Below are 72,089 nucleotides of genomic sequence, written 5' to 3' on the forward strand. Positions count from 1 at the left end.
TGTGCTTAGTTTTGGCTCTTTTACGTTTGTGTAATCTGTCCTCTTTCTAGTTCTTCATGGTGGAGAAGAGGTCCTTTGGTTCAGGTCCTATCTGTTGGAAGTTGCTCAATGTCCTCCCAGATCAAATTCTTCATTAATGTTTAAGTCAAAATTTTTGCCATCCTTATTGTCCATACCGTAAATCAACCTTGTTACTCTATTCTGTACGCGTCATCTATTGCATGTCTGTCCTCCCTGGAAGAGGGGTCCCTTCTCTGTTGCTCTCCCTGAGATTTCTGCCATGTTCTCCCATTAAAAGGTTTTTGTTTTTTGGGGAGTTTTTCCTTGTTCAGTTCAAGGGTCTGAGGACAGAGTTTGTCACTATGCTGTACAAATTGTTAAGCCCCTGGCGGCAAATTTGTGATTTGTGATATTGGGCTATATGAATAAAATCTGACTTGACTTGACTTGACCTGCTCAGAGCAGGCAGGTGGCAGACTGTGTGAGACAAGCTTTATTCTTGGTGCCAAGATTCCAGTGTGACACCATATTGGTATCGCCCCATCCTCTACCACACCTCTCCTCCCACTGGGGTGCAAAGCAAATCAGCAAAATACCAAACAGGCACAGAATTGACCTCAGAATGCTACAGAAAAATGCCACCTGTGCGTCAACACCAAAATAGAGCCCTCGGTCTATCATCACATCACTTAAGATGTGTCCAGGTCCACATCACAAGATATGTCAAGAGGAACATTTTTCTGGATCACCAGTGACTACCAGGAATAGACTAGTTGACTACCATGAAAGAGTGGTGACAACTGGAGAGACAGTTAGGCAGTTGGAATCAGCAACCCAACCTGCATCTTCTTTCAAGGAGCCAAATGAGGCTAAAAATCAATCTCTGGAGAAATATCCCTAGGGGTTCCCGAGGGGGGTGAGCACCCCAACAGGACAGACCTAATGGTGACAACTACTGGCGATGGATTAAGGACTATGAGTGTGCGATGCACGCGCAGAAAGACCTACAAGAGCCTGCATAGCCTGAGAATCCACCAGGCCAAGATGAAATGTGTGCGGACAGTTAGAATACCACAGCGCGCACAAGTTACCCCTGGTGAAACACAGGAGGAGCCAGGCCTTCGAGACACCTCGCAGTGCCCAAAACCTCCATGTGACACAAACCTCAAACAGAGCATCAGAACACCGCTAGGTGAAGTGGCCCCAAGGAAAAGAGGAGAAGGAGTAGCTCCAATGTGATGAGGACACTGACTCAGTGCTGGAGGTTGCGACCAAGGTTGGATTAGACAGGCAGCTCCAGACCAGACCATGATCACCCTCTTCATCAGCCTAGCAGCTGAAAGATGGTAACAGATAGAGATGGACGAGAAAGTAACATCCTTTGGGATGTGGATCCCAAAGCAGGAGGAGGCAAATAACATCAGCTAGTCCAGGATGATCTTGTTTCTCAGTGTAGCATTGATGCCAGGCACATGACTCACTACCTCCTTCAAAATGCCCACCTCAACATTCCTGCCCTGAAGATGGGGTCCTGAAGGTACCAAGATACCCAGAAAACACTGGTGTGGTGATGCAGCTGATCCGGGGAGCCAGGGAGAACAAGGGAACTGGTTGTTCTGTGGTTGGACCTTGCCAGCGCTTATGGGTCTATGCCCCATAAGCGTATTGAGAGGGCTCTCATTCAACACCACATCCCAAGAAATTTCAGGGAGCTTGTGTTGGACTACTACAGTAATTCCACCCTGAGAGTCTCCAGTGGAGCAACAAGGTCAGACTGGCATAGGCTCAAGAAAGGGATCATCACTGGGTGCACCTTTTCAGTAATTCTCCTTGCCTTGGATTGCCTTGGATTACATGGCCCTTCCTGGTTAACAAAGTGCCAATATCCATTGTAGAGGCCTTAGAAAGAAGTGTCAATGGCTAGCTACGGAAATGGCTTGGGTCACCTCACAGCCTGAGTAACATCAGCTTGTACAGCCAAAACAACAAACTGAAGCTCCCAATCAGTATAATGGGTTAGGAATTTAAAGTGATCCGTGCAATGGAGCTACCGCAGTACAGAGACTCCCACAACCTGAAAGTCTCCCAGGCTGGTATTGAGGTCCGAACAGGGTGGAAGTGGAGGGAAGCAGCGTTTGTGGAACTGGCAGAGGCTCAGGTGAGGCATCGAGACCTGGTGGGCACAGTAGCCCAAGAAAGAATGGTCTAGGTAGCAACACAACACCTCGCTACGATAGGGCACAGGGGAGGGAGAGGAGGCTACAAGTGCAATAGGAGGTTCAGGCACTCATTGAGGAAGAACAAGCCAGCAGGACAGTCGGCATGCGACAGAGAGCCTGGAAGAGATTGGAGCAAGCAGCGGAGCACAAATCTCATGGTCTGTTCTCTAAAAAGGCTGAACCCTATAGCTTGAAGTTCGTAATCCAGACTGTCTATGATGTGCTGCCAAGTCCTTCCAACCTGTTCTGCTGGGGGATGGCAGAGACCCCCAACATGTCAATTGTGCACAGAGAAAGGTACCCTGGAGCACATCTTGAGCTGCTCCAAAGTGGCTCTGCATGACTATGTTTTGAGGGCCATAGCAGACACCATCTGCACTGCTGCCACCCAGAATAAACACCTTGGGCAAACACCTGCAAAGGCCATCACCTTTGTCAGATCAGGGCAGAAACTACCAACAGCAATGAAGACCCTCAGCTCCCCCCATGCTGGTCTACTTGCCACAGCGCTTGACCAGTAACTGAAAGCTGATCTAGACAGCTCAAGTTCCAGCAGGAGATCGCAGTAACATCATTGAGGCTAGACATCGTCATTATCTCCCGATCGTCCAAGCAGGTCTAACTAATGGAGTTTACTGTTCCATGGGAGGATTGGATCCAAGAAGCAAATGAAAGGAAGAGATCAAGATGTGAGTCTACTGAAGTAGGCTGCAGAAGGTTTGCTGACCTGTCCCACTCACCATCCTTGGCATCTATGGGGCCCATAACTTGTATTATATTACATTATTTTAATGTAATATATATATATATATGTATATATACACACACACACACACAAGGTGTGTGCCTACAGTAGCCCCAACCTCTTGCAACTTTACAGAAAGAAGAACTGCGGCAAAATGTAAAATGTCATATAGGCTATCAAGTTTAATAATGCAGTGTGTGATCCATGAGTGATCTGAACCAGTGTTAGAATTACAGAGGACCCCGGGGAGCCTTATTCCCTAAAAACAGACCTCAGCTCTCTCGAAAGTCTCAAAAACTGATATATGACCATTGCCATTGCTTATCATGGCATAATGCTGCAAAAATATAAGAAATACTTAAAATCTAATTCACTGTTCAGTCACTGGTCATTTTAAATGTGTGTATGGGTCTGCCCTGGACATGGCATCTGACTTTATCTGCTGTCAGTAATGTGTATAAAATGACCAATCTGGAAATGTGCAGGGTGTTTCTGATGTTCCATGGTTCATGACCTGCTTTAATTTGCTGTATGCCTATTCATAATTATTGTCTGTGGTTTCAGTGAGCCGCACTCTAGACTCTCTGATTCTGGAGCACACGTCTAGTTCTCTTTCATCATTTCTGTCATGCATTAAAGAAAAGGATCTCTCTCTCACTCTGCTCCTGAAGCTATCTTGTTGTGCAGTTGTTATGAGCCTCCTGTTTGAGAAACCTTTCCAATAAATAAGTCCAAGAAATAAAACAACTCCAGATGCAAAAAGCAATCCTTATTAAATCCCAGTCGTCTCTAAGATATCCGTGATAATGTGCTCAGTTCAATTTAAATGTCGATATAGCCAATTGCACAGCTGTTGTCATTAATTTTTTTTGCTGGTTTTGTCTGACAACATTGGGATTACAAAAATAATGATTTGCAGCAGCACAAAATCAGACTGTATTAAATGGAAGTGATAATGAGAACCTTGATAAATTCTGTCTAGGCAAAGGTTTTCATTTTTTAGATTTTTTTTAACTGCACCTCTAGTGTTGGATATATAGTTGATTGCAGTTAAAATGTTTTACATAATTGATTAAATTTCTTGTAAATACGGTTTTCAACAAATATAATTATTAAAGCTTCAAGCAGAATTGATTGGGCCCTCGCAACGTTGTAAACGTCAGGTGTGCTGGCGGGATGTTAGTTGCGACAGCTTTGCACTTTTGTGACAACTAGACACTACACGAATTAGTTAGATGTTATTTCCTGCATGGAGTGGGTGTCAGCGGAGATGATATATTGCACATTTTGTATTAATTCATGTGGCCAGAATGTGGCGCTAGAGAACATGTACCAAACATGCATTATGTTGTTGTATATCAAGGTTAGGAAAGCTTCACCACTGAGAGTAGTCATGGCCTTAAAACTTTTCTAACCAAACTGATGAGGTGGATCTGGTTAACCTGCTAGGAGGAGGTTAACCAGGTTAAATATAAAATTGTAATTACCTGTTCCCAGTAGTTGGCACTATGACTATAACTCAAAATTGGACTGTAGATGTCTTCAGGCCTGGACTCTTATCAAACATGTAAAATTTGAGAAAGATCTGACTATTTGTAGTCGAGTTACAACAGCTTCTCGTCCACAATGAGCATGGAAATTCGCTGCATCGCCACAATAACAAAATTTGATGAAACTCAAAAGCTTCAATATTTATCATCATCAAGGTCTTGAGACTTTGCTGACCACATATGAAGTGGACTTGGTTAAGATGCTAAGAGTAGCCTAATTTGTAAAAGTTTAGGGGTATAACTTCCTGTTGCAATCATTACTATGATTCAATATTGGCCTGTAGATGTCTTCAGGGTGGGACCTTTATCCATAGCATGTGAAGTTTGGAGTAGATCGGACATTGTATTTGAATTACAACAACTTCCCGTGTCATGGCAAAACATTGAAATTTGCTATACCGACGCGGACATGCTGCCCAAAGAAAACTCAAAAGCTTTGAAATTTAGCATCATGAAGGTCTTTATATTAGACTGACCACATCAGGTCAATCCTATTAATTCTCTGATTCCATGATTAAGGAGTTTCTTTGAAGGTCAACATCTACAAATGGCAAAACTGCGGTAAAATTGCACAGTAAATTCAAAGTGGCTGATGTCCTGTTGGGTTTAGGGTATGGCTCGAAGAGGCTTTTTGTAAGTCTTGGAATGTTACATGTGGCTAATGTGGTTAAGCTCGGTATCAGCAGATACCCAGTATTAAACGACTCGGCTTGGGATCGGGGCCGAAAAAAATTTATTGGGACATCCTTCATCATTAAATATAAAATGCTTAAAGTGTTGTATTGTGTTCCAATTTCAGCAAATCCAATCACAAACATCCGGAAGTATACCTGCCAACTATGTGGTGGCTGGGTACCGCGACCCTCATAAGCTGGTTGCCTATGAGGGTTTCACTGATGGGCCATTATTGGAACAATGGGATATGTTGTTTCACTGTGATGGGTGAGACACTACTGCTTCTATGTCCACTAATGTCAAAATGACATTTTCAGATCGTTTTTGTAAAGACCTAAACTCCCGCACTGCTGACTGTAACATCCATCGAATCTCTTTTTTATAATCATTAGGTCCTGTGACTAAATAAACAATAAATAAATAAATAAATATTAATAACAACAGCTGTACTCTGTGATTGCAGCATGTGTTGTTGCACATCATGAGCTCATATCAAAGCAAAGCTGGATGTCCCCTATTAAAATGAAGATCTGGACAACTTGAAACAATTCTTCCAACTACCCCACAGACTTTCCCTGCAGCAGCAGGTAACATTTCCAAGACACAAGATTGTACAGGTGTGAATGCTCATCTCTTTTTCTCCGATTGTGCCGACCCGCACAATGTTTTTACATCATGAATAAGCTATATCAAATATTTCCCTGACTTTTAAATGTGATTATGGGACACTGAATAGGGCTGGGCAATCATCTGTGTTTTCATAACAATATAATCATGTATCCAAATAATAACGTTTGTCTGCAGCAACAGCTTGGCACTCCTTAGCAGAGCTAGCGGAACGGAGAGCTGTGGTCAACCATGGCTCACGGACCCACTGGAGACAGACACACACACACAGACACACACACACACACACACACACACACACACACACACACACACACACACACACACACACACACACACACACACACACACCTGTCATAACGGCGGTGTATGACATATAACATAGTCAATTACAGCTACACACACAAACACAGCAAAAGAGTGTCAGTAGAAATAAACAGGGTTTACTTTTTGCATATGTTTCTATGGCTTCAATGGCTGGACTTCATTTCCTTGTAAACTGGTGATTGTTTCACAGCGGCCATCAGACTCTGAGCGACTGCAGGAACGAGAGGCAGCCGTCTCAAGCTGAAAGCCAAGGTTAATTACTGTCCCTCCAAACTGATCACCAGAAAATTAGAAATTCCTGAGGAGCTGAATGTGTCACTGGCACAGATGCATTCTAATTCCATCTTTGTTAGAGTGCAAAGTATGCATACCTACAGTACGATGTTGTAATTGACAAGCAGCATATTTGACTCAGTCTTTCATCATCACATCTAATCCCATTTACTGCCAGCACATATGAATAAACAACAGCTACGAATCAGGTAAACTGTTGGTGATTATCATGAAGCCATAAATGTCTATATATCTGTTCGACAGTAGTATTTACAAGCATAATTGAAATGTTTAACACATCAGTCTCATGTTAATCCCCTGTAATCAACAACAACGTTAGAAACAGTCAGACTGCAGATTTAACAGGAAGTCACTACAACAATACACAGCACTCCTTCTACATAATGAGTCTCTTGAATGGAGAACCCAGCGGCTGGTAATTCTGGTCATAATGAGTTGTGAATTGCTTCACTGTTTGAACTTGGTGTTACAGTGATACACGGTGTCTTTAGAACTTCCCTAGTTTTGTGCTATTTTTAGTATCCTGCAATTTGACTTCTCAGCCAACTGCCCTGCCTCTTTCTCTCTCCTTCTCCTTTCTGTCTCTACTGTCTCTCACCCTTTCTAACTTTCTCCTCATTATAAGATGGCATCTGTTATTGTATTATGTGTGTCGATGTAAGTGTCTGAGTGGACTTGCCATATGGCAGTGTTTTTCCTCCAGGTAAAATCCTGCCACAGATTGTCTATCAATGTTAGATACAATACCTTCATCAGTTACTGTATGTAAAATACATTTCAGGAGATATTTTATAAAAAAAAGCATTCGATTCAGGGTAGTTTCCTGTTTTCATGAACCTGCTTTCAACTTGTGTGTCGTTTCTTTTCTGCATCAATTAGTAAGTCCTTGCATTTCCCAGAGTGCCTCTCAACAAGCCCTGGAGAGAGTTGGTTGTGGCTTGAGTTGTTTGTATGAATAGCAATTTATTTATAGTTAACATTGTACTGACCAAAGTCATTACAGAGATCTTGGAACATGTTTACATCACTAAAACAAAGTCAGACGGGGCAAGAAACACTAGCAGTCAGACGATCAGACAGTACAAAGTGAATGCACCTGAAATGTCAAGAATAATCCCTCACTGAACATGAAAACTTTGCAAAAACAATTTCAGTAATTATAGTAAGTCAAAGTTGAAGCAGGAAGTTGGTGTGTACACTGTGACTGATGTTTACAACAGACAGGTTGCGTAATAATTTTATTAGTTTAATAAGTTCAGCTAAACTCGATGTTAGTTTTCAACCTGTCTGATTGTCTGACTTCTCATGTTTCTTCACCTGATGGACTTTCTTGTAATGATTGCAACATCTTCCTAGATCTTAGCAATTAACTCGGTGATTTCAGTATTATTATTACCAATAGTAATCTAATAGTACCAATAGTAATGATTATCATCAATGATATGATATACTAAAATGATATCACTTTGACTACACTGCAGAGCAATTATTCATGAAGCTATTTGTATGTATTGTCTTATCTTCCTCCATCAACCAGCCACCAATAGAGCTATATTTGAATACATTTTCATTTTATTTCTCCTTAAGATTAATCTAAATAGTCTAGCATTTGATTTCTATTAGGTTAAGCATATCTGCACTGTCCCTGACACCGTAAGTCTTGCTGAAGTCATGTGGTCATACTCCTGAGTCTGTTTGTTTTACATTCCTGTATAGGGCTCTACCTATGAAAAATTAGCTTCTCCAGGAGATCATGTTGTTGTCTGGATACTGCAGAGCAGATCATGTGAACACACAGCACCACAAATCTGTAGCCAGTGTGACAGTCAATTTGCACAATCATAGAAACAAATAAAATAATAGTTTGCTCATTAGCCTCTGAATGAACTGGAGGAGAAGGTTTTCATATAGTACAAAGCAGCTGTGGACAACAGATACTGTCAGAATCTCTAGCTCCTTTTATACAACCTGTTCAAGGTGGGTTTTTGCAACCATTTTTACTTCTCTTTCATTGGACTGGTAAATCTGCCAGGAATCAATTAGTGAATTAGTAGCTGTCATTGACACCAAGAATTCATTTGGCCATATAACAGAAATGCAGTCTTACAGTCCACCTCAAATCCCACACTGCTTGTTTGTCACTGTTTCTGATTTTAGACTAAAAGGGCATTCCCAGTTGCTGTTGACTTCATTTTCTGTAAGTTTGGCATCTGACTTTACTTAAACTTTGGAATTCGTACCTATAAAGAATGAGGACTTGGGATTTTTTCTCCCATCACTCCACTGGAAGCATGCTAGGTAGGGTCTTTTAATGGCCAGTGTGAACATGAGAAATGATTACAGCAAGCACATTTTTTTCAATATACCTGTGGGCATGAGTACTGTTTTAAGACAGACTTGAAAAAATGTGAACCTATCCATTAACTGTGACTTGAGTCCAAGTCTCAAGTCTTCACCTGGTATTAACCTGTGATCTGTACGTGGATACATAATCTAAATAATGATATCTGGTCCTTTTTTTTTTTTGTTGGACCTGTCTCAGACTCCACTCAAGTGGTGCTAAGGTGTCTCATCTGAAGAGCCTGATCAGGGCATCTCTACTGAAATGCAATTCAGTTCTGCAGGTAAATTTCATTACATCTGATGAGACCTCATCAGGATTCTCTTGAAGACTTAGTGAAGCCTCTAATAATAAGCCCCATTAAGACAAGAGAAGGTAATTCTACTGTGAGTCTGAAGAGTCCAGTACCTGCAGGTCCAGAGCCGTTAGCTGCTTTCCCTTCTTCTCTCCTGAGTTGCGTTTATACTCCTCGATGGTCCAAGATGGCTGGCCACGCTTGGCATCTGACAGGCTGGTGAGCCTCAGGTCAGTGTACAGGTGACTGCCTTTCACATGGGCCTTGATGGATGGGGTGAATGGGTGCGGTGAGAAAACCTGTTCAATCAGGGACGGGTGGGGGTTGGGGGAAAGGTGGGCCTGGGGGAGCTCATATTGACACTCTCGCTCTGCCTGGAAATGGAGAGAAGATCAGAGAACAGAAAGGTGAGCAGGGAAGTTTCCACCGGTTGACCTTCCTAAACCTCATGAGCTTCAGTTGTGTAGTTATGCATAATTGCCAACATGATTTTTAAGACAATATTTTTGTCATCAGGTTATGACTTACATTGCCTCTTATTCTGTCCTGCATACGATAGGATGCACTTTTTGGAAAAGATTTAACATTCTCTGCCTCTTTTGATTCTTTTTCTTGAATGATTGAGATGTGACATTATTTTCATCTTAACTCTTTAAACCACCAGGCTGTTTTTGCTTGGTTTTCCCTACCTATATTTTCAGGACAACTTAGTCTACTCAGAAATGCCCCCAGTTTGCATATGAATGGTACAGGTTTTCAAAAAACAGTAATTATTTGTACGTAAATGAATAGAGTATCAGTGTTTCAAGAGATACAAGAACCACACTGATGGGAAATTCTAAGCTTTAGTAATGTCAAAAATACATTGATAATTTAACACCAAAAAAGTATCCGTCGCGCCCTTTTAATCATGGCAGTGTACTATACAGTGTAATGTCAGGCTGTCAGTGCCCTGCTCACTCCTCAGCTTCCTTGCCTGTTGCCACATTGTTCACTTGAAACATGGTGTCATTTGCTGCTAGTACTGTTGCGCAGTGGCTCATTCCGATTCAAGATTTCAGGTCAACTTTTTACATGGGATGTGATTGAATATGGTCTGGCATTTACATGCTCTGAAGCATGGGACGTGCAAAAGTGATGAATACGTCGTCTTCCTCAACGGCTATCTTATCTCTTTGGCAGGTATTTGATCAGCTCCCAGAAGACGGATATCTATCGTATGTTTTGCACAGTAGCTTGAAAATTAACAACCAGTTTAACTTGAAAGCCGCCATTTTTGGGAGTTGAGAAACGTACGTCCTCATGCAGTGTCAAGAAGGAGTGAATGCGCAGAAAGAACGCAGCCAGAAAGTTATCAGGTTAAATTTTTTACATGTTACAAATTTTCTTTTGACCAGTTTATGAAAAGGTTTAAACTACCCCTCTGCAACCGATTGAAATTTCAATGTTTTTGGGCATTTTTATTCTGATTGAGGTGTTTATATGGAGCATTTTTATTCTGTTTGGGGTTTTAAACCGATTATAATTGCAATATTAGGCTCCATGTAAATGTACCAATTGTCCACCCCACTCTATGCTGTGCTGAGCTTGGTGTTTCTTTGTGGTGAGAAAAGGTCAGAGCCCAGACGCCAACCATCAATCTTGGCTGCCTGAGCTTCTGTTTTTTCTTTTTTTTTTTGTATTTACATTTTCTAATTATTAAGACTATGTCATGTGTTTTGGCCCTGCAGTTCCTATCTGTTGAAGATTTAAAATTCCTACATGAAAACAAATCAAACACTGAAATAACGTGAAATACAATACAAATTGTTGTTTATATTTGCTTTTTATGTATGCATTTATTTTGCATTATAATTAATGTAAATTAATGCATATTCTAAATTAACAATTATTTTCCCTCTTCTCTTTAACAACTGAATAAATTGTTTTTCACTGTGAGATAAATTTTCCATGCTACATTAAAATCAAAACGCAACACAGAAAAAAAGTGGAGTATTACATTTCAGTGTTGCCCAGCAGAGGGCAGCACAGAATGGCCAAAACTAAATACAAAGCACTGTTATTAGATTTTATGAGGAGGTGCAAGAGAGCATTTTCTTTTTTGAGATGGAGATGCAATGATCATGCCAAAATAAAAAGTGATCAACTGTCCAATCGTAGATTGGCGGGGCCACGGGGCGGAGCTTAGTGGCAGTGATACAAGCGGATGGCAGCCATGATAGTGAACATATATTTTTCGTTTAATTATGACACAGTAAATGCATACACGAAACCTAACTATGTTAAGGTATTTCAGTTTTTTTCTGTTTAATTTGTTTTCATTTAGACATTTAGCAATTATCATCATTCTTTGGGTGATGTAAACAGGACAATGTTGCCATGGAAAAAGTAAATATTATTTTAGTCGTTTTTCTTCATTAATTTTTGGTGAATCTGCACCGTGAAAAAGTATGCTGAAATTAGCTAGAGCAATTCCTGTATGCACTGTTACCATGGATGTACACGCAACAATGACGTGAGTACTTTTTATACTGAACAAAAAGACTCGATTGAAGCGCCTTTGTATATAATTTTTTAAAAGATTTTAGATTCCAGCAGAATATGCAAGAGGTCATCTTGTTTTTACTTGAGTTACTGTAAAAAGGTTTGCCATTTTTGTGAAATGGGTCAATCAGAGGCTGAGGGTTAGGTTTACTATAATAATCAAAGGTATACGTTACTACATCTGAGATTCCTGAATAAATTTTTACATTCAAACTAATATAGCTCATCATTTAATGTAAAAAATACCATACCTTATATAAAGAAATACATTTCATTAATTATTTTTTTTCTGTTTGTGTGCTGCTGTGTATGAGTATAAGTGTCAAATCATGTATACAGAAGACCATGTTCACATTCGATCATTTCTATAGATGTGTCCTTATATGATGAGTTGCCATGTGTTAAACATATACATTTATACTGAATATTAGTTGTATATGGGGTGTTTATCTATATAATTCAATTTCTTCTTGTTAAAAAAAATCTATTATAATTATTCAATTTACAACATGGATTCTCATAGAAAAGTCCAATTTAAATAAAAAACTTTTACACTCTGATATACTCCATCGAATATCAAGAACATAACTTATCCAACACAGAATTAATTAATTTCCAGGGAGCAGTTTTCTTTATAGCATGCTCTTCCTCATGAATTATAATTCCCCTGTCTGAGCAGCACATACAAAATGAAAAATAAAGCATTCCTCTAGACTGAGTATGGATTGCATTAATCTCATAGTACTTAAAAGCAGCTGCCATCAACACAAACCAGTGAGAAACATGTCTCCACAGTCAGTGAAGGCGACATAAATGTGTGTGTTTGACTTTGTTAAGGAGGAAAGCCAAAGTGACTCTCAGGTTGCAGTCAGCAGCCTGTGTTAATTGTATGGCTGTGCAGTGGAGTCTTTAAAGAGACTGCAGTGTGATTCAATATTTTAACAAAGCAGGACATTCTTGACTCATGAACAGTCATCACTTCATCAAAAAAAACATCCTGGAAAAAAAACAGGATAAAACTCTAAAAGCTTTGTCTGCCATATGTGTAAGTACTGTATATCCTCTTAATTAACAAGTGATTGTCAAAGTCCTCTCCAAACAGATTCATGGTGACATCCTCTCTCTATGTATATCAAACACTAGGAAATATGATTGGAAACCATCCGAGGAAAGTAACAGTGCAAAAATAACTGTTTGATCTACAGCACCAACATGGCCAAAAACTGATGTGATGGCTGCAATAATTTTATTGCCCATTTTAATTATCACAAGTTAAACAGTAGAACTGCAGCTGTGCATTGCACAGTTAGCTACCAGGAATGTGTACTTGTTGTTGCCAAATGACCTTGCATTTATTTTTTTTTTACTGAAGCTCTCTGTATCGTGACGCCCAATGTGCCAAGGCAGTGGCCTAAATGAATTAATGATAGCATGGCCTTATTTAGGCTACAAAATGGCACTGGTCTGGCTTGTTCATTAATCTTAGTGTTTTTACAACCTATTGTTTTGAGCAGGTGCAGTATTTTGACCCCTAGATCAGTTTCTTTGTCTGGTTTGGTTTAGTCAGAGAAGAACACTGGAATAACATCTGGGTTTGGAACCAAACTGATGACCTTGTTGAAAGGAGGTTTCTTTTTATATTTCCAAACAAACCTGTAAGCTTTGATGTCAAACTGGAGTTTATTACTGTAAAAGCTGGGTTTTATTTTCATAGATTTGGCAATCAGTTTTACTGGTTATGAAGCACTCACCATAGCAATTGCTGAGTTCTCAGAAAGCAGTGACATTACTAAAAGTACAACAGGATTCATAGGGCAACAAGTGCCCAGACAATCAGACTGATTGTAAACAAACCAACAGTTCATCAAGATGATCTTAAACTACTCAATTTGGAGGCAAAATGGAAAGTAAGATGATTGGTTGCAGTGAGTTGCAGTGAGTTCACTCCATGCAAATCAGTTACTGTACAGTCACGTCTCTTTCTGCCCAATCATCCGAAGTCCACGTTCTATTCCCCGCAATTTGGTGGTCCTTATAACCTACCTGGGGTTTATTCATTCTGCCTGCACTTGTGCACAGCACGCCCCTAGGATTCAGAGAAGCACTGCATCCTATACACCCAAGCAGAGGGTCAGCCCATAGCAGAAGCTGACAATAACTTGTCCCCCATTTCAAGTGTCCATCGAAGCGCTGGAAAGATCAGATCAGCCTGTCGGTCTGGTTCAAAATCTTCATCACGAGAGAGTTGGCGCTCTTCATCCCCCTAAGCCCCGCTGTCGCCACGGACCAGAGTGACGTCACAATTGACGCTGACACTCCACTCCCCACAGAACCCTGGGCACTGCAGTTTCAGAGCCGTCTACTGGGGTCCACTTCTTCTCCCCATCTTAAGCCATATCTCCTCATCTCCACAGTCAGATCTTGGCATGTAATGATGTGAGCTAAATTCTCTTAAGTTCATCAGTCAGGCTTGGTAGAGAAACGCCTTGTTGATTGTGGTGCCGTTTCAATCATTCTTATGGACAATGATCCACAACTCACAAAGAACCTTACAATAGGTACATTTACATGGAGCCTAATATTCAGACTATAATTGCAGAAAATTTAAAGCCCAAACTGTGATGCCCTGCTCTGAATCCTAGGTTATGTTTACCTTATTTTCAATTATGCATTGTTTCCGGTTTTATTTTGTGTTACTCACATCTCCTGTTGTTCCAAATACTCCACTACCTGCCCTTATGTGTCTGTGACCATGTGATTGTCTGCCCTGGCCCGATAAGTTTTACCTGTGTCTGATTGTCTTCCCCTCCTCAGTGAAATTATTGGCACCCCTGAATTTTACGTACAGAATTTAGAATACCTTCAGAAATAAATGCAAATTAACCAATTTTGTATAATCAGCATATTTAATAAAATATATAGTGGGAGGTGACGCTGTACAAATCCGCTGATTCACACCCTGTTTATGAGAGGGAAGGCAAGAAAGATACAAAAACACACCCACACACTGTTTTTGTGTGAAGGGAAGACTTCTCTCATTGAGTTTCTTCTTAGTACCATCTCCTGGAAGTATCTTAACAGTTTTATGACTGTGAAACGTCTTGACAAGATTACGAACTGATGAAACAGGTATTTCAAGATCTTTAGCGATTGCCTTGTAGCCTTTGGAATTGTTATGTTTTTTGATAATAGCATTTCTGATGTTCTCAGACAACTCTCTTGTCTATGCCATTGTGAAAAAGGAACTAGAAACAATCAGACCTTCTTTATGAAATCAAACCATCATTCATTGGTTAATTCAGGTCATGCAAACACTGAAAATTAAGCACAGGTGAGTTTTATTTTTTTTTATTTTGTTTGAGGAACTAATTTAAATTCATCAAAAGGCTGCCAATAATTGTGTGAAGTGTACATTTGATGTCTGTATTTTTTATTTCACCATATGAAAGCATTTTTTTATTGTTGTTCAGTAGAAAGTTTATTAAATATTCTGATTATACAAAATTCATGTTAATTAATGTTGGTTAATTTGCATTTATTTCTGAAGATATTCTAAATTCTGTACTTAAAATTCAGGGGTGCCAATAATTCAACCAGGACTGAATTTAGTCTCTATGCTCCCTTTCCCCTGTGCAAGTTTGTCTTTGTCCTTTGAGTCAAGTGTTTCAGGATTATTTCCTCGAGTTTAGCTTTTCCTGATTTCATGATCCTAGCTAGTTTTCCTGACCAAGTTCTTGTTCATTCCGCGCCCGATTTTTCTTCCTGTACTACTGATGACCATCCTGTTGTTTGTATTGAACCTATTGGCAAGTAAAGACTTTACCACTTAATCTTGTGCCTGTCTCTGAGTTATGCATTTGAATCCTCATCTCTGTGGTCATTCCGTTGTTAAACAAACAGAATAAAAATGCTCCGTATAAAGACCTCGATCAGATATCAGACAGGAAGAAAATAAGAAATAACTACTCAGACAAGTCCATGGAACAAGTCCACAAAAACATGAACAAAGATAGACCAAAAGAATAGATAATAGATAGACAATAGATAGATAGAAAACACATCGACCAAAAAGCTGAACGAATTAAATACTGCTGGAAAACTTTGAATACTGCCTATTACAAGGCTAAATCCCGTATTCATCACTTTGGCACAAGTCATACAGCTGTTCTGATTAAATGCGTTGGCACAGGTAAACACCAGACCGTATTAAATCATATCCTGTGTAAACAGTTGACCCAAAATCAATCAGATTCAATCAGAATGAAAAAAACGTGTGCATGTAACTGCAGCTGATGACTGAGTCTGATCTTGCATTGAGAATTTATAGAGACAATATTTGTAAAGTCTACCCAGATCCAGCTACTCAAAGCCGAGCTTGACACTTATTTAGCCATCATTTCAGATCTAGCCTTATCCTACAGTGGTTCTCTCTTTTATGAGTATCACAAGTCCTTCTCAGCCAAAGCAGCCACTTTCCTCCAGAAGTTTAGTCAAAGACTGGACTTTTCTTTGGTAGACTTTAGGGCCCTCTTGAAACACCAGCATCCCTGCAATCTGCACTGCAGTCTGCGGCAGTTTTTCGCTCTCTCTAGTCTCTGTCTCTAACTCTGTGACATCACTGTCACACATCCCACTACATCCTAGATCTTTTGCAGTCCTTTTTTGCAAGAACAGCCAAAAGAAAGATGTTTTGTCAATTTACTGCAAAAAAAAAAAAAAAAAAAAAAAAACATCATCAAAAATCCAGAGGCCTTTAGAATTTTACAGATCTTCAGAGAAAATTTGTCCATTATTTTTTTTTTTATTTTTTTTTTTTTTTTAATTACTTTTTTTGTTGTTTTTCCCTAACCTTACCGCTTGACATCCTAAGATCATCATATCCATCTCTCAATCTCTTAATCATTAAGTCCCTTTATCTCCTAATCATTTTTCACCATTTTCCATCATTTATCATCATGCCATTAAACTAATTAACCTCTAAACCTCTAAAACTAATTTCACCTCTAAAACTATTCCTTCAGGCTAACTAAACTACAGAAGAGACAGAACACACTTTATTTCAAGAGGAATTAAAAAAAAAAAACACTACCCCTCCGATACTCCTCTCCAGAGTTTCTCCTCCAAGAAAACATGGGTAATCTTAAAGTGCCATTACCTAATTATTTTTCTTATTGTGGGAATGTGTACATTTGTACTCTTACTTAGATTAGAGATTATATAATATATCATTTATATCTAAGTTCTGCAAGTTGTATAGCGGTTACACTCGTATTAATATTTCCATAACCATCAGAGATAAACATGTGAAGGTGCTTTAACCTATGCTCTTCGCTGTACTGTAAATTCTGTCTTGTTAAATCCAGTCTGACCCCACTGTTACATGCAACCTGGAATCAACTCCAGGGGAGTCTGTACTGCTCTGCTCAGAAGAGAGCAGGGAAGATGGCATCATGACTTGAGCCATTACTGATAAATAAAGTATTAATGTTAAAATTAGAAAATAGAAAAGTTTGAAGAAGATTCTGCGCTTTCAGCTCCTTAATGTCAGACCTCAGAATATAGTCTGTTGATCTACAATTGCAAAGGTCAGTAGTTAAATGCAAGGTGCTGGTTGCTGATATATTGGTTAGGATTTTAAAGTGCAGGTTCAAAATAGTTTGGTGTGAATTAAGTCACTTCCATTCATTCTCCCACAGTATGAAAGACAGACTTAAATAATCCATAACAGCAAACATGGTGGGTTTGAACTCTATTTAAATTTGTAGATGCAGGAAATTAAGGTCTGCATCCCCTGATTCATAGCAAAGGGAACAGGCCAGACTGTGGTTTTGAAAGTGCCCTAAATAGCAGGCTCATTTTGGAGGTACAGCTTGTGGGCTTGTTGATGCTACAGTCCACTGGCATAGGAGCTGACTGTGGCAGCTGACTCCCAACTGTCGTCATGTAGGTTTTTTCCTTTTTTACCATCTTCTTCTGACAAAGTTTGAAAAAGACTAAAAAGGCAAGAAATTCAATGTTACAGAAAAAGGAACATTTATGAGCCAATAAGATGAGGTAACACCCCTATCACGGGATAAACCACTGACTTGATTCATCACTATACAGCTGAATACTGCAGCTCATTTGATTTATGTCCATATTAAACAATTCCAATGTTCAGTGCTAATGCAACAAGTAGTGTGTCCTTTCTTTAGCAATGTGATGGTAAATGATGTGTAACATTTCTGACTTATATGTTTTCTTCTTTTTTTTATTAACCAACCAAAAACTGTCCCTACTCTTAATCAAACCCTAGTTGCCATGTGAACATATTATAGAAGTTTTATAAATGTTGTTGTTGTTATCTGTGTCATTGAATGTAATCCTGGGTTTTGCAGAAGTGTCCAATTTCAAGATCCTTGTCTGGTTGTAGGGTTGTATGCCGTCCTTATACTTCTGATTGAGGCCACACTCCTGCAAATACATTAACCCTTAAAGATGCTTTATGTAAGTTTCCTCTGCTGTCAAATGTGTTTTTTTGCCGGAAGCGGGTGGTGGTGGTGGTGATAATAGTCGCTTACCAAGAGCTTTAGCCATCAATGTGTTTATAAGACAAGAGGTTAGAATACGCCCTCTGGGCAGCACTACTTCTTCATCCTTCCATGCTGAACTGAGGGCGAACTGGACACTACTGTGACTCACTGTTGCAAAGTGATGTCAGGAGATCTTTAAATGAAGACCCATGTATGGCTTTAAAAGCAAATAAAAGAACCTTGAAATCGATCCTATTTTAGACAGGTAGTCAGTGCAGGGCTGCTAGTACCTGTGTAATACTGTCCCCCTTTTACTACCAGTCAGGAGTCTCGCCTTGGCATTCTTCACCATCTGCAGGTAAAACAAAGAGGACTAGCCAATACCCAGGTACAGTGAATTGTGTGTATTTGTGTGTCATCGGCGCGGTAGTGAAAGGAGACATTGTGCTTGCAGAAGACAGAGCCTAAAGGGAGCATATACAAAGCAAATAAAATGGGCCCTAAAACGGAACCTTGAGAAACTCCATAAGTGATTGGGGCAGTAGAGGAAGAGAGGCTCCTAATCTTAACACAGAAAGACCTCTCTGTTAAGTAGGAGGTAAACCACCATGTCAAAAGCCGCGCTGAGGCCTAAAAGAATAACAATGGCACATTTACCATAGTCCACCTAAAGTGCATTATAGTAAAATATAATTTTGTGTTTGTTATTCTTAATAATACATTCTGAGAGGATTATAAGCAATATGATCTGAATATCACTAAAAGGAAGTAAACATGCATTGTTACTCTTTATTTCATGAACTTTAAAAATAGAAGAAACTTTGATAGTAATTGTAGCATGTACAAAAGTTTGGCCACCCTTCTACTTGTTAAACATTCAAAACTTCATTAACTCTTTTGGCCTTAATTGACTTATTAGGATTTACAAGGCAGGTAAATAACTGTTATAAGGAGCTGTTAACTGATGATGATTCCAGAGCTGATAAATTCTCTGACATGTCAAACCTTGTGGTAACACTCAACAACCATGGTCTAAGCAACTGACTGAGGATCTGAAAATGAAGATAATTGATGCCTACAAAGCAGGGGAAGGTATGAAAAGACATCCAAGTGCTTCCAGCTTTAAATTTTCACTGTCTGAAATGTCATTTAGAAATGGCAGTTAAGGGGAACTGTGAACTGTGAAGTCACGACCAGATATGGAAGACTAGGAAAACGTCTGGATAGACCTGCAGGTTTGCTGGGTAGAACGACGAAGCAAAACCCTCCAAATGACTGCAGTAGGAAGGTTTAGCTGACACAGAAGTCGGGGTGCACTGTACCACTGTCTATCGTTGATGCACATCCAGGGTCCTCACGAAAAAGAAACCTTACATGCGAACTCATCACAAAATCAATGTCTGAATTCTGCATAGCAACATTTGGATATGCCACAGTCAGCTTGGAAACAAGTGGTTCAGAAAGATGAAGTTAATTTAGAAAAAAAAATTGAGCTCTTTGGCCGCAATCATAAAATGTGTGTTTTGAGAAAAAAAGGAGCAGCATTTGATGAAAGGAACAACTTACCAACTGAAATATCGGCAAATTCTGTATGCAAATGTCATTCATTCAGTCATGACAGTGCAACTGAAAAGAGGCTGGCTTCTACAACAGGACAGTGATCCAAAGCAGACCTTGAAACCACTTCAAGAAACAAAAGCTGAACATCATTGAAAATCTGTGGGTAGACCTTAAACGTGCTGTGTGTCCAAGACAGCCTAAAATAGCTAAGAAACTGAACTGATCTGCAGGAAGAGTGGGCGACAAATCCTAAATGAAGAATAGAAAGACTCTTAGCTGGTTACAAAAAGAGGTTACTAAGTACTGACATAGTAGGGTGACCAGAATTTTGCACACACCACAATTCCTGTTTAATTGTTTTCTGTCTTTTTAAGTTCTTTAAATGAAAAATAGCAGTGCAGTAATATTTGCAAACTTTTGCATACAACTGTAATTGAGAGGTTGCTAATGACCTTAAGTATATAGAATGTTTTGAAAAAACACCATTGCATGTAAAGGTTAAGATAAGAGACATTTTCCCCCACCGAAAAATCTCTCCAGATGACAACAATGAATACATTTGTTATTTGATGGCAGAAAGGGGAATGCCAAAAAGGTAAATTTGAAATCTAACTTAAATTAACCATTTCTCTGTTGTTTATTGTTTCATTAGGGACATTAATCTTTTAGAAGAACATAATGGCAGTGTAGGGTTGGGTTCTGATAGCCAGTTCCATTTTGGATCTCAACCCAGGTTAAGAAAACATCAGCTCCTGCTTAACCATTTGGTTGACTCTAAAGCTAACATATCTCTTATTGAGTCTTTTATTTCTCCTTGGTTTTTTTTTTCATCAAAACTTAGTAACATTTCAGGAGCAGGCTTCTCATTTCTAGCTGGCGCTGATGGTTACTTTTGTCGAGTAAAATGTAAAATGACAATCATTACCAGAGGCAGACTATATCAGATGTAACTAATTAACATTAATGACGTAAGTAACTTGCCTAAACATGCAAGCTTGTGTCTGTACTCAGCCAAGGAGCATTTGTGAGGGAATAACATCACTCTTTAAAATCATTTTATGATCATTAGTGGACTGTGTGTAGTTCAACATGACTGATAACAAACGGTGGCTCCTCTGTGTTGAAATGTTCTGTGCAATGGGTCAAATCAAACAGTTTCAATAGTAGGAATCCCCCAGCAAGACTTTAAGGCATATCATATCAGTAATTTAAGATGATTGACTTAATAACTGATTCAGATTTCATCACCAGCATTGGATCAAATAAGGTGTGAAAAATAAGGTGTAAAAGTTAGCTACAGCTGTTATTTCAATGTGTCAGATGCATTAAATTAATATATATCTCCTGCTGCTCATCTCATGTTCAAGTTATATCTACGGTTTCTGAACATTAATAGGCCTAGCAGTCACAACTGTAGGGCTTTGCTTTCTCAGCCAACAAAGGCTGATAACAGATTTCTGTAAATATAACTAAAGAGTACGCTCTAGACCTGCTCTTCATGTAAAGTACCCTGGGGTAACCTCTGTTATGAATTAGTGCTATATAAATAAAACTGAATTGAATTGAATCTATAATGAATCTCTGAGTGTAGTTATTTATAAAAATTAGCTGCTTACAAATACTGAAGGTTAAATCTAATTTGATTCTTTTAGGGTATTTTAAACGGTTCTGATTCAATAAGTAGATTACCAACCCTAAATGTGGACAGAACCTTGTTTGGCATGTAAACAATATTTTCAGTATTAGTGTGGACATTCCCTAAGCTGTTGAGAAATGTTTAGCTTGTGTCAGACTGACAGCCCAAACAGAAGAATGGACAACTGCAGAGAGAGTGGAAGTGAGCAAGACTTGAAAATAAATGAGGGACAAGGTTCAAATCAAATATGGGGGAGATGGAAAGGAGAGCAAATAAATAGAGCAGAGTATTTCCAGAAATAAAGTCCAGCAGCTGAATGCAGGTTTGCAGGATGTTAATGGTCAACCCTGTCTCCTAACAAGTGTGCTCATATATAACTGGCTACTGTTTTGGTTTCAAGAAAATAATAAAATGTTCATACTGAAGGTATTTGCACAATGTTCACAGTGAATGTATTTCATTTGTTTCTTTACAGCAACTGTTCCTGGCAACTAAAACATGATTCAGGTTTTATAGCTGTGTTGAGGCAACGTTTAACACTGTCAATGGTGCAGTTGGTGAGACTGAAAAGAGGGTAGACTTTGTTCGAGAATTTGGAAGAGCACAACTTCCAGGTCCCTTCCCCTCCCTCACCGCAGCACTTAAGTTCTGCCCCCAAAGCCCCTCCCCGGAGACAAGGCTGTCACGCACGCAGAGGCCTTTAACCAGGGCAGCTGAAGAGGCCAGGTATACAACATGCCATTCACACCGGTAAGAACGAATAATGAATAACATTCCACATAGCTAGAAATAACATGTTTTACAGTGACTGCTGTCTGGTTATATTTTAACTAGATACTTGGTCCTCGTTACCTGTGTATTTAGAAATAAACAGTCTAACTGTGACAGTAATGTTACAATGTTTCTGAATGTAGAGTAACATTAGCTTCATACTGACTCGTTTACTTAGCTAACGTTAACTAGTGCATTAGCTACTACAACAAGATAGATGATAAGCCTGTAAATTAGCAGCTTATTTACATTTTTCGCTTTGTAAGATGATCAACATTTTAACTATATTTGTCTATACAGTTAGTGTGGAAAATTTAAAAATGCAGAGGATTACATATGAACGTGTAAGTAACCAGTCTAGTAATTGTCTGTTTCTAAACATGAATATATCCCATTGCACCTAATGTAATAGCTGCTGTTTTATTTAGGCTGTAGATGTTATGACCCTCAGTAAAAATTATTTTTCACTTTGTATCCTGTTACTATGAGGAACACATTCAACAACTGGATCTACAGCAGGCACGCCAAGTTTTGGAGCAATGTTTGGTAGGGACCCCAGTCTAATGTTTGACATCATCGGCGAGTTGGTATCTGCTGGTCTTTTACCTGCACCTCCTGTCCTGACCCTCATAGTGCATCTGTCAGAGATGCAGATAAATCTAAATGGTGGCGGAGAGAAAATCTGCAACCATCTGTGAATTTGTGAAGGTAACATCAAAATGAGACTATCAAGCCATTCTGGAGTGAAACATACTGCCCAGTGTCAGAGAGCTCTGTCTCAGTCGTAGGTCATTGTTCCTCCAACAGGTTAATAATCAGAAAAATAAATCGAAAAGCAGCCATGAATGACTGAGAAGAAAACAATGGACTGTTCTGAAGCAGCCTGCTATGAGTCCTGATTTCAATCCAACTGAACATCTACAGAAAGAGCAGAAACTCACAGTTGGGAGAAGGCACCCACCAAACCTGGGAGAATTTGAGCAGCTTTCTCAAGAAGACGGAGCCAAAGTACAGATTGAGAAGTGTAAACAACTCATCAAGGTGGCTTAATTGCTGTGATTGTTAAAAAAAAACTAGGTTAAGGATCCTAATAATTTTACCCATGCCATTTTTTTCCATTTTCATTTGTTGTATTATTAAAATATGTTACATTGAAAATTGAAAGCAACGTGTCTGTTCTTTTTTCACCAAAAGTTAGTAACATTCCAGGAGCAGGCTTCTCATTTCTAGCTGACGCTGATGGTTACTTTTGTTGATTAAAATGTAAAAACGGATGCAGTATAATTCAAAAGGCCTCCAATAAATTCAGTATAAAGTTTCAATTTATACTGAATTTGTTTAAGAGGATGTTGATTTATTTTATTGGTCATTTGGGAGGCTGTAATTTTTGGTGCTGTGAAACTGTACTGGGTCAAACTGAGAGGTCTTCCTAATATTTTGTCAACCTTAATTCATATAAACGGGATGGGCTAAATATTTTTTGCAGGCTTGTTGTATTGTACTACATTAGTTTTATCTAGGTGTCCTTAATAAATTGGCAAATGAATGCAAATTAATCTAATCACTGTGTGTCATAGCAACCCTTTTCCCTGAAGTGGAAAATAAGTATTTTTACTTATGAACTTGACTTAAAGCTTAAAATTGGTCTGACTGATTTATTTCATCACTGGAGTAATATGGAGTTAAGAAAATCACTGGCAAATGTATTTTTACATCAGCAAGGAAAAGTTTGAAACAATTTAATGTCATTTTAAGCCATTTTCTCACTATTAAATGGTCAGTAAAGGAAACAGAAAATATACAACAAGCGAATAACGTTGGGTGACACAGGGTGTAACGTTACGTTATCGTAACAGCAGCGCAGTGCATAAATTACTTAATCCACCTGTTAATAATCCTAATATATCATGCTTGGATGGGAATAAAAAGTAAACAAAGCGCTGCTGTCTTCCTGTTGCTGCGTCTGGTCTTAAACAGTGCTCTGGGATACTTTCGCTTCAAGTGACCATGCATAGCAGTTGTATTGCTGTGATAAGCCATTTCCAATTTGCAGAGCTTGGGTCTAAAATAGTCCCACACTTTAGATGATCCTGTGCCAGGTTTTGAAGCTGCAGCTTGTTTTCCGGGGAATCCGTGCTTTGACTGGTCGCAGCCTTCTTTGCGCCACGCCGTTGTCTATAACGATGATTTTGGCTGCATGATTGAGTCCCCACAATACTAACCCACTGTCGTTACATATTTCTTTTTATGTTTCTTGAGAACTATTCATCCAAAAACCTTCACAGTCCACACTGCACTTCCTTGGGTCCTACTATTTCTTTAACTTCTGAAAAGATGACTACTCTCATGCAATTATTGATAGATAAAATGAATTAATTGTACTGATTTCCTTTTATCCACTTTGTGATGAAGAGTGACTTTTTTCTTGAAGTAAAACTTTGCAGGGGAAATGGCAAGGAGACGATTGGTGCACCTTTTGTCTTCCATGCTGTCTTGTGTCATGTGTCTTCCAACACTTATCAGTTGTTGCCTTCTCTATGTAATGTACCTCCTCAAAATTAAATCAAGTCACTGTAGCTTTGACATGTAGTTTTAATTTTGAGGAGGCGCTTCAAGATCAGCTTTGCCATAGTGTACAACGTAGGTATACGCTGAAAATACAGTAGACTTTTCATTTAAGTAGGAGACGTCTTGTGCCCAATATATTTGCATATTCATAGATTCTGGGTTTTTCAGTGAGGGACTACAATGCAGAAAAACCCATATTAGACACCAGTGCACAAGACTACTCTGCTAGCTTGCCAGTCCGCATATCCAAAAAGTTTGAGAATCCCAGGTACACAGTAATACTGACACCTGTTTGTGATTTACTGGTGTTTTGTAAATAGTTAATCACATCATAGGTAATTGTAAAAAGGATTCACTGTAAAAAAGGTCCACTGTAAAATCACTAAACAATGTTTTTTTTTTCTGTGTATGTAAACTTAGCTGCCAGTTTTCTCCAATGGAAAGTGTAAAATAATTAGATTATTATATAGGTTATAATAATGATGTTTTTATGAAGGACACTTAAACACAACAGATATTTGCTTGGCTTTCATGCTGACAGTGTGGTGTGCAGTTAATTATGAGTGGGCATGGCTTAATTTTTCCATTCATGAGATGTTCCATGAAAGGGGCATACCATGCTCATAAAAACAGTTAATCTTAAAACACATGTTGAAAAATACATTGTACTCAACTCTTGGTTTCAGCCACCCATCTTGTGTATTACAGTCTTCGGGCTCGACTGAGTCCCGCTGGTTTTTTAAATTTTATTTGATTTTTTTGTGCTTTTTGACTGCCTGCTCTCATACCAGACTGGAGAGGCTGCTCTCCTCTGCACCACAAAGAGAAAATTCTTTAATATCACATGCTGTGTCAAAAAAGTACAGGTAATGATTATTTTCCATGGGTAGGGTCTAATTAAAAATAAGAATGGGTTATTCCTAAACTAGCCATATGAGCTAGTGATATCATAAACCTCATCACAGCTTGATTGAACTTTAACTGTAAAAATTCAGCACAAACTACTTCTTGCTGCTGACAAAAATCTGAGGACAAACTCATTGCATCGACTGAGAATAAGTAAATGTGTCCACTACACTGTCTGAATATCTTCTTTCATTAAGTGTGCCTAAAAATATCAAGCCTTAAAGTGAAATGTTATTGATAATGACAAATATTACATATTTAATAAAGGCAGCTTGAGATTTGTTATATTATTTAGCAGGACTGTGTAAAAAATCTAAGTGGTAACAAATACTAAAACATGAAAAAATAAATTATATCGTATCATTTCAGTGCCTGTTTAATTCTCCTAAAATATATCTGTTGAGTGACTTTACATTGAACCTTTTTTAAAATTATCAATGTTGATTCCTAACATCAATATAATATTTTTAAAATATTCCATACGTAACTCATGATATTTTCTGGTACCAGTTAGTGCACTCTGGTAAAACATGTAGTTTTATGCACAAATGTCAGACAGGGCAAAAAAAGTCAGACTTTCATAATCTGCTTGTAATATTGCGAAGAAAATTTTGTTTCTGATATGGTAAATCTTAAAAAAGTGGAGTGGTTTTAATTACCTCAGTGGGTTATATTAGAGACTGGCCTTTATTTCTAATTTCCCGTTTCTCAGTTAATATAAACTCAAAGCCTCTTTCATATTTACCTGTTGTCTTGATAAAATCAGTGTAATGTCCATTTCCTGAAATTACCCACGGATGTGTTAAATGTTGGGAACAAATTTCCTGTGTGGAAAAACGTACAGGACAACAAAGGATTCTTATTCAAAGAAGAAGAAATGACTTCTCAAGAAACTCGCAGAGTCGTGACTATAACATGAATCTGTTGTACTGATCGAATTAGTGCTGTGGAAATGTACATTATACTAAGTTCACCACGTGAAATGCTCTAGTAAACTTCAGGTAATTCCCTCTCTGTTTTTTGCTGTTATTGGCAACCTTCCTTTATTTGTGCACAGTGGCCATTTTTGAGACAACCCTTGATACTGGTTTTTATATTAGAATTTACAAAGGCTGATGTCCTCCCTTCGAGCCCAGAGATTTTCTGGCTGTACACAGCTTTGGCATCCAAATGTCAGGGCTAGAGGTAGCATGATGTCATGACGACTGGTTCCCACTTAGCTGCTAGGCTAAAAACAATGCCGGAGGTAGGTAAGGCCACTAGGCTAGGCTGACATATTCAGTGCCAGAGCTGACCTTTTGCAGGGTGTCCGGCATGTATTTTTAATCAAAAGAATCCACTTTGATGGGGGAAAATGTCTGCAGCTGGGGGAGATTCATGTTTTAACCTTCTTCTACTACAGATTGTAGTTCCATCAGCTCAAGTGACGAAATTTCGGCACCTGCTGGTGTACCTAGTAATTGCACCTCACATTTTTGGATTTTTTTCTACAGATCAGCTGCAGTATGAATGGGACAAAAATCAAACAAATACGAGGGAAGTCACATGTCACGTGGCCCGCAAAAATGACACAAACTTTGTTTCACTTTTACAAATGAATCCACAAATGCGCAAATATCACCTTACATGTATATTGGTGGTGAAACTGTTTAGATTTGTAAAACCTATATCACCTGTATGTGAAATTAAAATGTGTGTTTACAGAGTGAGGTATGCATATTTGCAAATTGCTCCATATTTTTTTGGATATGACTTTACACAACACATAAAAAAACCCAAAAAAACATGTTTGTGCATAGTGAAATATGGTGGATTATGTTAAACATATGTGGAATACAATCCATTGAAAACTTCCATACCTTTGATTCCACTCTCAAATATTCTAGACTAGCCAATGAATTCAAGACTTCAGCCCAACCATATTTAAACTGGGAGGAGTGAATCTCCGAAATCTACAACACAATGAAATTCGCAAAAAGTGAAAGGGTCTGAGTACTTTCTGAAGCCACTGAATGTGTCAGTTGGAGGCCTTATTTATCTTCAAAGACTGCACATCTTCAATGCTGGCCTTCACCAGCTCCGAGTTATATCATTTAACTGAACCACATACATTTTGATGAGTAGATGTTTAGTTGACAACGTGCAATGTTGAATACCGTATACATAAGTAGAATCCTAGACCGCGAGCAGCTGCCAATAGCTGCCAGCACTGTCATTTTGTAGATTTAGGAGCTGGATGTGTCTCAGGTATCACCTCATATACATATATATAAATATTGTGCTCATGTTGGTTGATGTTGAACTGAAAATCCTTTGTTCCACCACATTCTGTCAAATACTTATTTTGGAGTCTGAACACACAGTTTTCTGCAGCACAGCAGCACAGTGATGTTGTGTCTGAAAGCAGAGCTTGGAAACATGCTGTAAAAATTTATTTGAAAAACCACACCATTGTTTAACTATCTTGTTATTTATAACTTTTGCTTGCTCCATAGCATATGTTTGATGTAGGAATTATTAAGGTTATGGCAGGTGGTTTGAATTGAGGATATCAGAAAGCCAAAGCCCTCTTAGTTGATTGGTTTGAAATACAAGAGTTTGTTTCTAATCCCGCCACTGCCCACTATTAAAAGTTACTTGAGAAGTATGAATTTTACATATATACATTATACAAAAGTGCAGTAAGAGGCTAGATACTGAAAGGATCAAGTCTGGTGATACGGGTAAGGAAGGGAAACAATCATCAGAATGTAACCATCTCTCCTACTACATCAGGGAGTGATGAAGGGAATCCATCTTCAGAAGGCAACACACTTTACAATCCTTCTCTTTGGTTCTATAGATCGACTCGTCATCCAGTTGATTGGAAAATCTTTACACTTCAGTAGATGCTCTCCTTGGTGTTGGACTCAAACACTGAATGATCAAGTCACTGCATCTTCCAAGAGAACAGCACAGTTGAGTTTCAGCTACAAATATGGAAACAAGCAGCTAATATTGCAATTGCAAAAGAAAAAAATGGCAGACTGCCGAGTGAGAGGCCCTTGGTTAGCTAGCACAAACCACATCTGTTGATTGCCTACTCTGCTCTACAAGTCACCTGATTGGTACATGACTATGAATACGAAACCATAACATATTAACCAGCTTTTAAAAAATGTTCCTTCACAAATACAAGTTTCATCTTGACCCATCAAATGTTGAATTTCCATTTTTTTCAAAACTAAGCAGCAAATTCCATACTCTTTAAACCTGTTATTTCACATTATAAACACAGTACACTCCAATCTCTTCCATCTCTTAATTTTTATGGATAATCCTAACTCAGTTCTACAGCAGAATCTGCAACTGACCTTACAAATACATTTCCTATTTTAAAAAAATCCAGTGCACTCTAAAATGATGTCTTCAAATCAAGGTCCTTATTTAATCCTTTCGGGTTTAAAGTCGCCAATTTGGAAAGTTACAGGGGAGATTATTCCCTATGAGTCGCTGGAAGACTTAATGTGTAACATCAGTGCAGGAAGTGTTTCATTCACAGTATCTTAACAGCACAGAGAAAGGACAAATGGACGTGACTGAAAATAATTGAGCAATAATGAGCAAACAAAATTTGTACTAAAAAAGAGAGCAGCAGAGTGGTGACTGTCATGACCCTGTTGTTGTACTGATGGAATTTGTGCGGAAAAGTAGATTCCACTGAATTTATCAAGACAACAGGAAAACATGAAGGAAGTATAGAGTTTGCCAAAACGAAGCAGGGGCTCAGAAACCAGGAAGATGGCAGACAACATCCAGTATTACGGGTGGTAGAAAAATAAACTTGAGGACATCTAAGGAACAAAACCAGGAACAAAACTGACAATCCCATTTAGGAAGAAACAGGAGGGAGCGAACATGGCAACAACAACAGACGACCAGACAAGGAGTGAAGGGAACATTAGTGAGGGGAAGACAATAGGTCACAGGTGAAACTAAATAGGGCGGGGCAAGCAATCCTTAAAGGTAGGAAAACACAAAGACAGGAAGCAAAACAACCAGAGAGACACATAACGAATTAATTTCAAAATAAAACAGGAAAAACAGCATGCAGGTAAAGAGTCACTGAGATGGGTCGATCATGACTGTACGAAAAAATACACACCATTAATGACTTCAGAAGGTGAATGCCCAGATCAGTGTTTCAGAGACTGAGAGAGTTTCTGATCATAAATATCTGGGCAATTTTATTTATGACAAGCTTTTTATCAATAGTTGAGAGTCAAGCAGGTAAACAAAAATAAATCAACAAAGCATCTCTCAAGATGCAACTAACTCAGCTTCAGGATATTTACTTCCAACCATTGGAGGACCAACATATGAGCACAATAATCAGAGGGTAAAATAAAAGTTGCATGGCTGTGTGTACCGGCAACATGGCTCCCACAGTGGAGATGGAAAATAAAAATGTGAGGCAGAGAGAGACTCTGGCTGGCCTCCATCTTGTCAACAGTCCAATGGGTGAGGATGATACAAAGAAGGGCTGAAAATGGGCTTGTAGAGGAAATGATCGTGGGATTGGGAGCTAATGACTGACTGAGTTGAGGACATAATGATGCTTTAGACTCTCTTACAGTCCGAGGGGTTTAACTCATCATGGCACTGGAAAATAATGGCTGCAACTGAAGCTGATAATACCATGAAAGAGAGATACAATGTTACATTGTCTTTTGATTGGATGCCGTCCAGTCAAAAGAAAGCAACTAAACTGTTATTTACCGAGTCAGCATAAAGTAATGCAGGAAATTGCAACATTAATAAAATTATCCTGTCCTCACGCCTTGGGACTTCAAGGATTTTTCACACGTACATTTCTTTAGGACTGGTAGGCCCTGGATTAAGGATTCACACTTGAAAAAGAATGACTTAGATGACTGCAGACAGGTGAAACACATAACATAAACCAAACTGTTGCAGATTTGGCAACACTTACATTGACATTGGCATTTTGAGTTTAGGTTACAGCTAGTGGATATAAGTGAGTCAAACTAAGGTTAAAGTGAACAAAGCCAATAAAACACAACCAAAACTGCTGCTGTCTTTTATTGGCGTTATTAAACTGATGACAATGAATATTCTGCAGAGGTTCCTTTTTCTCTTTAGTGCTCCACTTACACTATTACAGTTCCTATGTTCACTTTCAAAATGCTTGACAGAATTTTTACTGGGTTCATATGGCAAAACACAAGGTCAAGGCTAACACTGAAAGTCATCTAGCACTAAGGAATTATTATTTGGCTGTTAAATTTAAAATTTTGGTGTTGTGTATTAAGTTAGACTTAGACTAAATAGGCATATGGGACAAAGCTCAGTCAAGGTATGTTCATATCAGTTCTGCTCTTAAATCTTTCAGAAAACAGAAAATTAACAAACAGAACGAATGTGTAAACAAAAAAAATTGGACTTCCAATGGACATGATCCATAGCATTTATTCCTGCTAGACTGGATAAAGGTTGTAATGATTGAGCACAAGGATGCCTGAGTACTATTAATCAACTTTAAATCTCTATCTCCAGCATCCCCAACTTAGACATCATCTGACAACACATTAAGAATGCAGGGCCAGGTTAGCTTAAGCAGATACAACGTAGATATACAACTGATACCTGACACAACAGACAAAATTTCCTGAAGGAAATTCATGAGTGATGGGAGTGCTGCTGCTGGTTCAAGAACTTTTTATCGGTGCCTAATAGTTCAAAAGTTATTAGTCAAAAAGTCCTAGGGTTAGGGTTACCATACCCTGATTTACTACACGGTGGAGCTATTAGTACCGCACACCAATAGGTCGAATATATGCTCAGGGGGAACCTTTGTCGGCACCTCACAGTTCATGAGTTACTAGCCAAAATGGATTGGGGTTCAGGATATGGCTAGGGTCACATTACCCACACATTTGCCTTGTGTGCCTTTTTTCCTGCACTAACACTCCTGTCATTTCAGATCCAGCCACTCCAATCTGCCCTGCAGTAACGTCTTTGTTCCTGCCATTCGCCATCACATGACCTTCCCCGTCCACTCACACACCTGTTCCCACTTCCCCATGAGCCCCATAGTATACATACCTGACACACTCGTTCCCTCCTTGCCAGATTGTCTTTTGTGCTTCTACCATAGCTTTTGAACCATCTGTTACCTGCCTGCCTGGAAACCTTGCTTGTTCAGACCACGTTTGCCTTTTGAACTCCTAATCTTCTGCCCAATCCATTTTGGATTAGTTTGCCTGTCTTTGCTTGTCTGCCTGGTTTTGTTCTTTGCCTATATTTCACTACGACTAAACTTGAACTTTCTATTTTGTCTGCCTGGTCTCTAAATCCTGCTTCTGAGTCCAAGTCTGTGTTTGCTGAGCCACAAATGGTTCCATTTGACAACACTTTAGGGCAGTGGTTTTGCTCTATGAAATCTGGAAACGTCTCAACTGCAACATCTGAAATTATTGTGAATATATGTGTGTTATCTGAATATATAAAGTACATGGTCAGGGGTAAAATGTTTACACCAAACTTGATTTTATGAAATGTGAAGACTTGTCTGGTGTCCCTGAGTGTACAGGTTTCCCAAACTTAGTTACAATTGGATGATGCATTTAACAGTTATGGCAGTTCTTGTGTATTTGGCCATGCCTTCAAAATTTCTGTAATCAGATACAGATTAATGGTACGTGATATTCATAAAAAAATGTATGTGTTTTGGGTCATTCAAATATGTCATGTATCACGCTTGGTGAAGATAGGGTGAAATATGAAAGAATATGATTATAATTCTGTTTGTCTTCATCCAAAAAATCAATAGCAAAAATAATTTTTCTCCTTCTCCTCACAGTTCACAAGATATTAGCAAAGCATAACGGGCTTCAATACTGGCCACATGGCGGGTCTTGATAAAATCTTTCAATATGTTGAGCACTTCCCCATGGGACATTTATTTACCAAGTATGATTTCTTTAGCATGTATAGTGTTTGAAGTATTGATGGTTTTATGCACTTTCCCATAAACCACCATTAAATAAAAATATGCATAAAAATGATATTTTTATGGAGATAAAAAAGGTGAAAACAAGCATCAATCTCTGAAATATAACTTTGGTTTGACTTAATTTTTTTAACTTTTATTTCCTTAAATCTTTTATTAAATATATATGTAGTGATGTCACTGATATGCAAATTAGTGTGTCATCTGCCAAAATCAAGCGTATTTTACAGAAGGCTTTAGCTACTTTCCATTAAAAGCAATCCTCAACAATGGCTCGCTCACTGATATGTTTGAGCTAAAAGTCTGTGCAAATGGTCTTCTATAGTGACATCCAAAAAAGACGAGGTTTTTGAATTGTAAACATTGTTAATGGTATTTACTGGCTGACCTTTTTACTATATAGCAGAGAAACAAATACTAAGATTCCCCTGGTGCAAATAATATAGTAAAGTTCAAAAAATGTCTGTTAATGTTGAAATGAAATAATACCTCCGATGCTTCTAATAATTCTAAAACGTAAAAATAAGATAACCCAGTGATTATCATGCTCAATCAAGTCCTGGACACATCTCAAGGATAATTAAAACAAAAAACATGATTTCAATTTGTTATTATTGGGTTATTCAATGTAGAGTTGTGGACAAAAATTACAATTTTATCTATTTAAAATTAAATCTACAACACAAAACTGTATGCAAAAAGTCAAGGAGTCTGAATACTTTCTGAAGCCACTGTACATATTCATATATAGATGACTTGAATTAATAACAAATGTAGTAGAATTAACTGAAATGTATATGAATAATTGCTGAATCACCTTTGAATTGGCTCCTTTAATAACTCATGAGGGTCACTGTAACGTTTGATGCCAGACTGTCCAGTTGTGACATCTGTTTCTCAGTGTCTGAGATAGGCTTATTGGAAACTGTTGTTCCTGGAATTTGTTTTTCAGAGAAGAGAGTGATGATGACCTTGTCCTCATTGCAGTTTTGGTATAAATGGTTGGTGGGGGATAATGAATATTTTTATTCAAGTCAATGGAGAGTAGCCAAAGACTGTTTTTTTATTCATAAACAATAAAGTATTATAACTTGCTCTTGTGTATAGACATACCATGCCATTTCTCTTGATTTTTTAATCTGATGACTTCTGCTTCTGTAGCCTATGAATTTCTTACTATCAGAGCTCTTTAATGAACTTCTGCTTTTGTTGATGAAGACTTGACTATGAAAAGGACTAATAGCCGAAATATTGAAACAACTGCCTTCCGTAGGCTCAATTTTAAGTGGTTATTTTCCAACTTGTATAACTTAAAAAGAAACACACCCTGAAATCTTTCTTCTGTTGCAATGTTAAAAAAAAAAGCATTGTACAGTATATTGCGATATGTTTTTATTAAAAATGTAGTCTAATGTGATTACTTATCACAACTATGTGAGTCAGTTTGTTTAGAAAGGCATCCTCCAAATCTGTCTGGTATCTGTCGGAACAGTGGCAGCTACCGTGGCATCTCATTGACAGGTGCCTTCAACAGTGCCAGCTGCCATGACATCACACCAGCAGGTGCCTTAAACTGCAAAACCTGCCGTGGCATGTCGCTGGCAGCTGTCGGAGCCACCAGAAGTGCCAGAGATACATGTCATAATCTTTTATAGAATAGTATCCTTAAAAACTGTCTGGCATCTGTCAACCCTATCTCTTAGAAATTGTGTTTATATATAACTAATTTGCAACAGCAAAAAGGGAAGCATAGACTTATTGGATTATGTTTTATATTAACATAATGATAGATGTTAATTAACTAAGGATGGGAATCGAGAACCGGTTCCAGTTGAGAACGAGTTTCAAATTGTCTAAAGCATCAGAATCATATGACTCCGAGCTTATCATGCCCATTTATCAATGCCAGATTGTTTTTCTGAAAGTTCTTCATTGCAAAACAGTAACGTCAAACTCATGTGTCTACATGGCAGGAAACTTGCAACAAGAAGGAGTTATGGCAGAGAGGAGGAAATGGTCAAAACCGTGGCCTCATTTCACGAAGAAAGATGACGACAGTGTTAGTTGTAATGCAGCGATTGACACATATTGGCTCTACTTGTGTGGCCCGTGCAGGTAAATTAAGACCACAGTGACAGCAAGCAGTTTGTTTGCAAGTGTTTGTTTACATTTAACCCAAACCACGATCGTTCCCTAATCTTACTCAAAGTGCACAGATGGGAGTCAGGATGCAAAACATGGTCTCCGGCGTGGCAGTCCTGCACCTTGTACATCTGCCATCCCTTAGCCATTCTTTTGTTGGTCATAAATGTAGTTTTCATATTCAAAAAATACATTGCCTCTGAACATAATTCAGCCAGCGATTACGTTTGCCGCACAACATAATTGGGAAAACAGTTTACTACTATATAAACTTAATTTTTTAGGAGACAGGGTTGCTGTCAGAACAGCAGAGATTAGCATTGCATCTGAACAGCAAGTCTCGCAAACACTTATGTACAAGCAACAAATGTACAACTGCTGCCACATCATCATCTAGCATTAGGTCAATCAGTTTGTCTGTCAATACAACTGCCTCATCTCTCAACAAAGGATAACCAAACTACCACCAATAAAGTCAAATCAATACTATAGAATACAGAATAATTAGCACAAACAATAAAGACCTGAGTGGCTTTCACCAAAATACTTACGTAGAGTCAAACTGTATTCATACACACACACAGGCTCACATTCACACACCCACCATACACTTAGCTCAGATCAGTCCATAGAAGCTAGAGTACAATTGATACCATTAGGGTAACATGATGTCGACTGACTGGCATTGCTGTCACTTGACTGGTCAACTTGACTGCAAGTCACTTCAGCTTCTACCTGTGTCCTTTTTACTTCGTATTAAGAACAGATTTTTCCAAAACTGTGACAGTTAATGGACAGGATTTGTTAATTTGCGTACCTTACTTTGCAAAGGCCTCATTTATAGTGAGTTGTTGTGGGCTTGATTAATGCGCATTTCCTAGAGCCAATTAAGACAGCAGGTTAACAAGAATACGCAAAACGACATGCTGTGTGAGCTGAATGACACCACTGAAACGTGGTCTTGCCACAGTATGATTTTAGCATTAGTGCTCACTATTACACAAGGGTGCCCAAGATCCCAAGCACTCACATTATTGGCACCTATGGCTGTACATTTAGCACAGAAAGTGTTGGGTGCAGATGAACTGTTGTTTGTCAGGAAATGGTTCCAGTATATGCCTCCCCCTAAAACCACAAATTGTCTTTTCTAAGAATCATCTTCATGTGGGGGTTAAATAAACAAGATACAAGACTGATATCAGTCTGAATATCTGAATCACTGAAAGAAACCAAATAACTGTATTTCCCAAACTGCAGCAATCGATTTAAAATAAAACATAGAGCAGCAAGAGTATTCTCAAAGCTGTTTATTTTCTTCGTACTGAAGATATATCTGCATCATAAACTGTAGTTTCCAATTGGTATATCCATTTTCGGAACCAAACAGCTACACTCTTGATACAGAAAAGTACCATAAATAAACCAAATGGGATTTTTTTTATCTACTTATCAGCTTTGAACAAAGTAATCACATTTTCCTGAGCTGTACTTGGATGGCCAAGCTGCATCCTGTCCACTTGGCCATTTTTAGTCTCACTAATTTAACAGGATTAATTCCTCTTCTCATTGAATGACAGTGAATGTATCTCTTGGCTGTGAAAGATGCCAAAGTAGCCACGAGGCAATAGCTCCTTTTACATTTCAACTACGAATAAACACTGGAATCTGTTGGTGTATCTCAACACAGCTGCTGTCTTATTTGAAAATGGAAGTGCTTTTTAATCCCATAAATTCTGTATTTTATATTACTCAAGCCAACTTGGCAATAGAAGATAACACGATTTTTTATTTTCAGCTAGGCTACAACTAATGATTACGCTCATTATTTATTAATCTGCTGATTATTTTTTGGATGATTAATGATTAAGTTGATAAAATGTCAAAAAAAGAGGAAAATTTCATAGTTTCCCATAGGCTTAGGTGGCATGTTCAAATATCTTGTTTTGTCTGACCACCAGTGCAAAACCCAAAGATATTCAGTTTACAATGATACACACCGATCAGCCCAAACATTAAAACAAGTTACCGGTTTTTAATTACGCAATTAATCAACTAATCTTCTCAGCACTTCCTTCAGTCTTTTTGATAACCCAAGTGGAAAGAAACACTATGATTTTTCACTTATTTTTAAATTACAAAAATTATCTCAGTGACTGAGAATTTCAACTTAATGAACAAAGAGAGTAACAACGTTCTCTAACAACATATAAGTCTAACAAGTCTGGATACCTCAAATAGAGCCAAGCACCCATTACTGTTATATTACAATATTTACGGTGTTATGATATAAATTTGTGAACAGTCAGAGATTTTTTACAAATCAATGTGCAGGAATATTTTATTGATGCCTTTTTTTGAATTCTCATTTTTGCATCAGTGTGTTGAAATACATTGATTTGTCAGCTATCTAATTTGCTGGATTAACCAAAAATAGACATTCCTGCCAGCTTCTCAACTGATGTTACAATTGGGCTGTCTACAAATATTCTAAATTTGATTATATAATCGAATTGTACAAAAACAGACAATCAATTGTGAAAATTAATATTTGATTGTGAAAAAAAAAAGTAGCGCTAGCACGGCTGTCTGCCTTGTGAGTTCTCAAGGGGGCCTGGACCGCTTGAACCACTACATGACGGACAGAAATCTGAAACATCACTTTCGTTGAATGAAAATGAAATGCAGGTTAAGCTGAAATGAGCAAATGATTTAACAACAACCGTGTGGTAATGATAGCAGCGAGTTCACAACCCAACTCAGCCGCAGAGAGAGTGATTTGCACTCCAAATAATCTAAAAAGCCCTGTTTGCAAATGCCTTTTTGGTCAGCAGATGGCAAAATTGTGGAACCTCGAGATAAAGTTGCATGCAAATTAAGTAGGCTACAGTTAGCCTACCACTCCAGCACTAGCAACCTGAGAGCACATCTCGAAAATATGCACCCAAGTAGTTATGTCTCTTGTTGTATTGGTTTGCCCTCTTACGGATTTAATGCGCAATAACTGATATTCAGATGGTTTGAGCATATGTGTTTCCTTCAGAAGGAATAATCAACATCATTTTTAGCCAGTTATGGCAGCGCTATTTTACAGAAATTTGACTATTTCACAAAATATATTGATGGCATGGCGTAAAATTATATACATATAGTGACAGACGTTACCCCTATCTCCCATTCCTACTGTCCATCAACACAATCTGACCAGCCAAACAAATCCTTAAACATGATTTGTCATTCACTTCACTAACCCCCGCTGATGTAATCTCAACATCAGCATCATCAATAAAAGCATAAACTATCTTCAAGCGCAAAGAGCAAGGATTTTAATTTATTTGCCCCTGACCCTTCATCTTTTGAGAAAAATAAACTGTTTAGTTATATAGTTAAAAAGATCAACACTGACAGCTTCAAAGCTGCACAAGTATTTTAAATAGATTAAATGGCTGTGCATAATGTAAAACTTGATGCATGAAATGAGTAATCTGCAAAGAACTATCACCAACTCTGCAGTTCCCTGCAGTATCACAGAGCGTTATAACATCTTTCAGCTCATTGTTTTGGTTTTACACCGCCAACTTTATTGGGCTCTCATCAGCCTGGTTTCCACCAGCAGCAGCAGACAACTGTTTTTAGTGAGAAAGCTTTGATAAACCCAGTGTTCACTACCTGTCTAGCACAAAACAGCAGACAGGCAACAGTAGCAACTAGGGCTGTAGTGTCCCAGTCAACTGGAGGCTTGAGGCTTAGTGTATATTCTGCAATAGTTCTTGTGCTGGGATCACCAGTTGATATAGTTCTATTTTCGGAAATCATATGAATATGGGCAGGTGCAAGCTGGTAGGCGCTGAGTCTATTGATATCATTTCAGTTTAAAATAATTTGGTTAGTGAGTTGGTGGAGACCAAAAGAGAGCTATAAGGAGAGTAAATATTGGACTTAAATTCATCATATGGAGACAGATATGACTCCAACTGAATGCTAATGTTGTCCTGTCTGCTGGATGTGTAAATAATAATTATAATAATAATCTCTATTTATAGAGCAACCACATTACAAAGTGCTCCACACAAGGCAATAACTTCAAAACAAGCAGATCATAAAAACAATTTCTGAGTAATAAATAAATAAAAAAACAAAACCAATTACAATGTCCCCGGCAAAAGAGCAGTCAATAAAATTCAGGTAAAATCAGGAAAAAGTTAACCACTAAAAGTATGTTTTGAGAAGAGCTTTAAGAGAGGTCACTGATTCTGTTGACCTGATTTCCCTAGGCAGCTCGTTCCATAGCTTCGGGGCTTTGGCTGGGAAAGTTTTGGCACCTCTAGGTTTCAGGCATGTTTTGGGGAAAGATAAAAGACCTCTGCCAGATCTCAGGCTACATACTGGCTCGTATAAGACTGAGGTCAGATATATAGCACAGAAAGAGGCCACAAAGAGCCTTAAAAGTCAACAGTAAGCTCTTTTAATCAATTCTAAAACATATTGGGAGCCAGTGCAAGGAGGCTAAAAAATAAGAGATATGGTCACTTCTCTTGAATCTTGTTAAAAGCCTAGCTGCTGAGTTCATTACAGTCTGGAGCCAATTAGTAGATTTTTGGTTGAGGCAATTATCGATTTTTGGTTGAAGCTAATTAACTATTGCAATAGTTGAGGTGTGAGGATATGAACACATGTAAAATGTTCTCTATCTTTGAAAATAGGTTGCATTTTGGACATATTTCTAAAATAATAAAAACAAAACTGCGCAAGTTTTGTGGTGTACTGCTCGAAGTTTAAATTACTATTAAACCAAACGCCAAGATTCTTTGCAAAAGGCTTAATGGTATCCAACAGAGAACTAGCAGATGGCAGGTTTGTTTTGCTATGTGCTGGGAACCAATTACGACAATCTCTGTTTTGCTCAAGTTAAGCTGCAGAAAATTTTGTGACATCCAGTTTTTGACATCTCATAGGAAGTCGTGTAGTTAACTCAGCATGCCAGGATCTGTGGCTCTCACAGACAGATACATATGCATGTTACCTGCATAACAATGAAAGGAAACACCATCTCCAGGGATAATATGTGCTAGAGGAAGCATGTACAGAGAAAATAAAATTGGTCCCAAAACTGACCTGAGGGACGGCATAATTGACAGGAGAAAAAGATGACCTGTGCTTATTAATGGAGACACAGAACCTCTTGTTTAACATGTATGAAGAGAACCATTTTAAAGCTGTACGAGATGGTCACAACCAGTGCCTCAGTCTGTCTTACAAAATGCAGTAATTGATTTTGTCAAAGGCAGCACTAAGGTCCAGAAAAACAAGGACTGAGCACATCCCGTCATCAGCAGCCATTAAAAGGTTATTAGTCACCCTGAGAAAGGCAGTCTCAGTGCTATGATGCTTGCAAAAGCCTGACTGAAATTCTTCCAAAATGTTATTGTTTTCTGCTGTTAAGAACAATTGCTTAGACACGTATTTTTCTAAACTTTTTTATATAAAATGGCAGCTTGAAGATTTGTCTGTTATCTGCCAGCCCAGGTTTTTTTTAAAAAGGTTGTATACAGGTGGTTTTGAAGTAATCTGGGACACAACCATTAGATAAAGAACTGTTAAAAACTGACAGCGGACAGGGCTCCATAGATGCAATGACTTTGAGAAAAAACTTTCTTGGTATTACATCAACTTGCCTGGAAGACAATTTCATAAGGTATTATTTCTAAAAGCTCAGACAAGCAAATGGGAGACAACTGATTTAAAGTGTTCTGTGGTGGGTGATGGACATTAAAATATATGCAGTTAGGGGTATCAGAAGCTCTGTTGGACTCTACTTTATCCCCGAAATAAAATAAAAAATTTTCACAATCAGCATCACTTTCAGATGGGGCACGAGAAGGAGTTGGATTAACCAGTTTATCATCAGTCTTAAATAAAAATCTGGGTTTATGCTGATGGCCAGACATAAATTCAGAGAAGTATTGTGTTCTTGCACATTTGACCTGATTCCTTCCATCTCCACTCTGCTTTCCTACATTCCGACTTACAGCTACAAATACTATGTTATGTTATGTATGTTATCCAAGGCTGCTTTCTTTGTGTAGGGTAGGACCTGACTTTAAGAGATCTATTTTCTATTGTCTATTCATTCCACGGCGGGAACTCTCACGCACAGGGTAAAAACAAGATCCAAGGTATGGTCACGGTTCTGTGTTTGTCCACAAACATACTGTATTAGGTTAAAGGATGTAGTGATGTTTAAAAAATAAGCAGCATGAACACTAGAGGAGTCATCAACATGAATATTAAATTACCCCAAAGAACAATGCTATTTATACTTTAAAACAAGTGCAGATAAAAATTCAGGGAATTTTACTAAAAAGCTGCTGATAGATTTTGGAGGGTGATAAATGTAAGTAAATATGATCAAGAGGAGACAATAAATCCATTACATGGTAACTAATGGCATTTGAGATAATTCTTAAAGACACTCACAAGGCCACCACCACGACCACTTAATTAAAGTCAGGAGGACACTGTTCAAGAAGCTGGTAGTAGTTCCTTATTTTGTAACCAAGAGTCAGTTAAAAAAATAACACCTAAGTCGGCAAATAAAATAAAATAATTAAAATAAGTTTTATTGGTAAGAGATCTCATATTGAAAAGAGCCATTTTAGATGTAATTGGGCCTGGAGCTGTATTTGATGCAGAAGCAGTGGCTGTTGGTGAGACAGTGGTACAATTTATGTATAGAAGATGGGTTTGTAAACCTGATTAGCTGGGCAAAGTGTACAAGTAACCCTATTCGTTACAACTGTTTTAATAGGGAGATGAACGGGTGAAGGTCTTGGGGACAGGGTTGGACAGTAGGATGTTCTAACACCCAGGTTAGCAGATAGAGGTGGAACCATAGAAGAAGAGGGGGTTTCTGATAGAAGTGAGTGAGATATAAACAGTATCACTCTTTTGGAGCTGTTGGAATTAAAAATTCAATAAGTTCAACTCAATTTTATTTATATAGCGCCAAATCATAACAGAAGAACTCATGGTACTTTTCATATAGAGCAGGTCTAGACCGTTCCTACTGATCCTTAGGACTGGCTCGGGACATCTCTAACTGAAAGCTTAAAGCATGCCATCTTTATACCAACAAAGCCATCAGGCAGTGATGTAATGATTCCTTGAAAACTTGGAACAACCCCCAAAGGGGAGCGGATGTTAAACATGACTTCTCACCCATGTCACTGACCCAAGTTCAGCATTATCGATGTTAATTATCAATAAAGACATTATATATCCTCACTGACTGCAAGAGTGGAGAAAAATGTGTGGTTAAAGTTAAGAAGATTAGTATTGGCAGTTTTAATGGTCAACCTTCTGCCCAAGACACTTAAATGGCCCTACATGTAATAACACTTTCTCTATAAAAGACAAGTCCAAGACATTATATAAAATCAACAGATTACTGTATATTGCTCCACACAGTAATTTTATATGCAGCACAAAGAACATCCTGTATGATTTCGTGTCCCGTTGTATTCAACATTTTTCGTTTTTTTCACTTTCTTTGTCTGTATGTTCCCATACAGTATAAACATTTATGTATATTTGATTCCTCTGTTATGTGATGTACTGCATCTGTTCTGTTGAATTATTCCATTTACTAAATCTGTGCTTTGTGTTCTATATAGGTCAAATACTGTGTGTGTTTCTGCCTAATTAAAAGTGAATTTTAAAACAGTGTCTGTACCTCTTTGGCTTTCCGGTGTCTGTCCTTGCTGTCTCTGTCCTTGTCCTTGCCCTCATCCCCAGGGTGGCAGGAGTAGGACACTGTCCTCCAGTCCCGCGGAGAGTTGGTGATGCTGGCAACCTTTGACTCAGTGGCACTGTTCTCCTCATTGAGTGAGCGGGATGACCTCCTGGTGAGCATGCTCTTCTTCAGAGCTTTCACCCTGATGCTATCACTGTTACTCCCATCTGAGCAGCACCACTCCCCCATGGGGCCATTGTCCACTTTGACATTGTGGCCAGTGGTGTGGCACTGGAAAAAACGAGGTGAAAGGTTGGTGTCAAGTTGGGGTTGTGGCTGTGGGTGCGGCTTGTCAGGGGTGGCATTGCACCCAGATGCAGAAGCCGCCTCCCTGTGTCTTCCATTGGCCTCAGGTTCCTGGATCTTCTCATCCAGCTTGTTGAGTTTGGAGAGCACCTGGGAAATCTCACTGCGAACCCCTGACAGAGACTCAAGCTTCTTCTCAATCTCACCAATCCTCATCACCAGCTTACACACACTCGATTTGAGCTCATCATCTGTGTTTTCCAGTGAATGGAAGAGGCGGTCCAGCTTGGACTTGGCTAGTTTGACTGTGTTGCGTTCAGGGGAGCTGTCGCCCTCAGACTTCAAAGTTACCTGAGAGAGAGACCCAGTACTGTTGTAGCATGACGACTGGACAACGCCCAGAGAGTCACAAACACTCATGTCATCCAGAAAACGAAAAATGTCACTTATGTCATCACTAACAATCTCAGAGTCCTCATCAGAGTGTTTGAAGACATGTCTTTCTCTGTCACTGTACTTAGCTGGGTAGTCCTTCACCTTCTTCTGCTCAGCCTGCTCTGTTTGAGTCCCAATGCTAGAAGAGCTGTCCCCTCCCTGAAAGGATGGACTGTTCAGATTTTTGTCTCTAAACCTTTTGGCTGCCTCTCTTTTGTCCAAACCCACAGGCCCACTTGCTATCAATGAAACATCCTTGGCTTTTATTCCGTTAGTTTTCTTTGCAAAGCCAGAAGGAGAAGCTATTGCCTTTTCCTTTGGGCTCTGAAAATGCTGCTCGGTGTCAGCGCTGATGATGCTGATAGTGCGATGGTGGTTTTCTTTGAGTGGTTTGCTGTTCAGAAATGACCTCTCAAAGTCTGGAGGCCCCTCTTCTGTGTTGAGACTGAGGCTCTTTACTGGCCACGCCGGCTGCTTTCCTGCTTTATTACTGTGCTTCCTGCTGCTGACGCACTCAGAGACTGTGGTTGGACCAAAGTATGTGGACGCCTGTAAGTCATCCAGGCTCTCATGCTTCACCCTCCGTCTGTCCTGAAGAGGGGAGTTGAGTGTTGGCTCAAAGTAGGGGTTACTGTAAGGCAGTTCAAAGCTGTGGTTGAAGAAGGTGGCAGGCTTGTGCAGCTCCCTTCTGTGGTAGCCTTCAGCAGCCTTACTGCCCGGTTTGCATTCAGTGGTGATAACCTACAACAGAAACCCAGACAGGGACTGAGCTGGCTTTAAAACACACTAGCACAACAAAGACAGCAGAGAAAATGTACTATGGAATCAAGAAAAAAAAAAAACACAAAAATATCACAAAGCTATGGAGCCCTTCAGGGGTCATACTGTATGTTAGAAACAAAATGCAAATGGATTACTATACTGTACAGAGAGAGAAAGAAAGAATTGATACACTGCAAATGGAAAAATATTTTTAAAAGCACTGAGTCAAGTCATGTTCATGGGAAGAATGAGACTTCAATAAAACGTCTGACCTTCAGGAACAAAAGGGGTGGTAGGTTAGTGTTATGATGCAATTTGGTATTTATATCCATTAAATTAAAAGCAGGAATTAAAAACTGTTGTCAGAAAAATATAATATTGTAAGACATGTCCTGTCCTGTAGGCTGTAAATAACAGACACATGCGAGCTCTGTATGAACACTAACACTGTGTAGACACTGTGAGAATCCTACTCGACTGCTGTATGCATAATTTATATGTTAGGATAAAATACAGGTTAGGAGATGTTTTTGGAGATGTAACTTATCCTTTAACAATCAAAAAGGAACTGTACAATGACCTTCTTTGTCTTCAGTCTATTAACTACAGGATATGGAATATTGCAGTATTTCCCCTATTTTTTGTAGCAATGGAAAGTAACCATGTGAATTTATACAAGAACTGGGCTTCGGTATTTTTAAGTAGTTGTACTTTACTTCTTTTCCACTTTATGTTAGGTTACACTTCTTTTGAGCACATTTCATGGGAAATGTTGTACTTTATACTACACTCCATTTATCTAATAGCTCTAGAAGCTACAAACACAAAACACATGATAAACATATTAAAATGCGATGCACTGTTATAGATCAATTTACCCAACACATACTGATACACATGTACATATAAAGTACTTAAAATGAGCTCCACACTGACCAGCTACAAAATTAAATGCTGCTTACATGTTATAAGATACTCCAGTAATGTAGTATTTTTTTATATTATACTACTGTGAATAGTGCCATTCAGCATAATGAGAACTTTAACATTTGATAGTTGAAATACATTTTCTTGATAATACTACTGTACTTTTACTTAAGTATCTTTCTGAATACAATTTCATTTAGCTGGTATTAAAGTTAAATGCTCCATTACATCATAGAAAACCGTTTTTTGTTTTTTTTTCAGAATGAAGATTAAGCGCCTTTATTCTGAATGTCAGATGTACACTCCAGAAGCCATACTTCAAAATGTGCTCTCACTTTATCACGGTTTACTGAAGTGAGTGTACTATACCATATGTCAGATGAAAGTAATCACGGCTGTACTAAATTTTCGCCACCAAAGTTACATATCGACATATACGTTTCTAAACAATTTAATTAAAAAGTAACTTCTTACAGTATTTATCAAGTGAAGGTCTTTTATATTTGTAGCATCTAAGTTTACATTGATATTTTCAGTAACAACTGTTTTTACAGCTGGAATTTTCTGGAATCTTAATTATTATATTAAACAGTTACACTTTAATTATTATTCATGGTTCGACATATAAAACCCGTTCATACAACATTTCACCTCATTGTGTACTCAGATGAAGTTGAACACAGCACTAGAGGTACACTATAGATATTTCTATGACTCCGATTCCTGGCAACTCTGGTAATCTGGTAAAAAAAAGAGTGCTGAAAATAGTCAATTAAAAACTGTTTTTTTGTTTGTTTTTTTCTTATTTTATAAACTGAATATTTCTGAAGGGTTTTTAATTGTTGATCAGACAAAATATGTCATATGAAAAAATGTTTGGCTGCATGAGTTAATATGTAACTACTTAGGAGGATTTTTACATACTAAATGCACTAAATGACTAATTAAATGCATGAAAAAGTAACTTGTAGACTTATAAACTTTTTATATAGAAATCTGAATTTATTCTCCTTAGACTCACACACAAATGTGTGTTTCTTTTCAAAATATGCTAATGAAAATCCCTTTTTACTATCTTTTTGTGAGTCTTCCACACCATGGCAAAAGCAGAGGTACGTTAACATTAAATCAAAGTAGCTCTCTCGCTCATACGTCTTTCAACAGCCTCCTACAAAACCAAACCTGTGGTGAGAAGGCCACAAAGTTGTGAAAGTCCTCCTTAAAGATGTTCCTCTTCTGGATGCAGGAGTGAACAGAGAAGGGCTCTGGATGGCCGATGTGCTGCAGGGAATCCTGGTCAGTGGTGGACTCGCTGTCGATGTCCATGGGAAAGTAGGTGCTCTGCATTTCGCAGGGTGGAGAGGGTGGACTGCCGCTAGAGTACTGGGGCAGATGGTGCAGTTTGTCCAGAGAGGCTGCTCTACATTTCAAGTCCTTGCTGACCCCCAGAAGGAAGTTATGGTCTGAGCTGGGAATAAACCGTTGGCAGTTATTGCACTCGGACAGTTTAGGACAGGGAGGGGCACTCTGAGCCACAGGGTGCTGCTGGGGGCGATGGTGACGATGGTGGTGATGGTGGTGTCCATCCCTGGGGTGATCCATGTGCTCGTAACCAACCCCTCTGTCACAGTCCTCATACTTATAGGCATCACTGTCAGATCTGCAGAGCTCCACTGACTTGTTCTTGTGGAATTTGGGTCTGTGCCCCATGGGGAGCTTGTCTTTGGCTAGGCCTCCATTCATCTGGATCAAGTTGAACATGGTGACGATGTCTGCCGCCACCATGAGTTTCTTGGATTGCGGGTCCTCTATGGAGCAGCGCATCTTGTCCTTGAAGAGTGTGGCCGGGAAAGCAGGGTCGAGGCAGGCCGTGTAGAAGAGCAGACTGCGGAGCTTGGCCAGGTGAACCAGGTCAAAGCGGACACACAGGGACTTACACAGGTCCTGGTAGGACATGGTGTTGTACTTGGTGTCCAGCTCCTCCAGGATCCGGACCAGGAACTGAGAATACTCTGGTAGGGGGTCCATGGCTGCTGGGTGGCAGGAACTGGCCTACAGAAAAGGTCCTACCTCAAGAGAAGCTTGGCACCTGGAAACAACACAATGAAATGTTCATTCACTGTTAATTTGTTGGGTTTTTTTCCCCTGACAAGACAAAAATAAAGCATCACAAAATCAAAGATTACAAAAGATCAGGAGTCAGTCACAGTACAGAACAATTCAAAATGAAACGTTCTTTGCTGGTTTTACTGCACACGGTCAAAATGAGGTCTGTAATCGATGTTAAAAACCCTTCTAGCAGAAATTTCTCCTGCTCCTCAAAACCGGACCAGCTGACACTGACTCCACCTGGATTCCGACAGTAACAGCAGCTGCAGAGCTTCTCATAGAGCAGGGCGCGTACAAAGGGACGTTTCAGTCTTATTTCAGTTCTATTTGCATACCGTCACTCACCCTGAGTTGTCGGAGACGGAGCGGGGAATCATCCGATCAGCTCGGCACAGCCCGGCATTCCCTCACCAGAAAGCCAACAAAAGCCATAAGTAAGCCAAGAGAGTGATTAAACATCACCACAGCCATCCGGCACAAGCATCCGAAAGGGTTTACAGAGACGAACTTTAGCCCAGCCAATTATCTGTCCCTGTAAATAAGAGGCAAAAAAGCCAAAAGCAAGCCGGACGCACAGTACATCCTCACACGCACGCGCACAGGTGAATGAGGATGCACCAGGTCCGGATGATTTTGGTGTTCAACATGGATCCATGCTCCCGGTGATGTCGGGCAGGCAGGACCGTTTCCCTCCCCCTCCCTGACACCTATCACAGCTGTGGTGCTGCGGTGACGGAGCTGCCCGGGAATTGAAACCGCATGCTGTGCTAAACACCAACGAGTGTCAAGGCGAAAAGCTTGGACACCGACACTACCGGTTTCCGCCGTCAAAATAAGAGCTCTGGAGAGGGGTTACTGAAGAAGGAAAAAAATAAAAAAAAACATTTTCTACCGGAAATGGAGGAAGAAGTATTCATACCCTGAAAGTAAATGTAATACCACAATGTACAATACTGCAATGGACAGATACTCAGTTACAAGTAAAATACTGCTTTCAAACTGTTGCTTAAGTACTTAAGTACAAAGGTCAGTAAAAGTGCTCATTATACAGAATAGCTTTTGTTTTTATTTCTGATTCGTTACCAAGTAAACAGCGTTTTAATGTTGCACCTGGTTGGTGTGGAGCTCATTTGAACTCTTTTCTGTACTGTTTGGTAGCATAGACTAACAGTGTATCACAATGTATACTGTATAAAATTCTAATCAGTAGATGAACTGTGGTATAGCTATACTATAGTTACGGAAGTTGTGACTATCACTTTTTAATGAGTAAAGCATTCAATATTTGACTCAGAAATGAAGTGTGGTAGAGGTGTAAAACAGAAACACCTTACATGAAAAATGCTAATTTTATTTATATCACAAATATATATCACACTGCATTTATTTCGGGCAATTTTCAAGAAGTAGACTACTATATTGCATCATACAGTTCAAACTATCATAACCTAACCTAAATACAAGGCTCTATCAGAGTAAAGAAATTTGGTCGTTTTGCAGTAAACCACACTCTCCTGGTGAACGGAAGCCATGTAACACAAGGGTTAACAGCATCTCAAAACACTGAGCGAATGCCTGGACAGTTGTCAAGCACATTAAACATTACAATTATAATCTCTATTTATTTAGTCAAGGGTGACATCTCAACTTCAAGGGAGACCTGGGTACAAGAAATCTTACAGCTAGCTACATCATTTCTAAAGAAATATACATTTTTAAAACCAACATTACATGGGAGCTGGTATAGTGTGACGAAAGTTGGCTGAATGAAAAAAAGATAGGTGGAATACATAAACATATCCAATTTGACATTCGCATGAAATTCTAAAATGATAGTAAAGAGTGTGAATGTGTGCATGGATGCAGGGCACACAAGAGAGAACTTGGGAATAAGGAGAGCTACATGAAGCTACAGCCTCTACTGCAAAGGTGCGTCATTATTAGAATTTTCTGCAGGATTTCTGCTGCCTCTTCACAGCATCGTGCATTCAGTTCCTTTCATTTTTGCTTAAGCTTAGGCTCGCGCTTTTATTGTGAAGGAGACGCGCCGTACTTCCGGGCACAGCCTGCTTAATGTGTGTGATCTGTGCAGGTCTTTGTTTCTACTGAGAATGACGTAACTACACCTACCGCTCGGCGTTAGAAACACAGCCGAGATGATCCCCTCTGCCCCTTTCACAAACACACACACGCACACACACACATGCGCGCGCGCGGTGGTGTGATTCTGCCGCCTCCCTTGCGCGTGTGCTGTTCGTGCGTGAGCCATCAATGTGGTGGATCTGTGGACATTCACCTGCTAGTTGGGAGGTGGGCTTCGCAGACCTCGAGGGTCCTCCAGCGACTTCAAGGGGGACATCAGCAACATGAGGAATACCTTCTTTTTTTAAATTATTGTTTAATTCCTTGTTAAACAAAAGTAGACACTACACAATATAACCACTTGGAATTTGACATGAATTTAAATAAGGGATATAAGCAATGTAAGGGAGAAATCGTGAGAAAGCTGTAAATCCACTTCATGGAGACTAACTCTGCCGAATAAGGTCATTCTAATATCACCAGCGAATTCAGCAGAACTTCATTGGCCACCATAGTGGAACTTTGACCATATATCCGCAGCATAAAACACTGAGAGATGGAACATAAGAGACATCAACAACGAGTAAAAGTTTTAGTACAAAGAAGATAAACAGCATAATAATGTCTTTGGCTCTGCCTGGCTGGCTGCTGTCCTGCATGAACAACAGGAAAAGAAGACCCTGATAGAGCTCCTAGAGTTTTTCAATATTCATGAAATATTCACTTGTGTCAAGGAGTGCATTTTTTGACTCCAAGGAGTAAATGATGTCGGCATTTTCATTCAAATTTACACGATAAATAAATAAACAAATAAATGGACCACATCCACATAATTATAACAATAACAGTAATAATAATAATCACCATCTTAATCATACGCGCCCCTGCCTGTGGCTTTTTTTCTTTGAACTGGCATTACCTACGGAACTATAAATGGATGAATGAACATAATAAATAAATTGCATTCAATTCTGAACCACAGTCAGTCTTCCCACATATCCAACATTTGAAAACCTTAATAATATATGATTTACTACTTCATGTTAGACATTACATATCCTTGTTCTGTTGATGTTTTGGTGGTTTTGGTTGAGCCAAAGAAAATTATCATCTAAAGTGGACAATAAAGTTGTATTCTATTCTGTTGTAATGGTTTCCCTTGTGGCCCCATTTGATCAAAGGTTCTACATAGCGATATACTATCTTGTAATATAATAAATATCATTGCCACAAATTGAATGTACTTGTGGAAGAATTATTTTGCTATCTGGGCTGCCCTGTGTCAGCAGTCCAGGCTGGTGGTGGTGGTGTGATGGTGTGGGGAATGTTACTTGGCACACTTTTGGTGCCCTAATACCAATCAATCATGGTTTGAATGTTGCTGACCATGTGCATCCCTTTATGGCCACAGTTTAACATCTTCTAATGGCTACTTCCAGCAGGATAATGCTCCATGCTCCATTCACAAAACTAAAGTCGTCTCAAACTGGTTTCATTAACATGACAGTGAGTTCACTGTTCTTCAGTGGCCTCCCCAGTCACCAGATCTGAATCCAGTAGAACTCCTTTGGGATGTGGTAGTAGTTATTCTGGAGTTTTTGATTATATCACATGATATTCCTCAGAAGATGAAGTTTGTCCTAGTTGTCATTAAACTCAAGATGTTCAAATTTCCATTTTTTTTTTCCTGAGCACTTTAGCACTTAAATTTTTTGAGAAAATGTCTCACAGCTACTATCTTAGCAGCTGTGCTGGAGCATTTGATCATATCACATAATTTCCTTTTCCATATTCTGAGGCTCTATTTGAGGTGCACGGGGAAAAATATAATGTTAAGATATGTCTTCAGTCTTGTGTTTTATTAGGTTTAGTTTAAGTGAAACCCAAACCATAGTTGCAATGATAGAAAAATATCTATCTTTGTAACTACAGTGTTTTGCATAACATTAAATTAAACAGAAAGTCTTCACTTATTTGAACATATTTAAAGCTTTTATCAAAAGCTGTGTTTTTTTTAACCAAATAATGATTCAACAGGAGAAAAGTTTCATCTTAGTTTCATCAACTTCATCTTCTTCCACGGATGGGAATTTAAACCTACCTGAAGTGACCATCACACCAAATGCAACACTAATAACTACTAAGAAATTCATCAATATCAAAAATGTATTGTGCAACAGACTAAACATCTTTCTACCTTTCATTTAACTTTCCCTACTGAAGTCCCGGAAAGGTTGTATTCAATCTACAATGGAGTTGTTAATTTCCCGGCTGACTAAGCAGCCTTCAATTGGACTGAGGGGAGAGGCAGGGGGCTGGAGGTGCAGGGCTAAATCGACTGAGGGGAGCCCAAATCTCACACAGTTTTCTATCTGCAGACTGTCCAAACACACACACACAAACACACATACACATACACACGTCTTAATCTGAAAGATTTATAACATGCAGTGTGGCAGTTTTTGCATGAATGTCAAGCTCAAGAATAGTGTAAATGTTTGTTATAATACAACTGTAATTCATGTGGTAATTGTGCCCAGTGTAACAATCCATTAAAATGACTTTTTTCAGTCGTCATAGATTGGGGAAACATCTTGAAATGCCCTCGTAACTACATCTTTCACACAGTTCAGTTCATTTGGTCGGGACCTAGTGAAAAACTGATACATTGCTGAAGTTTAGCGCTGGTCTTACAAATACATACTGTGCTTACTACACACACACTCACACACCGATCACACACACATTCATACATTCCTCAGCCTCAGCCTGTTAACATGTCTCCTATTATTATTTAAATGATCCTCCCTTATGCATATGCAATAACGAAAGAGGCACACCTTGCAAACAATTGCTTAAATGACACCAGTCTGTGTCTTGGAGGTTATTGTGCCTGTTTGATTTCAAATAAATTAGTGAGTCATCTTGGATGATCATGGATGGGTCCCAAGTTTGGTGCATCTTGTGTCAAACACGAGAGGAAATTACCTCATGTTGTAAATCCCAGCTAGCATTTTGGAGAGCTGGTGAACCAATACTGGTGAATGATTTGTTTCTTCAGCTCAGGAGGTAGAGCGGGTCGTCAGCTAACCGGAAGGTTGGTGGTTCGATCCCCAGCTGCTCCAGTCCACATGTCGAAGTGTCCGTGGGCAAGATTGCCCCCGATGTATCACCGGTATGTGAGTGTAGTAAGCGCAGTATGTATAGAAAAGAGCGCTGTATGACTGTGTGTTTGAATGGCTGAATGTGGCAGTAGTGTAAAGTGGTTGATAAGACTAGAAAAGCGCTATATAAGTGCAGTCCAATTACCATTTACCGTAACAGCCTGTTCAAGGCTATAATGTCATGTGGCGCCTTTACTCCACCTCGCCGTTCTGTATAAAAGGTTTGAACACAGAATTGGGGGGCATTGTTGTTTGGGCAATAAGCTGGCAGCAGAGGCAGGCACAGAGCTGGCTTGGCGTCTGTGTAAATGGGAGCGCTGGCATGGTGGGACAGACGCCAACGCTGTTGTGATACACGTCACGCCTCTGATTCTGGAACACCAGCATGCAATCTAAAACCACACTGGTACGGGACCTGGCTCTATCAATTATAGGGGGAAAACTGTTGAAGCGGTGGGACAGCCGCACTTCCAGTTGTAAGGATGGGCCATTGTTTATATTAACTTTAGGTAATTGTAATGTGCTTTTTTGTTTTCCTTGCTCCCCAAATTGTTGGCATGGTGCTCTTCATAGATAACTGACTTTAAAGATAAGTGACTTCCTAACACTATTCTCCCACAAAAATCAGCTGCCACTGTCATTTGTTCCAATGCCTAAAGACTATGTTTTCTGTTTATCTTTCCGTGACAAGGACGTCTAGCTTTCATGTTAATCATTATTGGTTTCTGTTCCAACAGTAAATGCCAATGCATACATTATCTGTCAAGACCTTAAAATCTCCAAGTCACAAATTTGAAATGTGAACCTCATTGTGACACTAGTTTGTGTATGTGTGTGTGGTTGTGTGTGTGTGTGTGTGTGTGTGTGTGTGTGTGTGTTGGCTTGTGTGTTTATTGGTGGTGATACAGTGGTTTAAGTCTTTGAAATAGTTACTTTTTGATGAAACAACACAATTAGTTTTATAATCACAAAATATATGATCAGTTATACAGTCAAACAAAACGCAAATGGATGTTATGTTGTTTTTTTTCTGCCCATTTGGTCCATTTTTGTATTTCATTATTGTGACATTTACATCAGCACATTTTGACGTGCTGATGTAAATGCTGCGGACGGTTGTGCATAATGGCACTGTATTTTGGCGTGGCACCTCTCAAAGCAGAGGCTGCAGATTTATCATCAAACTGTATCTGTCTTACTGCCCTCACATGGCTGCAGGAATTTAATGAACCAAAGAGGATGTTGTTCATACAATATAAAATAGCTACTGACAATAGATAATGTAAGAAGCACCCACATTAAGTTAGAGATAAATGCAAACTGATTTACTAACTTTCCTGCTTTAACCACATTAAATGTTCATTCTTGCCCCCAGTTTAAATGCATCTAGTGGTTGGAAAGTATTTGATTAAAATAGGTTATTTACATTTTAAACATTATTCTGTTATCTCTTTGCATTTGCTCTAACTGTGCACCATGTGCACTACGCTGAGCACAAAAGTATCACACACCCAGGCAAAGAAAATTTGAACGTCTGGAAAGTACAGGTATATACATGACAAAATTCTCTATGATGACAGTATCACTTGAGAAGAAATTACTGTGGCAAGCACTATTTTTCTTTTTTATTGTCTATAAAACAATATTTATTGTTTGGTTGCAGTCACTTTGTTCTTAAACCAAAATCACTGGATGCACTGATGCCATACAATTATTTCATCCAGCAACAATATCTTGTCTTTCCCTTATTCTTCTTGTAGTGACCATGTGAGCCCGAAAAAGGTGGAAAGAATGAGGAGGGTGCACTGCCTGCTCGCAAGACCCGCTTAGAAGACAAGCTTTTATAGGTACAATTTAAAATTGAGAAACTAATCAATGAAGGAAGATCCGTGGTCCTTAACTTAGAACCCCCCCAAAAAACTGTATCAATAAATAATGTCAATTTATTTTATTTAAATTCATTTAGTTCTCCTATTTATATTTCTGTATCTCTCTCTCATGCACACTATGTTATGTTCTAATATATAATTTGTTCAAGCTATCAAATGCAAACTGTTTGCAAGGAAAAAAGATATGTTTTTCATTCATTTTGTATATATTTACAACCTCGGAATATGCATTGAGGGAGAACCCTCATTTTCAATGGTGCCAAAGTACAGACTTACAGACCCAACTAAAATCAAATAAAAGAAGAATACATTACTATATTAGTTAGAACAAGGCAAAAGCAACAATGTAAAAAGTAAAAGTGTAGGAATTGACAATGAAACAAATAAATAAAGAAAGAACACAGTAAGAACTATAAGACTAAGGACAATTAAAAAATTTAAATCAATGATAGTTATAATCGTTAAAATTAGCAATTAAACCTTGGGATTGTCTTAGCGGTATTAATGAGCTCAACTTAAAGTTTTGTCGAAGCATGGTCCAAGTATGTGGGGCACAGAAACAGAAGGCAGATCTTCCTAACTCTGTAGGAATTTTTGGTACCTGCTGGGTGAGCCATGTCTGTGAACAGGTACAACGGCTACCAACATCCCAAGAAAGCAGTCCTGAGAGACAATTTGTGATGTTATTTGACTATTGGACTTTTTTTGTATCGTCTCACACATTTCTTAATTGTTAGTCTTTCAATCCGTTTTATAGAAATGATTATTATCCATGGCTATTCTTTGAGAAGGGCATAGTTTCAGCTTCAGGGAAGGAAGAGAATGACTCTATTCATTTTTTAATGCAGGCTGGGTGTAAATTTGAAACTCTAATGAAGCTAGGCAACAGGCATTAAACATGCAACAGGCACAGCAGTGCAAACAAAAAATAACCCCTCTGTACAATATTATTTCAATATATACTGCGTGTAATAATTGAAAATATTCTGATATGATATATCTAGCCACACAACTTTGACATTATTAATCATTTATATTAATCTTTTAGTGTATTTCCATCCTGTCACACCTTTGGCTCTAGTAAATGTCAAACACCAATGTAATCAGTTTTCCAGATCTTAATGCACACACACACACACACACACACACACACACACACACACACACACACACACACACACACACACACACACACACACACACACACACACACATATTATATACTCCTGGCTGCAGACTTGATGTGCAAATTTTATGCATTAAAAGATAAAGACATGCACAATATTGTATACATAAAGGTGGCTTTTGCTACAGGCTACAGGCTATTTTATTCCTCTTTTTGTAGAGTCTCTTTGTAAAGTCTGTTTACGAGCTATTTAACCATTAAATGCATACCTCACTTGTTTCGCGACCTTCAGTACTATATTCCAACCTGTGTAATTCATCATTTCCTCAATTAAGTACTCAACTCCCTAGTATTCCTCAAACTATCTATCTTTATAAGTGTTCTGGTGTCAAAATGTCAAAAATGAGAAAACAGTGTATTTTAATGCTTTTCTCTAAAAAGTTAATAGGGTCACCAGCAGGTATTGGGAGTGTTACTTTTCTTATGGTAAGCTAGATGCAAGTGATAACGGGTAATTTTGTGTTTTGCATTTTGACCATATGATGGCACTGTTGTCTCTCTTTTACTATGAAGAAATGCACACACAATGATGATAAATTACGTTTATAAAACCTTATTGTCACAGTAACATGATGGATATTTTCTTTGAGATTAGAGGGTTTTGACGAGAGCCAAATGAAGATGCAAATGAAGATGTACCTGAGGCTACCGATGATGAAGAATTAGTTTATGTACCATTTATGAATCAGACAATATATTATCACAACTAGAGCGTGAGAATGACAAAGCTAGCTTATATACTATGAGTTCTGAATGCAGGGCCGTCTGGTTGCATAGGCGACATAGGTGCCCCCTGAACTGTCAGTCACAAGTTTTCAACATGATGAATAAACACTGCTGTTCCTATCTGTCCTGCACTGCACTTTTGCTGTGTGCTCTGCACACTGAAAGTGGGGGATGATGGGTACCATTTGATTTGCAATTGTGCATCACTCAGCCCAAGTCTGGGATGTAACACTGAGTGATTGATGGCAAATGCTAGACTGGATCAGCGGGGGGTGATGCTTCAGTTATTATTAGCTCAAATGATCGCTTAATGGAAAGGTCCAAGCCTTCAGGCGCAAGGACGAAAAAAAGAAAAGAGGAGGAAAAAAGAAAGCCCAATACAGAGGTATCTTGTCTTATAATTAACATTAAAATGTAGCAAAAGTAGCAATAAAGCTAATGTTAGATAATGATGCTACGCTAGCTACTAGCCTCACATACAGATAGAAGGATATGAATCTGAATGGCAAGTCCACAGTGGTAGAAGAAATATTCAGATCCTTTACTTATTCCATAGTAAAAGTCCTGCATGAAAACTCCTACTTAAGAAAAAACTACATGAGTGTTAGCAGCAAAATGTACTCAAAGTATTTAAGTAAAAGTGATGGTTTTGTTTTTCTGACTAATATATTATTATATGTGGCATCATTGTATTATTAATACTGAAGCATCAGTGTGTGTCAGCTGCATGTTACTGTTGTAGCTGCTGGAGGTGGAGCTAGTTTGACCTACTTTATATAAAGTTTTCTATACAGGGACACCAGATAAATCTGAGGAGTCGTGAGATGATTAATGGGAGAGGAAAGAAGAAAAAACATAGTTCTGATACTCAAATCTGTTTTCAGTTTTTGGATTTTTTTCTCTAATCTTTGATTTTTGGGGAGATATTGGATCATTTGAACATTTACTGAAACATGTGAGAAGCTTTTAACAGCTCCATCAAATCAATACTTGGTGGAGCTGTTAAAAATTCATAGACATCTGAAATGTGACCCCGACTACACTGCGTTTTATAAGATGTCAGAATCCAAAGAGGTTGGAAACCACTAGTTTAATCTTTAACAATGTGTTGTATTTCAAAAAGCTTGTCATATTATGTAGTGTGTAAAATCTTCATCTTAAAAGTAACCACTAACTAAACATGTCAAATAAATGTAGTGGAGTAGAAACTACGATATTTCCATCTGAAATGTAGTGGAAGTATAAAGTAGCATAAAATGGAAATACAAAGTTGTATTTTCTATTGCTATTGCTAAATAGTTAGTTCAACTTCCTCCATCACGTTATGTAGCTTGTTTGTTTGGCCAAAAAGCAGTTCAGGAATTAAGAAAAAACAAAACACGATAGTGTCCCCATCCAAGGCCAGTAGCTCCAGCAGCAGCAGATCCTAATCTCGCCTAAGGCACCAAAATGGCTGGAACAGGCACTGTCTGGATGTGATGCCATCCAAGTAGTCGTCCCTTGTGAAGTTAGGAATAATGAGGGAATCTTATTTAGTTTCCTATAGTACCTCGGCCTTGCTGCTATAAACGTGCAAGAAATTTTCCTGGCCAAATTTCCAACTTGGGAAGCCAGAAGAGCAGTGTACGCAGTGTGCACATCCATGTTGCTACCACAAACTAGTGATTGTGATTATTGATTTCTGTGCAGACTTATTTGAGTTTAGTAGGTGCCAGTCTATCAGAAGTTACAGCGGCATATGTGTAAAACAAGACAGTATATATATGAAATATGACAAGCTATATCTGTATATTATTGTAAAAATTTAATACATGACAAAAATATATTTTGTCTGTTATTGTTACAATACATTATGAAAAGTGTACAAGAAATATGACTTTAACATATGGCTTCTAAGAGCCTGCAGCTATGTCAGAAGCTCTCCGATGCTGTACTTTTAGGCACAAAGGTGTGCCTTAAAGCAGAGTATACATTTCATTTTGAAATGAGCTGGATATCTCGATTTACTGATTGGTGTCACCTTAGCTACAGTACTTATGTTGCTAGAAGTAGTCTGCTACATTTCAGACTCAAACAGTGTTTTTGTAACAAACCTGGTAGTTACATCTGCATGCTGATATTTTCCCAAGCAAATATCTTTTTTGTGTGGTCTCTCTGGGCCCATTTTGTTGTAATGGAAATTCAGCTAATCAGCTCTGGGAAAATTCAGAAACACGAGTAATCAGTTTTTCATCCATCTTCCAGTTCAAGCAGAGGTCAGCAGCAAATGGTTGCACCCGCAAAGGTCAGCTCTGCCAAACTCCAATTGACAAACCATGGACATCCACACGCACCGCAACACACCACTTAAACAATAATGTGGAAGGTGCATGAAAAAGCTGTTTTTCCATGATAATGTTGATGCGCCATTACATGTGTCCACTTTATTGTCAGGGGTGCTACTGTAGAAATGATTACGGGTGTACTTTTTGGAAAAGAGCCTTGTAGAACAGACGTATAACGAATAGTATACCTGCTAATAACTAAATTAGCAGTCTGAAATGTCCTTGCAGAGCAACGTTACATGGTGAGCTGTTTGCATCTGTACTAACAACAAGGCTAAGCTGAATTCGTGGCTTCAAAAACAGTGTGTTGAACATGCACCAAAAACCAACAAGTCTGCAATGGTACAGTTTCCATCATCTACCAAAAGGCAACAAATACAAACTAACATAGCTGAAAGACATAAACTTAAAGAGACCATCTAAAAAGCTGTATATGTGCTCATTTCACTTTGTTGACAAGATCGCAATGGAGGAAAACCCTCATCCTCAACCTCATTTGCAGTTGGGCTATAAAGGACCACCAGAGAAGAGATATCAGGTCCTTAAGGATTGACTACAGTGCCAAGAGGACATCAGGTAGACCACAACATTGTAATGTTTGTCCAGTATTAAAGAGTTGGTTAGTTGTACAATTTTCAGTACAGTTTGTAATGTAGAGTACTTTGTAGCACAAAGTTTAGGACAGCAGTAGGCAATTAGTACTTTAAGTGATGCAGTTTTTGTAATCTCCCCAACTCTTTCACAAATAGTCTCAGAAACTAAACATAAAGTGCATGTCATCAAAAATAAATCATCTTAGCAGTGAAATTCAACAATTTTTGGTTACTGCTGTAATGATGTCACATGCTCTAATAATTGTGAATTTTATTTTTTACCATCAGGTGACCTTGATGAGATGGATCTCAATGAGGAGCCATGCTCTGCATCAAAGCCCCCTTGGGATGCCCAAACACAGTGGTCAGATCCAGGGACGGAGGACCACACCTATTCAGAAGAGCCTATCATCACGTGAAGTATTAGTTCACGATCCCCTGCACTGTCACACCCTGTTGAAGATAGTATTTTGGATAGTGATGCAGACTCCCTCTTGTATATAGGGATTCCACTCGTTTAGTTTCAAACCTTTGTATCCTGCCTACAACCATTTGCCCCTACCTTATTATCAGTGTCTGTTCTGAGCCAAATCCTAATGATCTTAATGAATCTACGACAAAACTGTCATGGAAGATTTAGCACGGCGATTTAAAACACCACCAGGTCAGCTCAGCAAGACTGTTGGAATGTGGATAGACATACTGTAATCTGAATCCACAAAGTGTCTTATTTGATCATTGCCTTTTGAAACAATAAAGGCTGCGCTGTCACAGTCTCTTAACCCCAGCGTTAAGGGTCAGTCTGCGGAAGGAAAGCCCAGCCTCGTGCTCGTGTGGCAATACTGGTGACTCTCTTCTACAGAAAGAAGTTCAAGTTTGTCAAAAAAGATGCTAGATTTGTCACTAGGTGCATTTGTGAAGAACACTTATAAAGGTGTGTGAAAAGTCCGTAAATCGAGCAACAAAGGCACTAAGTTGGCAACACTGCCTGTAAACGCCACCCTGATGATGCAATAGAAAGTTTTTGCGCCAATTAATTTTAAAAGAGCAACAGCCAATGGGGGAACTCCAACAATCAGCTGGCCGACCCATTGGTGTAATGTCAGCACTGAGTCATGCAGCATTTGGGTGACCAATGGTGTAACTTTATCACTCGCTCAGTCAGTCATGGACATTCACGTTTGGGGGCTGGCCCCGCTGTTGCGGTCCAGCCAAAATTAAACCAGTGGTTCCCAGCATGTCCAGCTGGTAGATGGTTGATTAGATCTCTATAGTTTTAGGGCTATATTTATATTTATTTGCTCTGTGTCTATTCTGGCCAAGTAGGATGCTAATAAATCAGTCATATCCCTCCTGTCGCTCTGAATGACCATGGTTAATAAGCAGCTTCCTTTGAAAGGTATGGGTGGAGAGGAAGGAGCAAGGGCACCATCTGGACCACCATCATAGACCCATGTACGTATGGGGCTGATACTGGAGTTTTAACAAAGATCAAATATGCGCTGTCAGAGTGGTTAAAATTAAGGGTGAAAAATTTGGTTTGGTAGTACTGCTCCCATTGAGGACCAACAGTTTATTTATCTGGATGAGTTGACACAGTTGTCATAACCCCCTAAGAAGGAAAAAAAAAAAAAAAAGGGCCCCCAGTTGTGTTTGTGCAATCTTTTGTGGTGAGAGCTAGACAAAGGGGGTTTACTTGTTTTGTTGATTTCAAGAAGGGCCTTGATTGGATTAATAGTGACTGTTAAGACTATAACTTAATTTGTTCTGGTATTGATGGTAAATGTTATAATGCTATCAAAGCCTTGTAAAAAGACCCATTTGCAGTTAAATAATTTCAGCACTGGCTGGTTTCCTACTCTATTTGGCTGAAGCAAGAAGATGCGCTCTCCCCCAATTTGCTCCTATGTAAATGTCTTAGCCCAAGAAATCAAGCAGGCTGATCTAGGCATATTGACTGATGATATGAACTTTACTATACAGTATGCTGATGATGTTGTTTTGGTTGCTGAGACAGATTAATTTACAAATAATATTAAATGTTAATGAGTCTACTTAGGGTCATTAACATCGGCCTGGTAATGGCTAGAGAAGGGCATAATCACTTGCTGGAATGTAAAGGCCCCATTTCAAGATTTGGTACTCGTCAGCATATAAAAGCATTCATGGAGGACCCGACAGTGACAGCAACATCTGTTCCTGGGTGCAGATTGCTCCTTCAAAGGCTCAGACGACTCATCTCATGGGTTAAGTTCTAAAGTCTTTGGAGGATACAATCAGCACAGCAATTCAAAAACAGTTAGAATCAGCACAACCCCAAACAGTCCCTCACCTTTTTCAGAGCTGGGCTTCTTGCCACTGCACGGGACTGGCAGCTCAAAGTCGACCTAGAAAAGCAGCTCAAGTTCCCAGAGAACATTGCAGCCACTTCACTCCTCCCAGATATGGTGTTAACATCGGAGTCTACAAAGTAAGTGGTCCTGCTAGAACTTACTGTCCCCTGGGAAGACTGGATTGAAGAGGCGAATGAGCACAAAAGGGCTAAATACACAGAGCTGGGGATAGAGTGCAGTAGCAACGGCTGGAGAACTCGCGGTGAGCCAGTCGAAGTTGGGTGCCGGGGCTCTGCTGGCCAGTCATTATAGCGAACTCTCAAACTCCTTGGAGTTAGAGGACTGCAGTGCAGAACAGCCATCAAGAACACCGCGGAGGCTGCTGAAAAGGCCTCACAGTACCTTGAATCCGGAAGGGGGGATCCGTGGAGTAGTGCGCCACTTGGACACAAGTTGGGAACTCATAACCCCCACTGGGTCGCCCGGGCGAGGCTGTCTGATTTTTAAAGATCTGAAACACCCTATGACCCTGGGTTTATCACTGTTGGTGTGTCCAAGTAGTAACTGAAGGTGTATTCCAGAACTATGGTAGAGTAAATGGAGACTGCAGACATCTTAGAAAGTAATGCGAACAACAGAAGTAAATCAGGGGCTGAAAAGGGTCAAAGAGCCAAAAAGTGACATGAGGTTCTTGGACCAGTGAAGGAATAAAAGTGAATATTAGGATGATATTCATCTTTTCTGCTGGACATGTAAGCAGGAGACAGTTTTTAAACCTATTAGTCTATTTGATTGATCTATGTTACAATTGTGGGTATGTATGTATTCGAGTCTGACTGATACTGATTTTTGAGGCCAACACCTGCATTGCGATTTGAAAGTGAAAAAAATCTGACACTATACCAGTTGATTTTTTTAATTTTTTTTACATAAATGGAAAAAAAATACTTGCAACTGGTTTCAATGTTGTGGCTGACTGGTGTATACAGTATCTATATGTACAGTAAACATGTATGTATGTATACGTGTATATCTTTATGCAGACTTATACACTGGGTATGTATCTGTGTCTTTGCGTGACTATTCGGTATGGATCATGTACTGCAATGGCAACCAAAGACAGGATTTTAAACATTCCAGATGGATTCTCTGTCTCCTGTTATGCTGAATGAATTCCAACAAATACAGATTCACACAGAGAAGCACACTTTAATTAATGCACCCTCCAATACATAAGTGCATATTGAAATCCTCCAGTTTTAACATTGCAAGTGTTTTATGAATGTCTTTAAATATAGCTATCTCTGATATTATTGAATTGAAGATACAGCAATAGCACAGATAGACAAACAAACAGACAATGAAAATGCTGTTGAAAGTCAACAGGCTGACATGAGTAAAGACACAATCGCCTTAGTCTTGGTAACTGCCAGCCTGCCTCAGGCTGCTGACCAACTCTCTATCAGGCTGCTGAACAACACTCCTCTCTGTTCTGTCTGCACAGGAGGCGTGACACCTCACAAATTTTCCTTCATACACACACACAAACGCACATGCAGACACACAGTCTGTAATTATGTACCTGTCTCACGGGGACATTGATGGATAGGAAGGTGTGGCACTCACCATAACTTACAACAAAGGCTCCCTGTCAGATGATTTGTCACAAGGCATCTCCCAGTTCCTGAACATAATCATCGACATACGCTTAACTTATATATTATTATAAGATAACTTATCAAATTAAAAATGTCCATCCATTCATTCAATTAACAGTGCTTAGCTGGGGCCACATTACAATGGAAGCAGACGAAGCAAAGGGGCCCATGCTGCTCCCCAACCCCATGCTTTAATGTCAAAGTGAAAAGATCCATATTTTCCAAGAACCTCGTGCAATTATAGAATGAAAAGGGAGGGTGGTGATCAAGCAGCAATATTAAATTTCAAAATTCAAAATGGCTTGGCACACCTCTGAAACAGTCTTCAGAAGTACAACTGCCCATGTTTGCACCTGAAAACCAAATTTTGTGAGCCTGTACAGTTATGCTTTGGCCCGCAAACTCTTGGAAGTTTGGGCATTCAGTTTCAGGCTCGCAATCTTACAAGCTGTGAGGCAAAAAACCTGGGCAGGTATGTATGCATGCACTTTTTGACAGGTTTACTCATGGATACATTATAAGCCACTCAAAACAGATAATGACAAAATAATAATAAAATAATAATACTAATAGTGTTCAGAAAGCAGACAGACTGGACCAAGACATGTTTGACTTTGAATATGATGTAATTGAATACTTCACTAAACATAGCAAACTTAAAATAAGTTTCCAAATAGACCACAGTACAGTGAGATGACACAGCACATGTACTGCTATGTAAATGACAAAAATTCAAGTCCAAGAACAGCAGCAACAGTAGCATTTTTCTACAAGCTGTGATTCAACCCACTGAAGCTTAAGACAGACGAACTTAAGTTATCTTATAGCAGAATAGTGACCCTTGGCTAATTTCATGATCATATTGCTGAGTTGCTAATATAAGCTTAAAGCTACAATATGCAAGTTTTGGAACTCAAGCTAGCACTAGCATGAGACTGGAAAGAAAACAACTCTTCTCCTCCCACCCCTCCCTTGACCTGCTCCATTACACTCAGCCTTTCATCCAAATCCTCATCATGTTTGCCTTCTCAGCAAATGCAGTCAGCCATAGTGACGTTGTCCAGCAGCTAATACTAGCTTGAAGCCTTGGTGCGAGAGGAGTAATAGACCAGAAGTGTGATCACATATTGACATTATACAGTGTCAACTTGTATTGCCAATCTCTCTTCCCCTCAATGCTTTGAGCTTCAATGAAGGCTTCTGCTTAAGAAATCTGGGTCTCTCGAAACTTATTCCATCACGAGTTAACCGGTTTAGAGGATTTCCATCATATCTCTGTCGGGCTACCCTTCCCATAGCCTACAATACCCATGATTCCGTGCTCAACATCAAAGATAATCTCCACCCAGCTTCTAACCTATCACTGTAACATTATTGGATACAGCAGTATTGTGAGTGGTGATGCAATTTTGCCCTTAAAATCGTGGTGAAATTTAGTATGATGAATTCCATGTGTGTAAAGAGATACCGTGACCCTTCAGGAAGAAGAACAAAGGACAACGAGGTAAGCCATTTGTACCACACCTCTGGACGGTGTTTAATGTACTTTTCCTTCGTGCAGTCATAACTTTTACTCCAAACCAGATAATTAACTGCAGTCCATACAGTTTCACAAAAAGAGAAGGCAACCGGATCTCTTTCCATTTCTTAAACGTTGATGAATTATAAGTTAGACTCCTTCAAGATCATTGGACCACCGAGGATCTTCTGCTGACCAGCTGTGGAGGAAAAGAACTGTTTGGACCTGCGCCATGTACTGCTCACTCTCTTTCCCTCTCTAACTCCCTTTGTCCTAATCTCATCACAGAGGGATTTCAATGATAGTTGGCAGTCGGATAGGATTAATTGGGTACAGGACTAGTTGGGACTAACCTTAAACTGGAGATCCTTTGTCCTTTTACATTCACACAGACATGCACGCCACCTTTTCTTTCACCCTAGCATTCACTCGTTTTCTAAAACTTATTAAGTACAATTTTCAATACAGTTTGTAATGTAAAGTACTTTGTAGCACAAAGTTTAGGACAGCAGTAGGCAATTAGTACTTTAAGTGATGCAGTTTTCGTAATCTCCCCAACTCTTTCACAAATAGTCTCAGAAACTAAATATAAAATGCATGTCATCAAAAATAAATCATCTTAGCAGTGAATTCAACAATTTTTGGTTACTGCTGTAATGATGTCACATGCTCTAATAATTGTGAATTTTGTTTTTTACCATCAGGTGACCTAAATTCAAGCACTAATAATTTAACCGGATTTTCTATTTATTTTGATATGTTCAATTCTTAATTAAAAGTCCAAAATTTATGGTTAATCATTTGTTAAACCGAATATATGGGACTGATATTCTGATTTCAAGACTTATTTTATGAGACTGATTTGATGACCCTGTTGCACCTACAGCTCCAAAACTTTGGAAAGGAATGTTTCTGTAATGATGCCAGGCTATTCAATGAGTCTGGGTCACAGAAGCCTTTGACAGCATCCTCTACTTTAGGATACTTTTTGGAGAAAAATTCAAATAAAAATTATTAGAAAAAATTATCTGTCCACCTTTAATCTCATCTGTTTCTACAGAATAATATGTTAGATATTCCAAGTGGTCATTTTCCCAAGTTGTGAGAAGTCACTGGTTCAGCTGGGATTTCCAAGCTAGTAGCAGCGGGCTAGCTGTCGACTGTGACATGACTGATTGCACAACATAGCCAATTGCATTGGCTGTAACAACTACAAAGACGCTGATTGGTCAGTAGCTGAATGTCCCACGCTCTCCTTGTTATGTACCATGTGACACGCCTATTTCAGGATATGGCAAAAGACAATTCAATTAGATTCAATGCGATTTTATTTATATAGTGCCAAATCTTAACAGAAGTTATCTCAGGGCACTTTTTATATAGAGTAGGTCTAGACCATAATCTTTGTAATATGATTTACAGAGACCCAACATTCCCACATGGGCAAGCACTTGGTGACAGTGGAGGAAAAAATGGGAAGTCCCCTGGCAGTCCAGGCCTATAGCAGCAGGGGTACTATGTGCCCTTAAGGTATGATGGTCACTGACCACTAAGGGCTTTGTAAGTGAGGAGGAGCATTTTAAATTCTATTCTGGATTTTACAGGGAACCAATGTAGTGATGCTAACACAGGAGAAATATGATCTCTTTTCCTAGTTTCTGTCAGTACGTGTTTCAGCATTGTGGATCAGATGGAGAGTATTTAGAGACTTGTTGGGACAACCTGATAATAAGGAATTACAATAATCCAGCCTCGAGTTAACAAAAGCATGAACTAGTTTTTCTGCATCCTTTACATAGGTGAAAAAAGGCAGTCCTTGAAGTTAGTTTCATGTGAGTTTTTTTTTCTCTTTCATCATCAAAAAAGACTCTTAATACATCTTACATATTATCACGTGCTATGTACATGACAGACTTTGTGTGTAAATATTTACAGTGCTGTACAGAAACAAACATTTGCCCTCAAATATACACAATACCCTCACCAAGCAGTGGACACACAAATGGACAAAACTAGACAGAAGTGCAACAAACTTAAAGTAAAGTACAATAAAAAGAAATTAAATGAAATAAAGTAAAATAGCCAAACTAAACTAAAAACAAAACAAATCACCAGATATATATTAAACAGAACATCCCTGTTATTTTACATAACAAATTCCAAGTCATTATTTTCCATTATTTTCACCATCCCTGCTACATTTACAATTTTTTTTTCAAAAAGTCCACTGTTGGTTGTGTACATGGTCCTTGCATGCAGTTTTAAGAACTTAATTAACATCATACTCTCAACAGCAAGAAACGTCATCTACACTTCAAGGAACAACGCACTGTACGAAAACAAGGCAATTGACAGGTGGAAACTATTCACAAAATGCTGGTCTTCCAGGACTTTTTGTCCTTAATGCATGCTTGAAGTTTAGCTAAGTGATTGGTTTCATCAGGCTGCATTGACAAGTATAATTGGGTATCATCAGCATAACAATTGAAGTTTATGGAGTGTTTCCTACTAATATTGCCTAAAGGAATTTGTAACTTTCACCAGTGCTTTCTCTGTGCTATGACCCACTCTAAATCCTGACAGAAAATTGTCAAATAAGCTATTATTATGTAGAAAATCACACAACTGGTTGGCAACAGGTTTCTCACGGATCTTAGAGAGTGTAGATTAATATATATATGTATAAATATATATGGTATATTCTTACACACAACTGAAGAGTTTGAGTTATACACAGAGCTTTAACAGTGTGTTTAAGACAAACAAAAAAAAAAAAAAAAGGTTTAAGTCCTTCTACAAAATTAAAAAATACAGTCTTCTGACTTCTGCCAAGGCACGATAAATACCCAGTTAGCAGTTACTTATAATTACACTATACTGTCTAGATGAGTAAAATACAGATTATATAACAAAAACTCAGCTTGATAGTGTTTAAAGGATGTTCAGAATCCCCAAAATCAATGCCCTCCTGGAAGAATGAATGTGCACCACAAATAGTACATCAAACTACCCAGTAGTTTCTGAGAAGACTTTACTTTAATGGTCGAGGTAACATATGCATGTCTACAAGACCGACATCTTATGTAGCACCTAAGATACTTGTCCCTAATATCAGGAACCAAGGCTAAGGCAAAAATGCTAATTAAGTATTGTAACTACAAGTAAGATAGTTCTTCAACCATAATAAATTGTAAAGAAACACCTCAAATTTTAAATTGTTTTGAATTTCTGATGAGAGAAATCAACCACATTTTGACTGAGGGGCCCTCAATGTTGACAACAGCTGTTTCAAGCAAATGTGGTCATTATATTTGCTTCTACCACATGGCACTTTGTTGTATTCAATCAGACTGAAATAATGATCAGGTTTTCTGATTCAAAATAATGGGGTAATCAACAAGTGAGGGACTTGTAATATTGGACCACTATACCGATGGCATGAGCAAAGTTCCAGTGAAGGAAATTTCTGGGCCATTCCACTATAAACTTTGATCTGCTTTAGTCAATCACAGACATTTTCCATACGTGAAAATGTAACATGATATTTACTGAAAGTGATGTCACATTGCGTGGGTTAAATACAAACCTGCGAGGCAAGTGGTACATAGCTTCTGCTTTACCAGATGGATGGTGTGGTTGTTTCAGAGTTGTCTGTGCATATCAAGCTCTTACTACAAGACTTCCGAGAAGACATACCGTAGAAGGCACTTGTGCTCATGGCTGCCATTGAAAAGGTGCCTCTCTCTCAGGTCACTGAAGAGACCAACCCTAAACTGAGTCCTAATGGTGGAATGACAACATACACAATGTTTTACCACAGTACTGAATAAATATTATATGGAAATGTTTTCTACAGGTAATCCTTTAAACAAGCCTGATCGTAAACCCGGATTTTTGCAATGGTTTCACCAGCAGAATCTTGAACTGTCTACACTTGGTTTCCCCTGTCCATACTATTAGAAACTATTGTACAAACTATTTTGTGTGTTAAAATTTGTTACATCATAGCATGAGTGCATTGTAAAAGTTGACTATAAAGCTTCAATTAACTCACTTGTTACAAAATTTGTAAAGTTGTGTGAGATGGTCTTCCTCCTAGTTTCTACATCAACAAACGACACCCCTCGGAGCATACTGCAAGAAGAATCTGTCATGGCAAAATAGAGGAGCAAATAAAGACACCTGGCCATAGATTGGGTTGACGGGCCCAATCCTTAAAGGATAGGTTCATGAGTTTCTAAGTCTGTCTTAAAAAATACTCAGGTACCAACATGAACAGTGGAACAGGTTTTACTTTTCAGTCCAGAAAATCCACAGTCTTAATTTCTGTGCAAAAATACATTCCAAGGTTTATCTGATGTTAATATGCAGTTTGAGTAAGACAAATCAAGTGGATAGCTTGCAAAGTTACAGTCTTTTTAGTAGGAAACACTTTCAGAGGGAGAGGGAATTTTGTACAAAAAAAACTTTGGAACATACACATGAATTCAAATTGCTGAAACCTCATTGTGGTCAGTTTGAAGAGGAGGAAAGATTGCAGCAAGAAAAACTGTGTGCCTATTAAAAAAATACTGACAGCATCAGAAAAAAAAGATTCATTTGCATTTTAGTCTAATGTTAGTGTTTTTCATTTATAACATAGATTGTTGACACAGCTGAAAATCTCTGGCATGTGAAAAACAAAACAAAACACAGGACTGACTAAAAAGCAGCATTACATATGATATGTTCTTGGAATTAACCTTAAAAGGTCTGTACCTCTGCTTTCTGAAAAGGACCACCAACTTTCGACTCATTGGTGTGCAGTTGAGATGCCATGCATTTGACTGAGGGCTCTTGCAAAGTCATCTATATGTTCTGATCTTAATACACAGTGAAGTTGAACTCCAGAAGTAGCCAATCTGCTCGTATAAATAACATCATCTCTTTTAACTTTCAGGAAATACATTTGTGGCCATGTCTCACACATAGCTCTGTAAGCTAAAAGTTGACCTGAGCCTCTCAGTCCATGTGTAACATCTGCACGCACAGAGGCAAGAGCAGTATAGTCTGTCCTCCTAGTTAAGCCTTCATTCTTTAGCCTCGTCTTTAAGGTCCTCAGATTCAGAAAAATGTTATGCTTTGTTCCAAGAAAATCAAGGATCACTTCATGTATGTGGCCCCCTGAGAAATATTTATGGATAATGCTTGCCTCTGTGTGTTCATCTGACACTGGTCCAGGGCCTGAAGGAAAAAGAGAACAGGGTAATTAGGAATGCAGGAATCCACGAATGCACACATCTAATAAAAACGTGTCAGTAGTAACATAAAGAAAAAAACAGGTGGTCTGTTTGATGTGAAGTATTTAATCAGCTCAATGTATGCACAAATCCAGGCATTAAAAGGCACAAAGATCAAAAAGAAAAACTTGGACTGGCATTTAAGCTTACCATTTTAACAGTCAGGCAGCATCAAAAGGTCTATGTTGACGTGTCTCTAAAAAGGCCAAAGGGAGGAATTGACATGATTACATCTCAACTAAAAAGTTTTGAATACATAACAGTAGTGGGATGCCTACATCATTGGTAAGGATAGACATATTTAGCACATATCCATCTAGAAGTAGCCTAGAGAAATAATGTATGTATGAACCAACATTAAGTTCTCAGTTAAAGAAGTGATCAAGTCAAACCAGGCGCATACAGAATAAACAGATCATGAGTACCAAATTTTTACCAAACATGTATATAACATACATGTAATGTATTTGTGTTTAATTCTGTATATCACATACTGTCACCTGGTTTGACTTGATGTCTTTGCACTCAGCTTGTATATATAATTATTAACACGTTATTTTCTAGGCTAACTCTAAATGACTATTTCTTTAATATGACTAGCGTTAACAATGATGTGAGCATCCAACTTGTGTTTTGTATTCAAAAATGTTTGGTTATGCATAAATCCTGTCACTTTGTACTTTTTCCTTATTTTTATAGACATGGCAGCATACACCACTTTATGTTGCCTGAGGAATAGCGGCAAGCCTAAAACACAATGCACTCCATAGTACCTGCCAATCCAAGCCTTTCTCATGTCAGTTGTGCCTATAAGTGCCTGAATTTGAGCAGGCATCAAATGGCTCTACACCCCTTTTTTCTTTGTGTCATTAAGATCACAGCAACCTCCATAGATGCTTTTGTCTGTATTTGTTTAAATTTAAAAGCTAAGAGAAGAGTCAGTGAGAGTCAATTAAACACAGTGTGCACACCTCGCAGCCCTAAGAAGAGGTTTAATCAGCCAAAAATAATTACAGTCACCTGTGTGGGGTTTACCATGGTGTGCAGTAGGCCTTTAAAAATTCAAACATTAAGGAAAAGGTAACCCACCATGCTCCCAGTGGATACCAATAACAAGAGCACCCCTCAGCATGTGAGGGAGGAGCAGTTACACAAACTGGTCCACTGATACGCTGCACACAATTAGCCAATTCCGCAAGGCATTTCACCCACTCGTTGGCATTTTTTAATAAGCAGTAGTTATAACACATGTTAAAATTGCCATGACTGAAATTAGTATGTTCATATCATTCACTAACACAGCACCAAATCGTGCATGCATAAGACATTTAAACTCAAGCACCAGTGAAATACTTGACTTGACTTTTAGGGCAGAGCTTACCATCCTCTATAAAAGATGCCAAAACTGTTAAAGTGTGAATGTTACTGCCACAGGAGCCACAAAAACATCCAATTTTTCCAGCCTATTCGATTCCACAATATGGACAATACATAAAATGGGGAAGAGGAATAATTTGAATGCTAAGTGTGGCAGACATGTTGACTTGTCATAGCTGGAAACACACACATGTAATGGAAGCCCTTATGATTGTCCCAAAATAATAGCTTGTACCACACAAAAGCTAAACGTATACACTTTTATTCTCACTGCAATAGAAATCTATTCCAACATTCATCAGAAAAAAGGGAATGGGACAGAGATATAGGCCAGCTTCTTTAAATTGTATGCACGAAATCTTCCTTTATAACATTAGCTCCATAGGGAAAGTTATCTAACTAGTCTTAGTATCCTCCAATTGGAGATTGGTTACTTTAAGGATCACTAGTTAAGGTTACTTAGTTGTTAACTGATGAAAAACTGAAGCAAAGTGATCTTTCATTTTGTTAGTTGGGCCAACAAGACGTACTGGTAGTTTAACTTGCTTGTCCCATATTAACTTACAGGTTCTAAAAGTAACTATTGATGTTATAGCCAGCTAACATAAAATTAGCACAAAGTTTCACAATCAATTGTGTGTATTTCATCAGATTATTTCAATTGGCAAGTTATAATAATAATAAGTACTAATAATAAGCAAAAGTCTAAGGCTAGGTTGATACCAGATATCTTCAATAATATCTGAATCATGCAATCACAATATTAAAATAAATTAAAAAAAACGTCTATTTTAGCTCATTTCCCAACACCACTGACAAGGAGCCAACTACAATAACTTATAAAGTCAACAGTAAGCGTGTCCCTGTCAGGTTCATCGCATTTTTTGTGTCCCCTGGAAACACTACCATTGTCGTCTGTGCAACATGTTCTGTATTTGGTTGTGGTGTGAGTATTTGCAGCACATTT

The 72,089-nt window shown here is 38.7% G+C and overlaps 1 protein-coding gene across 1 annotated transcript; it reads right to left on the reverse strand.

The window, feature by feature from the left end:
* Positions 1-9,159: 9,159 nt before the first annotated feature.
* Positions 9,160-47,199, reverse strand: minar1 (membrane integral NOTCH2 associated receptor 1). Its single transcript, XM_040126445.1, has 4 exons — positions 47,120-47,199; positions 46,066-46,972; positions 42,454-43,935; positions 9,160-9,447 (listed from the first exon to the last, which is right to left on the reverse strand). The coding sequence occupies exons 2-4, from the start codon at positions 46,909-46,911 to the stop codon at positions 9,160-9,162; spliced, it is 2,616 nt and encodes an 871-aa protein (XP_039982379.1). The 5' UTR covers positions 46,912-46,972; positions 47,120-47,199.
* Between the last annotated feature and the right edge of the window lie 24,890 nt (positions 47,200-72,089).

Source organism: Xiphias gladius, chromosome 1, assembly GCF_016859285.1.
Source record: "Xiphias gladius isolate SHS-SW01 ecotype Sanya breed wild chromosome 1, ASM1685928v1, whole genome shotgun sequence".
In the NCBI taxonomy this organism is placed as follows: Eukaryota; Metazoa; Chordata; class Actinopteri; order Istiophoriformes; family Xiphiidae; genus Xiphias; species Xiphias gladius.

What these genes read in the sequence shown, in the direction of transcription:
- minar1 (XM_040126445.1), bottom strand. Translation starts at nt 46,911, where the DNA reads ATGGACCCCCTACCAGAGTATTCTCAGTTCCTGGTCCGGATCCTGGAG. An exon ending in TTGTGGCCTTCTCACCACAG is followed by an intron (nt 43,936 to 46,065) that starts GTTTGGTTTTGT and finishes TTTCTGTTGTAG; the next exon opens with GTTATCACCACTGAATGCAA. An exon ending in GACACCGGAAAGCCAAAGAG is followed by an intron (nt 9,448 to 42,453) that starts GTACAGACACTG and finishes CTCCATTTCCAG; the next exon opens with GCAGAGCGAGAGTGTCAATA.